The 68,948-nt window shown below is 41.8% G+C and overlaps 1 protein-coding gene across 1 annotated transcript; it reads left to right on the top strand.

Moving 5' to 3' along the window:
* The first annotated feature begins 7,378 nt into the window (after window positions 1–7,378).
* Window positions 7,379–59,605, top strand: CWH43 (cell wall biogenesis 43 C-terminal homolog). Its single transcript, XM_052642243.1, has 16 exons — window positions 7,379–7,421; window positions 10,128–10,319; window positions 13,837–13,957; window positions 14,313–14,467; window positions 17,280–17,481; window positions 19,284–19,372; window positions 26,693–26,950; window positions 29,871–29,996; window positions 31,499–31,578; window positions 36,553–36,658; window positions 37,677–37,812; window positions 39,645–39,794; window positions 45,873–46,017; window positions 51,935–51,996; window positions 55,963–56,118; window positions 59,527–59,605. Exons 1-16 carry the CDS (start codon window positions 7,379–7,381, stop codon window positions 59,603–59,605), a joined length of 2,100 nt encoding a protein of 699 aa, XP_052498203.1.
* The last annotated feature ends 9,343 nt before the right edge of the window (window positions 59,606–68,948 follow it).

A 68,948-nucleotide genomic window follows, 5' to 3' on the forward strand; every position in this document is an offset into this window, starting at 1 on the left:
ACCCCTTCTAACTTCGTTATACCCAGGTACTCGGATTCTAAAGAGAATTGGGCATGAGACAGAGGGAAAACTAAGGAAAGAGATGGCTGGTGGCGCATAGATCAGAAATTGCTCATCTTTCTTTGACCAGTAGAAAATTATTAAAGGGCCACATGACTCCTTCTGGGGAGAGATACAATGTCTATGATTATTTTCCAACTTTTTACAGGGAAAGGGCTCCTGGAGACAAAAGAGTTACTCAAGCCTGTGCCCTTTGAGCCACCCATAATCCAGGAGGCAATAAGCCTCTTCCTCTTGCTAGTCTTGTCTCGTGATATGGGAAGTACCCAGGAGAAGACTGGCAAATGGATTTCACTCAGATGCTCTCTTTCCAAGGCTTCAACTACTTATTAGTCTTTATAGATATGTTGGGGGGTTTCCTTCGTAGCTCAGTCTGTAAAAAGTCTGCCTCCAATGCAGAAGACCTGGGTTCGATTCCTGGGTTGGGAAGATCCCCTGGAGAAGGAAGTGGCAACCCACTCCAGTATTCTTGTCTGGAGAATCCCATGGACAGAAGAGCCTGGCAGGCGACAGTCGATGGGGCTGCAAGAGTTGGACACGACTGAGTGACTAAGCACAGCATAGATACGTTTACTAGATAGATAGAGGCCTTACCCACTAGAACAGAGAAGGCAGCTGAAGTGACTAACTCACCGCTAACGGAAATTATTCCTGGATTCAGACTGCCCTGTCACCTTCGGAGAGGCCAATGGAGCTTCGTTGGTAGCAAAGGTCATGCGACAGCTTTTGCAGGTTTTAGGAATTAAACACCACCTCGATTCATTCTGGAGCCCTCAGTCCTCAGGAAAAGTGGAACAGGATAATCATACTCTAACGAAAATTTGGGTAAAAACTCTGTCAGGAAATGTCAGTCAGGGTATCGCCTGCTTCCAATAGCCATCTTAAGGGTCAGGACAGCTCCTAAAACAATTACTAAGCTAAGCCCTTTTGAAATGACATACGGAAGGCCATTCCTTACTCCAGACATGCTAAGTGACCCGGAAACCCAGGCTCATCTTAAGTATATTATAAATCTGGGCCAGGTCCAGAAGACTATACAAGAATATGGCAACAGAGTGCAGCCCGCTCCAGTTAACAGTCTCAGCTACCCTGTTGTAAAATGTGGAGACTGGGTACTTTCAGAGACCTGGAAGAATGAGTACCCTGGCAACCAGCTACTCCCTAAATGGAAGGGTCCTTACCAAGTCTTGCTGAGCACTCTTACAGCAGTCAAACTCCAGAGGGTCATCAGCTGGGTTCATCTGTCCAGGATTGAACCTGTCCCTAGTGATAGGTTTCAGGAACCTGGAGAACCACATTCCAGCCACCCCTGTGCATCCACCACTTCCTCTAAGTCTCCCCAGGATCCGGAAGACCAGAACAGCCTAAATTCCAGGTGGATGGGTGGAAGAAGACCTGAGGCTACTATTCAAAAATAAAATAAACACGCCTTGGACTCTGGGCTTCTCCTGTGGCTCAGCTGGTAAAGAATCTGCCTGCAATGAAGGATACCTGGGTTCGATCCCTGAGTTGGGAAGATCCCCTGGAGAAGGAAAAGGCTACCCACTCCAGTATTATGGCCTGGAGAATTCCATGGACTGTATAGTCCATGGGGTCATAAAGAATCAGACAGGACTGAGCTACTTTCACTTTGTACTAAAAAAACTAAAACAGACTCTAGGCTAAGTACAGGCTAAGTACCCATAGTTACTATCTTCATTTTGCTTCCTGGTACTCTAAGGCACCTTCCACTTCCACTCCAAACCACATACAGAGTAATTGATATGCTGTGGTAAATTCAGATAAGTATTGTTTTCTCTGCTCTCATTCTTGCTCTCGGAATTCACTGAACTTTTCTGCCCACGCTGGGTGACTTAAATATGACCCTGACTGGTGCTACTACAAAGCTACAAATTGCTTTAGCTTTTCTATGTGTATTTCCCTTATCTACAGGCTGGACAGAAAACCCTCTGGTTCACATTGCACAAACTCTTGCTTCCTCTACTAGGCTGACAGAATGCTGGATTTGTTTACCCAAAGCAAAGTTCATCATGGGCCATGGCGATCCCTTTATCCATCTCATAAGGAATTTTAGCCAAATTCATGATGGAAAATGGCCTTCTACTAGAGACCCAAGTCTCAAAACAATAATGTACAGGGTCAGAATTGTTCATTTTCCTACTGAAGAAAATTCTAACGTCTCTTGCCTAACCCAGCCCTCCCAGAAGGAGACTTGGGACCAACAGGTTCAGAACTTCCATTTTGGAAATAGAGAAAGATATGCTGATCTTGTACAACCGGAATCCTACCCTTGCTTGAGCCTCTGATTATAATAGTCTTACTGATCTTTAGCCCCTGCTTCTCTAATCTAATTATTTAGTTTGTTTTCTCTAGAGCGTCACCGGACATTGGTGCTATGCAGGGACTCCAGCCACTCCCCACAGCAGATCCTGCTGAAACCACAACAGAAGTCACACTGGGGCCCATTTAATAAGACAGAGTGAGAGCTCCATGACCCCAACCAGGTGGGGTCCACAAGCCTCTATCTAGTCTGAAGTTACAGAAGACAGACCTTCACTCTTCATTTTCCCAATAAAGCTTTTTTCGGTTTACATCTCTCAGGGGGAATTTGAGACAGGAGGTAGATGGGCACCCCCAGGGTAAAGTGATTGGAGATTTACTCCCTAAGGACCAAAACTCTAAAATAAGAATAGCAGGACAAATAAGAGAGGAGACTGGGCCCTGCCCAGACCATATATTTCTCATTCTTGAAGTGAAGAGACCTCCCCAACCACACATGTGCAGAAAGGCTGCTTGGAGGTCAAATGGGTGTGATGCTAACTAAGGCCAGGCCACCCAGAGGCCTCTGAGATAGAATCCATCTTGGCTAAGAGATGCATGTACACATGGGAGGATCCTGAAATATACCGAATATGGACCATGAACCAGATAAATAATAATTGGCTCAAGGGAACCTGGAAGAAATGCCCCATATAAGTGATTTAAACTGCCATGAGGGTACAACTCACAGACTCTTCCCCTTCCTCTGAGTCTGCCTGTGTGTCTATCCATATATACTATATTCTTTTTCCTCCTAATAAACAAAACTTGTTTCACTACTTTCTGTCTTTAGGGGAATCATTTCTGCAAAGCTGAAGGGCCAGGGCCCTTGTCACTGACCACTGATTTAGTGGCTAAAATTTGGTGCTCTTTCCACCGTGACCCAGCCTCAATTCCTGACTGGGAACCCAAGTCCTGCTTCAAGGCGTTGCTGGCTGAGGTCACCTGAGATCAAAATTATTGAAGATTGAAAAAAAAAGAAAAAACACCAAAAAACCACTAAGACAAAAATGGAGCTTTGAGTGGAAGAGAAAACACTTTGCATCCTTAGTAGAAGCCAAGTTTTTCCTAGCACTTAGCTTTGAAAAGGGACAAATTTTGAAGAGCAACCACTAAGTATACACAGCACAGAATTAAATGTTTTTCATATAGGTGCCTGGAAAAGAAACATATTTAGGCAAAGAGAAAGGAAAATGCAATGTCTGATGTTTTCAGTCACTGAAGTCTTTCACACTTTAAAGAATGGCTGATACTAAATGACTGGAATCCAGTCAAAACATTTTTATGTGATGTAACTAGAATGAATTGCCTGTTAAAAGCTGACTTATTGAGATATAACTCACACTCCATATAATTCACCCATTCATTCAACATGTGCAGTGCCATGTTTTTAGCATATTCACAAAGCTGTACAACCGTTGCCCATCTAATTTTAGAAGATTTTCATCCCCCTTGAAAGAAACTATATACTAATTAATTCCTTTTCCTTCACTATCCATTCCCACAACCCTAAAAAAATCACTCCTCTACTCTGCTGCTGCTGCTGCTGCTGCTGCTAAGTCGCTTCAGTCGTGTCCGACTCTGTGTGACCCCAGAGACAGCAGCCCACCAGGCTCCCCCGTCCCTGGGATTCTCCAGGCAAGAACACTAGAGTGGGTTGCCATTTCCTTCTCCAATGCATGAAAGTGAAAAGTGAAAGGGAAGTTGCTCACTGAAAGTGAAGTGTCCGACTCTTAGTGATCCCATAGGCTGCAGCCTACCAGGCCCTTCCATCCATGGGATATTCCAGGCAAGAGTACTGGAGTGGGTCACCAGCGCCTTCTCCGTTCCTCTACTCTAGACCACTACAAATTTGCCTATTCGGAACATACAAATGGAGTCATATAATATGTGATTTATTTATTGGCTGGCTCCTTTCACTTTGTTGTTGTTTAGTCGCTTACTGCCGTTTTTGCCGTTCATCTAAGTCATAGTATGTGTTGGTACTCCATTCCTTTTTATTGTTGGATGACATTCTATTGTGTGCTTATACCACATCTTATTTATCCATTTATTCGTTGCTGAATATTTGGGTTGTTTTCACTTTGGGCTATTATGAGTAACACTACTATTTGTCCACAAATTATGTATGCTTCATTTCTCTTGGGTATAAACACCTAGGGGGCTTCCCTGGTGGCTCAGTGTTAAAAGAATCTGCCTGCAATGCAGGAGACCTGGGTTCAATCCCTGGGTCAGGATAATCCCCTGGAGAAGAGCATGGCAACCCACTCTAGTGTTTTTGCTTGGAGAATCCCATGGATAGAGGAGCCTGGCAGGCTATAGTCCATGGCGTTGCAAAGAGTCGGACAAGACTGAAGTGACTTAGGACCAGTATTCTTGCCTGGAGAATTCCGTGGACAGAGTAACCTGGTGGGCTATAGTCCAAGGGGTCGAAAAGAGTCGGACACAATTGAGCGGCTAACACATACATAAACCCCTAGGGGTAGAATTGATATGTCTTAAGGTAATTCTATGTTTAATCATTTGAAGAATTATCAAATTGTTTTCCAAAGTGGCTGCACCATTTTACATTCCCCTAAGCAATGTAGGAGTTTTCACTTTTTCCATAACCTTATCAACACTTGTTATTTTTTTAAATTTTATTTTAATTGGAGGATAATCAAAATATCGTGATGGTTTCTGCCATACGTCAACGTGAATCAGCCATAGGTATACTTTTGTTCTCAGTACTTGTTATTATCTGACTTTTTGGATTATTGTCATTTTAGGGAGTGTGAAGTGGTATCTCATTGTGGTTTTGATTGGTATTTCCCTAATGAAATAATGTCGAATATACTTTCCTGAATATATTTTGATTATTGGCTACATGTAGATGTTCTTTGCAAAAAAGCCTATCAAGTCCTTTGTTCATCTTTAAAGTGGCTATTACTGAGTTTTATTTTTTTTTTTAATGTATATTCCAGACACCAGTTCCTTATCAGATGCACAAGGGCTTCCCAGGTGGTGCTAGTGGTAAAGAACCCACCTGCCAATGCAGGAGATCTAAGAAACTCGGGTTCAATCCCTGAGTCAGAATATCCCCTAGAGGAGGGCACAGCAACCCACTACAGTATGCTTGCCTGAAAAATCCCATGGATAGAGGAACCTGGTGGGCTGCAATCCACAGGGTCCCACAGAGTAGGAGACAACTTAAGCGACTTCCATTCAGTTCAGTTCAGTCACTCAGTCACGTCCAACTCTGTAACCCCATGGTCTGCAGCACGCCAGGCTTCCCTGTCCATCACCAACTCCCAGAGCTTACTCAAACTCATGTCCATAGAGTTGGTGATGCCATCCAACTAGCTCATCTTCTGTAGTCCCCTTCTTCTCCTGCCTCCACTCGTTCCCAGCATCAGGGTCTTTTCCAGTGAGTCAGTTTGTATCAGGTGGCCAAAGTATTGGAGTTTCAGCCTCAGCATCAGTCCTTCCAATGAATACTCAGGACTGATTTCCTTTAGGATTGACAGATTTGATCTCCTTGCAGTCCAAGGGACCCTTGGCATGGGCCAGATGTATGATTTTAGAATATTTTCTCCCATTCTGCACATTGTCTTTTCACTTTCTTCAACTGTCTTTTGAAGCACAAAACCTTTTAATTTCCATGAAGTCCAGTTTAACTATTACTTCTTTTTTCACTCGTGCTTTGCTGTTGTTTCTAAGAATTCATTGTCTAACTAAAGATAATGAAAATTTACTCCTTTATCTTGTGATTTTTACAGTTTCATCTCTTACATTTAAGTTATTATCCATTTTGAATTAATCTTTATCTATTGTGTGAAAATGGATGGGGGGTGTCCTATTTGCTGTTTTTCATGTGGATATTCAATTCTCCTAGATTGATTTGTTGAAAAGACCAATCTTTCCCTCATGTAATTGTTTTGGCAAGTTTGTTGAAAATCATTTGAGCTTAAACAAGCAGGTTTATTTCCAGAACTCTCAATTCTATTCAGTTGATCTTTATCTACTTACAATGAGAACCCTTTGCTTAAAACTGCTATGGACTTACAACAAATAACTTCTCTTCACTGATTCTTATGCTTTTAGACAATCCATCCTTGCTTAATTCCATGGCAAACCTTCCAGAAGTGCTAAATGACAAACTGTCCCCCCACCCCGCAAATTAAAGCGAATTAAAATACATTTGCTTTGAGAAGGTTCTAAAAAAAATCCAAAACATTCTGGGGTGTGGTAGTATTTGAGCAAGAAATAACCGGCCTGGTTCACTGGTTCCATTGTTTGTTAGAATGTCTCTCCCTGTCTCCTCAGGGATGGGCACTCTCAAAGATCATTATCCATAGAGAGGAGGAGGGCAGAGTTTCCACTCCCATCAGTTACTTTCTTTCCCATGAGCAAGCGTTGAGACGTCTCTGAAAGCCAAAGAAATTTCTGTGATCTGTAGAATTTTTCAGCCACCTTTCCAGAATGTGATTTCTATACTACCAAAGCTAAGAAGCAGAAGCACACACAGGTCCCCTCGCCTGAGAGCGTCGCCGGGCCTTAGGAACGCCAAGGTCCTGTTGGCAACTGCTCGCCGAAGGCGCCAGAGCCCTTGGCTGCTCAGTTCCCCTTCTCGGTCTTAGCTTTCCCCCCTCGCCACGCGCCCTCGGGCCTCCTTTAAAGAGCACCGCGGGTCCAGAGTTGCCACGATGCCGCCCTCCTGCGCGCTGGCAGCGCCCCACCCCGGGGCTGTTCCGCTGGCTGGCCGAGAGACCTGTTTTTTCCCCGGAGGCAGGTCGGAGGGCCCCCAGCTCCTTCGCTTTGGCGTTGGCGGTGGCGCTGGGCACCTGGCGCTCAGAAAAGCCCCGGGGCCCGTCGGGCGGCGCCGCGTGCAGCGGGGCGGCGGCGGCGGCGGCGGGCCCCACCCTCGCCAGGGCCGGGTGTGCGGGCTGGCTGGTGCCGGGGGCGTGGACGCAGGTTCGGGAGGACGCGGCAGCTGGCCCGGGACCTAGGGGCTGCGGCCATGACCTCGCCATGGAGAGAGGTGCTCCTGGAGAGCCTCCTGGGTAAGCCGAGGCCGCCTGCCGCGCATTCGCCCGTCGGTCCCCCTTGCCCTACCGGGAACCACGATGCTCGGCGGGCTTGGCTGAGCCCCGGGAGGAAGGAAAGCAAGCTCGGTGCCCGGAATAGAGATGCTTATCGTCCCCTGTCACCTTCTGCTGCTGAAGGAATTTTAAAAAGAGAGAAAGGCCCTAGATTGAGGTTCCGAGGATCCGGCACTCCCCCGTCTTCCTGAGCTCCTATGCCACCCTGGTGTTGCTCCCAACGGGCACCACTTCTTCACCTGTCGGCCTCGAACCGCGAGGCTGGTACCAAGCCCGAGTCCCCTCACCTTTAACTGAGTAAATTTCGGTACCGAGCTTTGACTTCCCAAGCGGCTCAGTGATAAAAAATCCGCCTGCCAATGCAGGGGACTCCACTCCTGGGTCAGGAAGATCCCTTGGAGGAGGAAATGGCACCTTTCAGAAGGGGGCGCCGTTCCCCCCTCCCTCGGCGCCCTGGCTGTAACACTCAGGGCCGTGTCTGCTGCTGGGGTTGGCCCGGTACGAGTGGGCTTGGGTGGTGGTTGCGCATTGTGAGCATTTGGCCAAATACATCCGACGTGGGACACGAGTCCCGTCGTGTGTTCCCTTAGCAGCTTTGCAAAAAGTACCAGGAACAACTATTGTTGTTGATATTGTCTGAGTTGTGTGGTTGAAATCAGAACTCCCAGACAAACGTTTGGGAGATTGGTAGTTCACAATGAAAGGAAGGGGTGCCTTCCTAAGAACTGGGTTTTCTGGGCGGGGAGGTTCATTATTTGGCCCAGTCTGTATCTCACAAGTACAAGATGTAAAAAGAATTATGCCCTCAGCAGGTACCTAGGGGGCTAGGTACTCTGTGTACTTGATCTTTTTTAATCCTCATAACTCTATGGGGTGGTTAAAAGTACTGTTTTCAGTGATTAAGAATAGTTTGGAACTGGATTCCTTGGTTTTCAGTTCACTGCTACTTGCTACTTTTGTGACCTTAGGCAGTTACTTAACTTTCAGGATCTCCAGAGTTTTTGTTGTTTGATTTTGCATTTGTAAAGGAGGAGTAGAAATAGTGTTAGTTTCATAGGACACAGGTTGTCTGAGGAATCAGAAGGAAGATCCCTGTGAATACTTAGAGCCTCACATGTGTTAAATGTCCATTGGTTAATTATCATCATTGTAGAAGATTACAAGGTCGGCAGATGTGAAAGTAACTTCAAATCTGAACTTTCCACTACCCCACACTGCCTCCTAAGGCTTAGGTTTAAAATAGGCTACTCACAAGAAAAGGATTATTTCCTAACTAACCTGACTTTAGCTGTAGTCTGGAGTGGGAGGAAGGAGTTCTATTGTTTTTTGCTGTTTTTGATTTTCACCGTATTTCTCATTAAAGAAAGATCAACTTAGTTGAGGAAATTTTTTCAGGGTCCTGACGGGAAACCAGATTGAACCTGGATGGCTGAGATGAAGAGCCTTTAATAAAGGGACTGCCACCTTTCAGGGCTTCCCTGGTGGCTCAGATGGTTAAGAATCTGCCTACAATGAAGGAGACCTGGGTTTGATCCCTGATTTGGGAAGATCTCCTGGAGAAGGGAATGGCTACCCACTGCAGTATTCTTGCCTGGAGAACTCCACAGACAGAGGAACCTGGTGGACTACAGCCCATTGAGTTGCAAAGAGTCAGACACCACTGAGCTACTTTCACTTTACCTACCTGTATGAACCTAGATGGCATATTAAAAAGCAGAGACATTACTTTGTCAACAAAGGTCCGTCTAGTCAAGTCTATGGTTTTTCCAGTAGTCATGTATGGATGTGAGAGTTGGACTATAAGTAAAGCTGAGTGTCAAAAAACTGATGCTTTTGAATTGTGGTGTTAGAGAAGACTCTTGAGAGTCTCTTGGACTGCAAGGAGATCCAACCAGTCCATCCTAGAGGAGATCAGTCCTGGGTGTTCTTTGCAAGGACTGATGTTGAAGCTGAAACTCCAGTACTTTGGCCACCTGATGCAAAGAGTTGACTCATTGGAAAAGACCCTGATGCTGGGAAAGATTGAGGGCAGGAGGAGAAAGGGACAACAGAGGATGAGATGGTTGGATGGCATCACCAACTCAATGGACATGAGTTTGGGTGAACTCCGGGAGCTGGTGATGGACAGGGAAGCCTGGCGTGCTGTGGTTCTTGGGGTCTCAAAGAGTTGGACACGACTGAGTGGCTGAACTGAACTGAAATGATGAATGAGGTTAAAGGGACAAACAGGGGATAATGAGGGGCTGAAAATAGCTGGAAGCCATTCTCATCCTGGGCCTGAGAAGGGGATGGAATTCTCTTATTGGAACCCAGTTAAGGCCAGAGTCATGAAGGAGGGCAGCCAGCCAGAGCAGTTGTAGTAGTAGTAGTTGTTGTTGTTTAGCTGTTAAGTCGTGTTTGGCTCTTTGCAACCCCATGGAACCCACCAGGCTCCTCTGTCCATGGGATTCTCCAGGCAAGAATACTGGAGTGGGTAGCCATTCTGTTCTGCAGGGGATCTTCCCAACCCAGGGATTAAACCCTGCATGTGTCCCCTGCATTGGCAGGTTGAGTCACCAGGAAAGTAGTCCAGCTGTAGCGGAGGGAAGGGCTGTTGTCTGAAACAGTGACTAAGTTACACTTTCTCTCTCTCTTAAAAACTGTTTTTTTCCCTTTTTCCCCTCCTAGGATATGTTTCTTGGTCTCTCTGCCATGACCTGAGCCCAATGATCTATTACTTTCCCCTGCAAACACTAGGACTCACTGGGTTGGAAGGTTTTGCCGTAGCATTTCTTTCTCCATTATTCCTCACAATTACTCCTGTCTGGAAACTGGTTAATAAGAAGTGGATGCTAGCCTTGCTGCGGATAATTACTGTTGGTAAGATTTAAAAGTGATTCCTTAAATTTCTTTTTTTTAGTTAAAAATCCAGGGGAAATATGTAGACTGTTCTTTGAATGCTAAATGATTAAGTAAAAAATAAAAGATGTCTCTTTCTCTTACTACTGCCTTCAAGAGTTTTAGTAGAATTGTAAGTCTAGACCAAGAGTCAGCATAGTTACGTTTTTAACTTTTCTGTCAGATTGGAAAATTTTAAGGGCCCCTGAACTGAAGAGGAGAAAGATACCTTGGAGATGTGAAAGTATTAAATATGTTTTTGTTCTTTTTTCCAACTATGATACAAAACTCAGAAGTCATTAAAAAGTTGTTAAATGATAATGCATAAAAATATGGAAATTATGCATGATGAACATTGTAGTAAGCAAAGGTAATCAATAAATTAGGAAAAATATTGCAACTCTTCTAGTCAAAGGACTAATTTCACTAATATATGGAGTTTTTATAAATCAGTAATAAAAGGACCAATAACTCAATAGAAGAGAAAGCAAAGGATGTGATCAGTTTACTGGAAAGGAAATATAATTTGTTCTTTAAAAGATACTAAAGGGTGTAGAATACAAATCATATATATATATATATTTATAGATAGTTTCTCATATCAGATTGATAAAGAACAAACTTAGATAACACTATTGTAAGCATGGGAAAACAGGCACTCATGCATTGCTGGTGGGAATGTAAATTTGAACAGCTTCCGCAAAGGATAATTTAACAGTGTTTATCAAAATTACAACTCTGTGTTTTTCACTCAGCAATTCCACTTCTGGGCACATATCCTATAGATAAACTTACATATGTGTCAAATGATAAAAATAAAAGGTTATTTAATCACTGTAGCAATATTTATAATAACAGTGTCAGAAATAATCTAAATGTCATCCATACGGGATAGGTTAGGTTAAATAAATTTTGGTTATGAAACTGGGAGTACTATAGAATACTATGCAGCTATACTAAAGAATGAGAACATTTATGTAAGGAAATGGAACGTTCTCCAATAGTAAGTGAGAAAAAAAGAAGCACTAAACAGTATGTTCAGAATGCTAACATTTGTGTAAAATAGGCTAGATGAAATATATTTAGTAATTAATTGAACATGCATTAAATAGGTCCAAAAGTATTTTAAAACACACTGATATTTTTGTTGCTTCTAAGGTGAAAAATTTGATATTGAGACAGATATGAAGATGAAACTTTGCACTGTATACCTTTCACAGTGTTTGAATTCTGGATTTCAATATGTTATATTGCCAAAACCCAGTAATTAAAAAATATACACTTATTATCACAAAGACTTGAGGTTATTATATTAATAAATATTGAGAGACCTTGGAAAAGTACTAGTGGTAAAAAAAAGTAAGAATGTGAGGTCATGGAGAAAAAGTTTATAAAACAAAAATACCAGACTCCAGTCTGGTTGAATCTGTAGCTGAAAAGTACTGCCTGTCTTGCCCTTTCGCTATAACGCAATTGGTTTCTCTGAGTTTTCCAAGTGGCATTTGTTCATGAACCAACCATGCTGTGTGTATTTCTTCTGTCTAGGAACAGTGACTGAAATCACTAGGAAATTCACCTTCCATTTTTCTGTGCATCAGTCCCTTAAGAAGGCAGAACATGGTTAGTGAGTGTAGCAAGCTCTGTGGTTACCCACAAAGATCTGAAGCCCTAAAGAACAGTGGGAAAGACCACTGGAAAATGCATCCTTTTAAAAGATGATGTCTGTAGGAATGAAAAGAAATATCAAATGATCATGAAATTTTCAGCTCCAGAAATAATAAAGATGAAACTTCCTACTTCCAGAGTATATATAGTAACTGAGTTAAACTATCCTTGGCTTACAGAATTCTTTTATGATGATGGCCTCATTACACTCCGTGGTTGGCTTTATGGGGCGGATCTATCTCATCAGTGCACTTTTTTGTTGCCTTTGCTCAGTGCTGCCTGTGGCAGCTTTACCTACAGAGCCACTCACCATACAGTTTCTGGGACAGTTTTTTGTTTTCAGTCTAGTTCTGACCCAGTAACTTCTGGAGGCTGTAATGTAATAGGAAACAACTGGAGAGTATGGTGTTTGAGATACTTCTTGTTGTTCCCCTTTCATCTCCTTTCTCCCTGAAAACCCATTCCTTGAGTAAAGGGTAGAATTGTATTTGAGAAAGGGGAGTGGGTAGGAAGGTGACTCAGATGTGGGTTCGGAAAGTGACTTCAGGATGAAGAAACCAGTTTGTGTCGGATGCTCTTCCAGGTGTCCATTGAGTTTGATGATGCTCAAGAGAGGCTGAAGTAAGTCATGCTTTGCCTTAAAACTCCCTTTTCAGGTACCTTTTTTTGGGGGGACTTCAGATACTTCCCAAGAAGATGAAACAACGTTGTTTTTCGCAGAGTTGAAGGGATTCTTACACAACTACAAAGATGATCTGAGTGTTACATGCTGTCTCACTGCCTTTCCTTCAGATATTTTAGGTTAATCAGTACATAGTTAGCTATTAAACCATTAACTAATTCATACTATTGGGTTGGTCAAAAAGTTCATTTGGTTTTCTTTAATGAAAAATCCAAATGAACTTTTTGACCAGCCCAATACAATTAATTTAGATTAGTTTTGATCTTAATTACTTTGACTCACTAAAATAGCTCTGATTAAAAAGATAGACAATATTAAGTGTTGACAAGAATATGAAGAAACTGAAATCCTTACACATTGCTGATGGGAATGTAAAATGGAGCAGTTGGCTTGGAAAACAGTTTGGCAGTTCCTCAGAATGTTAAACATAGTTGTCATATGATCCAACAACTCCACCCCTTGGAGTTAGACCCAAGAAAAATGGAAACATTCACATAAGACCTGGTACATAAATGTTATAGCAATATTATTCATAATACCCCAAAAGTGGAAACAATCCAAATGCCCATCAATGGGATGAATGAATAAACAAAAAGCAGTATATCCATGCAATAGAATATTATTTAGCCATAAAAAGGATTGAAGCCCTGACATATGCTACAACATAGATGAACTTTTTTAAAAAAGTTTTTTATTTAAGTTTAGTTGGTTTACAATACAGTGTTCATTTCAGGTATAGTTGTGCAACTTTGTAAACATATTAAGAACCACTGACATGGGGATGACCCAGAGAGATGATATGGGGTGGGAGGTGGGAGGGGGGTCCAGGATTGGGAACTCATGTACACCCGTGGCGGATTCATGTCAATGTATGGCAAAACCAATACAGTATTGTAAAGTAAAATAAAGTAAAAATAAAAATTAAAAAAAAAGAACCACTGAGTCATACATCTTAACACAGTGAATTTTATGGTATGAATAATACTGCAATAAAAATGTTCAAAAAGATTTATACACACACATAATTATACATTAACTCTATCTTCCTGAGGGTAAACATGGTATTAGACACAACAGTTATCAAAGGCAGATCATTAACTAGTAGGGCATGCTTGCCAGAAATGTTTAGCTCTCCTTAAAATTTGTTTGTAGGTAGCATCGCCTCCTTCCAGGCTCCAAATGCCAAACTTCGGCTCATGATCCTTGCACTTGGTCTGTCTTCGTCACTGGTGGTGCATGCTGTGACGTGGTGGACAGGAAGAGGCTTGCAAAGGTATAGTTTGCAACTTGTGCCTATAGGCAAACAAGTGTGGTCAGTTACCAAAGGGAAGTTGGGACCAGGCATTCCAAGTTACAGTTTTTAGCTTTCAGAAAGGCCTTGTCGAAGTCTCATTTTTTTTCCTTTTCACAAAACCAGGATGTGAGTATTTGTCATTACTCTCAATAATGCTGTGAGAATGGAGAAATTATAATGAGTTGCCTAGGTAACAGGCTATATAAAGGTTAAGTTGTGTAGAATACCAACAAGACTACCTCATATACTCCTGTGACACTGTGAAATTCACAATGGAAGGAGTACATTGAAACCACTCACAAAAAAGTTGTTAAAAATATTTCTGTACTTACAGGTACTTCAGAATCTGGGGATTCATTTTAGGACAGATTCTTCTTCTTGTTCTCCGCATTTGGTACACGTCACTAAACCCAGTCTGGACTTATCAGATGTCCAACAGAGTGATACTGACATTAAGTACTATTGCCACACTTGATCGTATTTACACAGGTAAGCATAGGCCCAGTTTTTTAGGGGTTTTTCTCTCTTGCACAGTTTGTTTACCTTTCTTATCTGAATGGCACACATCTTGGAAAGATAAAATGAGTCTTTCTGCACTCTGTCTCCATGTCTGCTTTTTCTCCCTCTGCAAGAGTAGCTGACCTCGGAAGTGGACTATTATCTGAGCAGAAGGCACCTTTTCCTTGGCAGCACAGAGGGTGACAGTAACCGTTCGTCTCTGGCTCGTCTCATTGTGGAGTGGGAAAGTAGACCCAGGCTTCACGTTCCCTGCTGGCTTTCAGCTCTGTCTTCTCCTCTTTCCCTCTGAACAGGGCTTTCCAGGACGAGATCCGTCAGCCCTCTGCCTCCACACTGACCCTAGCCCATCTGTAACACTCTGAAAAGTTATTTGTTAGCAAGGGCCTTGAGAACTGCATCAGTTCAGTTCAGTCGCTCAGTTGTGTCCAACTCTTTGCAACCCCATGGACTGCAGCACTCCAGGCTTCCCTGTCCATCACCACCTCCCGGAGCTTGCTCAAACTCATCTCTAACGAATCAATGATGCCATCCAACCATCTCATCCTCTGTTGTCCCCTTCTCCTCTTGCCTTTAATCTTTCCCAGTATCAGGGTCTTTTCCAATGAGTTGGCTCTTCGCATCAGGTGGCCAAAGTATTGGAGCTTCAGTTTCAGTCCTTCCTATGAATATTCAGGACTGATTTCCTTTAGGATTGACTGGTTTGATCTCCTTGCAGTCTAAGGGAGTCAAGTCTCCTCCAACACTGAGAACTGAATGAATTTGTTCTTTTTTTTCTCTTGGTTTGTGTTTTGCTTTTGCTCCACTCCCCCTACCCATCCCGCCCTACCCTTAAGTCTGAAGGTATTTAAACTCCAAATCTGAAATGTAAAAAGAAAGGAAATCCTGAACATTCATGTGCTTGCGGGCTAAGTTGCTTCTATCAAGTCCTACTCTGTGCAACCTTATGGACTGTAGCCCACCAGGCTCCTCTGTCTGTGGGATTCTACAGAATACTGGAGTGGGTTGCTGTGCCGTCCTCCAGGGGATCTAACTGACCCAGGGATCAAACCCTTGTCTCTTATAATTCCTGCACTGGCAGGCAGGTTCTTTACCACTAGCTCCATGGATATTCATACCACGTTTCGAATCACCTGTCCGGAGCTTACAAGCAAACTTGCACATTTGCATTACTCGCTATCTCCAGACTTCTGAAGAAAAGGAAGAAATGTTGCTAGATTTTACTTAACTTGCTCCTGGCTTTGTGTGTAACTCTCAATGAGTCACTATACTTCTGTAAATACAAGGAGAAATCTCACAGGTTAATGAAAGTTTAGAGAGTTTGGCTCACCATGAACAGAGTTTGTTTAACTCCTCCAATTTTGGTAAGAAATGGAGGTGGTGAGAAGAGGGGAACATCATGCATGTAAATTGATCAAGAGACATTGATGTTGATTAGAACATTTAGAACTCAGTTCTCACGCCCTAATATATGTTTTGTATTTTATAAAATGCTCACATGTGAAGTAGAAACTCAGGCAGCAAACTTCACAGGGACAGCCTGATAAAGATCTGGATTCAGGGTATCCCTTACATTTCTGGACTTTACATTTCTGGAGTTTTCTTCTTTCTCGCTTCTGTTTTAAATTTTTGTGACCCAGTTGTTAGTCCCTTCCTATTTTTGCCTTGTGCCCCATTTACAAAGTTCAACTCCTTTCCAGCTTTCCCAGGATATCTCATCATCCCTGGCAACGTTTTTTGGGGTAGTTTTATTGAAGATTTGCTGTGCCTTGTGGGGAGAGTCACACACCATAGTGTGTAGCAGTGTTGTTACTCGGGAAAGTCAGCTTAAGCTGCTCTCTTTTCCAAAGACTGTCTCCTTGGCCTTCGGGCCCTTGGTCACCATCTGTCTTCAGCACCCTCTCCCTCACCCCCATAGCTTTCAGCTCTGCTCGTCCTCCCCCTCACTCCTTGCTGGGCAGAATGGCTTTCTTCCTGCCTATGAAATCATGCTTTCATTCCCACAGGCAGACTCAGGTTTCTTTCTGTCCTGAAGCAGGCTTCCCAGTGTCATGAAGCATCTGCCCAGCAGGCTCTCTGTTCCTATAAAGGCATTCTCTTGCCAGCATTTTCTGCAGTTGGTACATTTCTGTATGTGAAGTCACTAATGCAACAAACAGACCTCACTGGTAAAACAGTCCTAGGAAGTATAGTAGAGTAAAGCACACAGATACTGGCTAGGCTCTCTCTGCCAGCTGTGTGATCTTGGATCTGTTTCTCTGGGCCTCTCAGTTTTTCAATCCGTGAAATGGGGTTAGTAATAGAGCCTACCTCGTAAAGTTGCTGTGAAGATTAAACGAGTTTATGTGAGGGGCTGGCCACAGTAACTCTCAGTCGATGCACTGTTAACACTCTGGGGGCTCAGAGGGTTAGATGAGGACCTTGTTCTTTTTGGGGAGAAGCAGCCTGGTATACCGGGAATGTTCCATTCCAGGTGGACTGCATTTGCTCCCTGAACTTACCTTTCACTTTTCATACATATAGTTTAGCTCATAGCTGTTTGTTTCACATGAAGTACATACCTTTCTGCATTTTCAGTTGTCAGATTCCAAAATGATTTATTCTCCTGAAATCCTGATCTAGCCTCCCACTGCCTGCCTCCTGGCATGTTCTACTTGTTATGGGGTCTCACCTTCCCCTCTAAGTAAGCTCCTTGAAGCCACATACAATTTCCTACTTGTTTGAAGTCGGCTAATATAGAGGGTAAATTTCTGTGTAACTGACCCTTTTCTGTTTTTCATTCTAGATGGTGCCTGCTGTAAACCTCAACAGAAGAAGAGTGGTGAGGCAGCCAAGGCAGTGGTTTCTGGTCTGAACTGGGTGTTGGCAGGCGCTGCCTTTGGCAGCCTCATGTTCCTCACCCACTGGATTTTTGGAGAGGTGTCTCTTGTCTCCAGATGGGCAGTGAGTGGACACCCCCATCCAGGGCCAGATCCGAACCCATTTGGGTGAGTTTGGGTTTGGAAGCAATCCAGAAATTGACTGGTATGGTTGAACACCTTGCTCCTCTGTGTGAGCAGCTAGACAAGCATGACATTACTGTGTACTCTGGAGATGAAGGCACTTGAGGGCTGTTTGCCCCTGTGCTGAGGGAATGCTGGGAGGTGACAGGGACGATTGAGGACTGTGTGTGGCCAGGTGAGTGGCCCCTCTGGACTGGGAGCATGGGAAGGGAAGGGCTTTTTGTTTGCAAACGCATCCCAAGCCCCTGGGACAGAGCCTGGCACACAGTAGGTCCTCATCAACGTTTGTCATTGACTTGGAGATAGACAGTGATCAACCGTGTCCTCTCAGGCCTTTGCTGTCTTCTGAACACCCAGGGCCATCCTTCACCTTAGAGGGTGGGAGCAGGCAGGAGAGCGGCCCGAGAGCCTCACTCCAGAGCCAGAGGGCCTGTTTCAGATTCTTTGTCCTGCGTGGGCGGCTGTGTCTAATATTCAGCAGGTTACTCAAGTGCTCTTTTCCCCAGTGTCCTCCTCTGTGAAATGGGGATAATTATAGCATTTACTTTGGGCTTCCCTGGTGGCTCAGACAGTAACGAATCTACTTGCAATGACGCAAGACCTGGGTTAGGGTGATCCCCTGGAGAAGGCAATGGCACCCCACTCCAGTGCTCTTGCCTGGAAAATCCCATGGACGGAGGAGCCTGGTGGGCTGCAATCCATGGGGTCACTAAGAGTTGGACACAGCTGAGTGACTTCACTTTCACTTTTCACTTCCATGCATTGGAGAAGGAAATGGCAACCCACTCCAGTGTTCTTGCCTGGAGAATCCCAGGGACGGGGGTAACCCCAGTGGGCTGCCGTCTCTGGGGTTGCACAGAGTTGGACATGACTGAAGCGACTTAGCAGCAGCAGCAGTATATGTAAAAATCTTCAAACAGTTCCTGCTATCTAGTAAGCACTCTATGTTTTTTAGTTTATTTATACTATAGCTACTTCATTGAGTGCCATGTTGTAATTTCCCACTAAAGTTTAGTTAAATTCTTTTTTTAATATTATTTTTATATGATTATTATTAAAATTTATTTGGTTGCACTGGGTCTTTGTTGCAGCATCTGGGATCTTTAGTTGCAGCATGCAGACTCTTAGTTGTGACGTACAAACTCTTAGTTCCAGCATGTAGAATTTAGTTCTCTGACCAGGGATTGAAACTGGGCTCCCTACACTGGGAACGTGGAGTCTTAGCCACTGGACCACCAGGGAAGTTCTGCTTTGTTCTTTTTTCCCTCCCCATCCCCTACATGTTTTTGCCAAAGTAGTTAAAGAATGAAATAGTTTGTGGTTATTTTCAAAGACACACAGTTTATAATTATTTATAAAACTCACCTCAGTCCTAGGAAGGCAGAAACTATTGCTAACTATTGAGGTTGAGAAAAAAATGAAAAGAGGTACACTAAATAGAAACTATTCCTAGTGACTTTTTCTTTTTGACTTTGGCAGAGTCATTTAAAATGTCCCATAGCCAATATGAACTATAATGGTCTGAGAAAGCTCAGTTACTTTGTTTACATTAACCATGAAAGACTGCAGATGTCATTTATGACAAGTCAGAGGTGCTCTTATGTCAGTGTTCTGAATGTTACATTGTTTCCCAGTGGACTTTCGTGGTCTCATTGGTTGTTTCATACTCACCTTGTCTCTTGGATGTGCCTAGAGGTAGAAGATACATTTCCATTTTATACTTGGGGTAATGGAATAGTAACAGCATCAGATATCCTATAACATGTCATTTTTTTTTTTTTAAACAGAGGTGCAGTTCTGCTGGGCTTGGCAAGTGGATTGATGCTCTCGCCTTGTTCATGGTTTCCAGGTTCCGGTTTAATCTGGTGGATTACAGGTGTGTGGTTTCTCTGTAGAAATGCTTGGTTGTCCAATTTACTCACAGGTACATGCCCCTGGGGTGGAAGGAGATGACCATACAAGCCTGTGCCAGTGCGGGTGGGACAGTCTCACGAGCTGCAGCCCCTAGAACTCGGGTGTCACCATGGTTACCAGGGGTTACTGGCTCCAGGTTCTTGCTTCCTCCTCCTCATTTTCCCACTCCTCCTTAGGGGTCTTACCTGCCTGATGATGCTGACATCCTCTCCCCCGTCTCCTAGATAACTTATCTGGGTACAGTTTTATTGACGATCTGAGGAGATGGAGGGTTGGACATGCCACGTGGCCAAACCTCTTCTTCTGTCTTGCTTCTCTGGTTTTCAGGAATGCTCTCGTTTGGCATGTCACAGTGAAGTTCAATTTCCCTTTCTCTTGTGTGGGTAACCAGTTTCACCCCTCACTCCTCTGTTCAGCCTTGGGAGAGTCCATGTTTGTTTATTCAAAAGCCTGTACCCTTTCTGCCCAGTCATGTCCTTTAGGATTATAGACTGTTGGTGAAGACTATCATATTTCCAGAACCATCTACTTATCTTTTTTTAAAGGTTTTTTGGTGTGGACCATTTTAAAAATCTTTATTGAATTTGTCACAATGTTGCTTCTGTTTTATGTTTTGCTTTTTTGGCCCCAAGGCATGTGGGATCTTAGCTCCCCACCCAGGGATTGAACCCTCACCCTGTGCATGGGAAGGTGAAGTCGTAACCACTGGATGGCCAGGGAAGTCCCCGATCTACTTATTTTAATGACTGTGACTGTTTTGTTACTGTGACTCAATTGTGCCACTCTTTTCCCTTCCTCTTAAAAGGTGGGAATGGTTAGAGTCAATTTTAGTGTTAAGTTAAAAAATATATATATCCACTCTGTGACAGTGCAGATGCTGTTTGGTTTATGTGAACAGAGATGTCCGTATGCATTTTAATTAAGCAGGTGATTCAGAGTTTTGTACCAGATGCTGGGTATGGGTTTGTGAGAGAACATGTAACGATAATGGAAGACAAGGTTTAATAACCTCATAGGTGGTGGTGGCGGTGGTGGTTCAGCCATTAAGTCACGTCCAGCTCTTTGCGACCCCATGGACTGCAGCAGTCCAGGCTTCCCTGTCCTTCACCAGCTCCCGATACGTTTCTGTACACCCTCAGTGCCATTACCCTTGCGTGGAGGCCTGTGTCAGCCAGGAGGCTGCTCAATTCCTGAGGTTAACCAGGCCCGCATCCTCCTGGAGCTGTGTGAGCAAACAGTTGCAGTCATGTTGAGCTGGTTTTACTTGTTTGTGTATTTTCAGGTAGACATTCCTTAAGGGAACGCTTGGTATGAATATAATGCTAGGAGTAACCTTTCTTCTCATCAAAGAAATGCCTCCTGTGATTGTGCACAAAAATGGCCAGAGAACCTGGTCAGTGCTGACTGTGCAGTGAGCATATATAGCTTCTTAATCTGTATGCAGTTAGGAAAAAGAACATGAAATGAATTGAAAGTTGTTCATGCCTTTTCTCATGGCATAGGAGCAAAATGTTAATTGAGCATGTAATTAGCAGCTTCATTTTAAACCTGGGAAAGCTGGGGTCCATGGAAACATAAAGAACAAAGCCTTGAACTTATAGTTTTATGCTTATATTTATTTCCCTAGATAAGTAAACATAGCCTGGTGCATTAAACCTAATCTAGTTTGACTAACTTTCTGAAGTATTAAATAAAAGGCCCTAGGGGCAATCCAATTTAAGGCTTCTAATGGCTATTTGAGTAGAGAGGAAAGCAGGGCTGTAATTCATGAACTCTATCGCCCTCTCTGCCTGCTCACCTGAATTAAGTTGGAGCTCACACTTAATTATCTGGAGACAGTGTGCACTTTTCACCATGATTCATCTCTGGAAAACATCTCAAAGTAGAGTGAAGAAAAAAAAATCATATATTTTCATTGTACAGTTTAAGTTCCAGCTGGATCTGAGTATAAAATTCATTATGGCAGTGACCAATAGAATTTCCCAAATGTGAAGAGACAGGAACTTTATCTTGAAGCCAATTAAATTAGTAAAATCAAAGTTCTATTTTAAAATATGTCTATGTCCTAAATGCATTGATAGGACCCCAGGGTACTATACAGAATGCTTATAGTTTTATTGTATGAGGAACTTGGTCAATTGAAAATGAACATGTTGGTTATTATAAATATCATTGGAATATTCAATTACTATGAATTCTGCTTGTTGTCTTCAGTTCAGTCACTCAGTTGTGTCTGAATCTGTGATCCCATGCATTGCAGCACACCAGGCCTTCCTGTCCATCACCAACTCCCAGAGTCCACCCAGACCCATGTCCATCAAGTTGATGGTGCCATCCAGCCATCTCATCCTCTGTCATCCCCTTCTCCTCCTGCCCTCAATCTTTCCCAGCATCAGGGTCTTTTCCAATGAGTCAACTCTTTGCATCAGGTGACCAAAGTGTTGGAGTTTCAGCTTCAACATCAGTCCTTCCAGTGAACACCCAGAACTGAACTCCTTTAGGATGGACTGGTTGGATCTCCTTGCAGTCCAAGGGACTCTCAAGAGTCTTCTCCAACACCACAGTTCAAAAGCATCAATTCTTTGGTGCACAGCTTTCTTTATAGTCCAACTCTCACATCCATACATGACCACTGGAAAAACCATAGCCTTGACTAGACTGACCTTTGTTGGCAAAGTGATGTCTCTGCTTTTGAATATGCTATCTAGGTAGGTCATAACTTCCCTTCCAAGGAGTAAGCATCTTTTAATTTCATGGCTGCAATCACCATCTGCAGTGATTTTGTAGCCCCCCAAAATAAAGTCTGACACTGTTTCCACTGTTTCCCCATCTACTTCCCATGAAGTGATGGTACTAGATGCCATGATCTTAGTTTTCTGAATGTTGAGCTTTAAGCCAACTTTTTCACTCTCCTCTTTCACTTTCATCAAGAGGCTCTTTAGTTCTTCTTCACTTTCTGCCATAAGGGTGGTGTCATCTGCATATCTGAGGTTATTGATATTTCTCCTGACAATCTTGATTCCAGCTTGTGCTTCCTCCAGCCCAGCGTTTCTCATGATGTACTCTGCATAGAAGTTAAATAAGCAGGGTGACAATATACAGCCTTGATGTACTTATTTCCTATTTGGAACCAGTCTGTTGTTCCAGGTTTCTCAAGAGGCAGATCAGGTGGTCTGGTATTCCCATCTCTTGAATAATTTTCCACAGTTTATTGTGATCCACACAGTCAAAGGCTTTGGCATAGTCAATGAAGCAGAAATAGATGTTTTTCTGGAACTCTCTTGCTTTTTCCATGATCCATTGGATGTTGGCAATTTGATCTCTGGTTGCTCTGCCTTTCCTAAAACCAGCTTGAACATCTGGAAGTTCACGGTTCACGTATTGCTGAAGCCTGGCTTGGAGAATTTTGAGCATTACTTTACTCGCGTGTGAGATGAGTGCAATTGTGTGGTAGTTTGAGCATTCTTTGGCATTGCCTTTCTTTGGAATTGGAATGAAAACTGACCTTTTCCAGTCCTGTGGCCACTGCTGAGTTTTCCAAATTGGCTGGCATCTTGAGTGCAGCACTTTCACAGCGTCATCTTTCAGCATTTGAAATAGCTCAACTGGAATTCCATCACCTCCTCTAGCTTTGTTCATAGTGATGCTTCCTAAGGCCCACTTGACTTCACATTCCAGGATGTCTGGCTCTAGGTGAATGATCACACCATCGTGATTATCTGGGTCGTGAAGATCTTTTTTGTACAGTTCTTCTGTGTATTCTTGCCACCTCTTCTTAATATCTTCTGCTTCTGTTAGGTCCAGACCATTTCTGTCCTTCATTGAGCCCATCTTTGCATGAAATGTTCCCTTAGTATCTTTAATTTTCTTGAAGAGATCTCTAGTCTTTCCCATTCTATTGTTTTCCTCTATTTCTTTGCATTGATCGCTGAGGAAGGCTTTCTTATCTCTCCTTGCTATTCTTTGGAACTCTGCATTCACATGGGTATATCTTTTCTTTTCTCCTTTGCTTTTCACTTCCCGTCTTTTCACAGCTATTTGTAAGGCCTCCTCAGACAGCCATTTTGCTTTTTTGCATTTCTTTTTCTTGGGGATGGTCTTGATTCCTGTCTCCTGTACAATGTCACGAACCTTCATCCATAGTTCATCAGGCACTCTGTTTATCAGATCTAGTCCCTTAAATCTATTTCTCACTTCCACTATATAATCATAAGGGATTTTATTTAGGTCATACCTCAATGGTCTAGTGGTTTTCTCCACTTTCTTCTTATTTGGGAGGACTCAGACTCAAACAAAGAGAGAGGCAATGGCACCCCACTCCAGTACTCTTACCTGGAAAATCCCATGGATGGAGGAGCCTGGCAGGCTGCAGTCCATGGGGTCGCGAAGAGTTGGACACGACTGAACGACTTCACTTTCACTTTTCACTTTCATGCATTGGAGAAGGAAATGGCAACCCACTCCAGTGTTCTTGCCTGGAGAATCCCAGGGACGGGGGAGCCTGGTGGGCTGCTGTCTATGGGGTCGCACAGAGTCGGACACGACTGAAGCGACTTAGCAGCAGCAGCAGCAGCCTCAAACAAAACACTAGTTAAGCTACATGGTTAAGAGAAACAGGCAAAGTAACAGTGTATCATATGCTCCCACTGGTGTACAAAAAGGGAGGAAAATGCACACATGTGCCTTTTTCTTCCCGTGCACAGACTGTCTCCAGGAGGATGGCAAAGAAAATGCTAACATTGGTTGCCTTCACTAACGGGAACTCATAGGGGACCAGGGGAACTCTTTTTCACCTTTCAGATTTTTTGGTTTTGAATTTATAACTGTAAAAATACAATTTTAGTGGATTGAAAAATATGTAGCCTGTTTAAAAATAGAAATGAAATTAAAAATGAAAGTGATCACTGTCAAGGGTAATTTGAAGGGAGATTTTCTTTCTCTTCTTTATAGTAAGACAGATGCAACAATGTCATAGATTAAAATATCTAATTAGGACTCATTTTTTAGAAAAACCATCATTGTAAGGTGGTAAACTTGGAGCTTCCCTGGTTGCTCAGCTGGTAAAGAATCTGCCAGCAATGTGGGAGATCTGGGTTCAATCCCTGGGTTGGGAAGATCCCCTGGAGAAGGGAAAGGTTACCCACTCCAGTTTCTGGCCTGGAGAATTCCATGGACTGCATAGTCCATGGAGTTGCAAAGAGCTGGACACTACTGAGTGACTTTCATTTTCGCTTAAATTGGTAAACAGAAAAACTCCCCCTCCCTAATAATCAAATAGGGCTTTCCTGGTGGCTCAGGGATTAAAAGTGTCTGCCTGCAATATGGGAGACCTGGGTTCGATCCCTGGGTCGGAAAGATCCCCTGGAGAAGGAAATGGCAACCCGCTCCAGTATTCTTGCCTGGAGAATCCTGTGGACAGAGGAGCCTGGTGCGCTACAGTCCACAGGGTCGCAAAGAGTCAGACATGACTGAGCAACTTCACTTCACTAATAATCAAATAAATGAAAATCAAAATATGCTATAAATTTCATTATTAATTTGGTAAAACTTTTTAGAAAGAAATGCTTTCGGCTGCATTTCTGGAGGAAGTGAGAACTTCAGAAAACTCTCAGGAAAGCACCACAAGTATTGACTCTTTAAAATGCTTTTGTCTGCTGACGCGGTAGTTGTACTTCTAAGAATCTTTTTAAGAATTATTTTAAGGAAATAATCAGAGATGTAGTGAGAGATTAATTGACAAAGAAAGATGTTCCTCACAGTGTTGAAAGCTTTCTAAATGGCCATCAGCAGGAAAATGATTGTTTATTTTTTGTTGTATATTTATCCAGTGGAAGAGTATATATACATAAACATGTTTTAGAAGAAAAATATTAATGACATGAAAAAAATGTTCCTGATATAATGTCCCACAAACAGCAGCATATAATCCTTACTATGTGGCTTGATTCATTTTTTTACGTAAAAATACTTCTGTATATATACAGAAAATGACATAGGGGAAATATATAGGCGTATTAGCTGGGATCATCTTATCTCAGTCCTGGGTGATCCTTAATTGCTTCTTTACAGTTCTGCATTCTTCAATTTCTTTCAGTGAATAGGCTTTACATATGTTTATTTCAAATTAAAAAAGTTGTTATTAAGATAACCATGTTAAAAATTTGAAGGCCTGACAATGGAAATAAAATCTGTGGGTTGTAGCGGGCCCTGTAGTCGGGTTCTCACATTCATCCGAGTGCTGTTCTTTTTGAAGTGGGGAAGGACAGTCACATGGCACTGTGATGGTGCAGGTGGAGCTTGCTGCTAGATGAGAGCCACGGGGTGCTAAGAAGCGGGCTGGATCCTCTTTCTGGAATTCTTGCCCCAAGCAGTCAGAGGCTGCTGCAGATGTCCTTAAAGGGTGGGTCTCTATCATGTATAATGTTGACGGAAATGTCCAATGTCTAGAAAATATATTCTGTGCAAAGGCGTTATATTGATGGCTCCAGTAATGGAGTGCTGTGCTGCCATCTCAAAGCCGATTTCATAGAAATATGGAGAAAGGTCATATTCCTTCAGATCTGGCTCAGTGAATTAGCAAACATTTACTAAGTGCCTCCAATGGATCAGGCAGATTCCACAGCCCCCCAGCACCTCAGAGGCTGATGTGTGCATGAATGTACTGCCTGCAGAACTATAAAGCAGTGAGTCCAGGAATGCAATCTCAGTCACGGCTTCTTTTAGGACTGTGAGATTGAGAAGGTCAGTTTATGTATTGTGGGTTGACAGGCAGCATTTAAATGGATGGATCCTGCTTTTAAAAAGTTCTTAACAAAAATTTCAGAAACTACCCTGACTTTACCTGTTTTCTAATGTCCTAGATTTGGCTGGTTAAATTAAATTAACATATTCTTGGTATTTCAGATAATTTCTTTTTTTTTTCAGTTTTTGCTATACGAATTTTAACACAACCTAACAATGCCTTCTTCTCTTCCACTGCTCCTCTCAAAGACCTAGCACTGGACTGAGATTTTCTGGATCCACAGTCCACCTCCAGCTGTGCGAGTAACTAGCTGCATGACCTTAAGCAAAGCATATTAACCTTGCCAAGACCTTAGTTTCTCATCAGTCTAGAAATTGAACCAGCATGCCCCCTGAGGTCCCTTCTGGCTCTAAATAGTCGTAAAGTGGTCATCTTATAAGCTTATTATTCTTTTCTTTTCTTTTTTTTTTTTAAAGAAAATGGAAGAGGCTATTACTGCTTTCCTGTCTGATTAGTTTTCTTTCTCTCTCTCACAAACAGGAGCGACCTCTGCAGCAGGACTCCTTTACCTGCCCACGTGGGCAGCCGCTGTGTCTGGCTGTGTGCTTGCTCTCTTCACGGCATCCATGTGGCCTCAAGTGCTTGGACACCTTATTAGCTCAGGCTCAAGCCCTGGAAAAGCCATGACCACTGCCATGATATTTTATATTCTAGAAGTATTTTTCTGTGCCTGGTGCACAGCTTTTAAATTTGTCCCAGGAGGTGTGTATGCTCGAGAAAGATCTGATGTGCTTTTGGGTAAGTACATTTGAAAGGTCTGGATTCAAGTCACTACTCAAACATTCCTTTCAGGACTGACTGGGATATGCACTTTACACGACTGAGTAGAATAAATAGGATGATTTTGCCTTTCTTATTGAAATAGACTCTTTTGGTTAAAAAAAAAAAACAAACTAGAGGAATGTCTAAATTACTATTTAAAAAAGAAATTTCTTGGGACCATCCAAGCGGTTCAATGGTTAAGACTCCCTGCTTCCTCTTCAGGGGGTGCAGATTCAATCCCTGGTTGGGGAACTAAGATCCCACATGCTGTGTGGCTTTTGAAACATGTAAGTTAAAAACAAAAAAATTTCTTAGTTCATCGATGACTTTCAGTAATATTTATTACTGCAAAGGCCCTGGAAGTAAATTTGTTGTTGTGTAGTCGCTGAGTCATGTCTCACTCTTTTGCAAACCCATGGACTATAGTCCTCTACCCATGGGATTCTCTAGGCAAGAATACTGATATAAATTGCCATTTCCTTCTCCAGGGGATCTTCCAGGCCCAGCGATTGAGCCCAAGTCTCTTGCTTGGCAGATGACTTCTTTACCACTGAGCCACCTGGGAAGCCGTTGGAAATAAATAGCTGTGAAAAAACCAAGTTTAAACCATAATAAGGTGTAAAAGAGGTCCATGAAACACTGTATGATATGATATGTAAGGAAAAAATATAAGCATGGTGCTCACATTGCTATTTTGATGGTAGGCTTGTAAATATGTACATAGGAAGTATGCTTTTTTGGTTCTCCTGAATTTTATATGGTTTTTATTTACCCTCTTTTTATCAATAAAATAGATTTTGCATATGTGAATCTTAGTGTAAATGATAAATGATAAGTGAAATGTAAATGATAAAATCATAGAGTACATATCTTCCATTTCAATGATTATGACCTTACATACCAAAATTAAAATTTCATAGGCTTAGCTCAGTTTAATATTTTAGAAATTGTCTTCTGGCAGTAATGAAATTGCTGATGTGTACCAAGCAGACACAGATCAAATATTGCCTGTCATTTTAGTTTTAAGTAAAACATGTCTAATGCCTCCAAGATGAAATCATTGAAACATTGAGGAGATAAAACACATTTTAATAAGGAATTCACTGGTAAAGAATCTTCCCTCAATGCCAGAGACCTGGGTTCGATCCCTGGGTCAGGAAGATAAACCCTGGAAAAGGAAATGGCAACCAACTCCAGTATTCTTGCCTGGAGAATTCCATGGACAGAGGAGCCTGGTAGGCTACAGTCCATGGGCTGTCCAACAAAGAGTTGGACATGACCAAGCAACTAATACTCAGCTCTTGTTTGTTCACACATTTTTCTACTTGTTCATTTATTCATTAAAAAGTTATTGTGCACCTACTGTGGTCCAGGCCTAGTGCCAAGTACCGGAGACTTGAGAAACAGAATCCTGCCCACCTGGAGCTTCTGTGTTGTGGGGGAACAGCACACCTCACATTAGACAAATACTTCGGGAGTTATGCTGGCGTGGATGCCACCCAGAGGTCTGGGCTTCTACTTGTGTTCGTCTGTCAGTCCCCCTTGTGCCCGTGGAATATATCCAACCACTCTCTGCATTTGCACATAAACTTTTCTTCTCTGTCAACTAGACATCTGCCAGGACAGGCCGGTTTGGAAGAGGTATTTTTCAATTATGTGAAATATTTTAAAGCACTGTTTGAGGATTTGCTATTTCTGGTAGATATCAAAGCTGCGACCCAGTCAGAGACATACATGGCTGCATTTCCTCCGCGATAGTCTTGGCTTTGCGAACTTTGTGTTTCTTCTGATTTCTTTCAGGTGTGTGTATTCTGTCCTGCTCTATCTTCCTGTCCAATGCCCTGCTTTTTTTCTTACTCCAGCTTGCTTGGGGGTCTGCCCTGTGGAGCAATGGAACAAAAGTAAGAGCCATCCTAAGCGTACATTTCTTTCTTTAGAATGTTATGAGCGACAGGCATTTTGAGTTCCTTCTCACTACTTATGGAATTGCAGAAATCGTGCTTTATTACAGCTTCAAATAACTAAGAATTCTTTTTAGTAATAGTGACATTATTTTGATAAGGCCACAGAAACTGAGGAACATTGGTAAAGTTCAGAGTAGCTTTGAATAACCATTGTAAAGAATCTGTATTAGATCAGAAACTAGTTATAAATGTATTGTCTAGGTTTCTCCTGCTGTTTCCTACTAATTGCACATAACTTTCTTTTTAGCCTTCCACCTAAGCATCTTTTACCTGACATTCCATAATTTATATATTGCTCAATTACACCTGTTTCTAATTCTCATTATATACAATGTTAGAAGTATGCAGACTTCACGTGTAAGCTACATAGTAATGCATCCCAGTTGAGCTCGTCTTTCTTGGCCCAGTGTGAGCTCCAGTGTACATCCTCTGCTTGGACACACAATCCAGGCCATGAATGCTGCCATATTAAGAACCTCTTCTTGTTATTAATACTCTTCATATTAAGTATCCTTTTCTTGTGCTCCTCAACTTGGTGCATATGGTCCCTTTGGTGGAGAAGACCAAGTCCCTGAGGCAGTCCAGAAGATTACTTTCTTTTTGTCCCACCCTTCCCTGGATGATCAATAGTCAGTGACCAACACTACAACCAACCTAACAACTAGGAAATACTCAGGAAATTGTAAGAAGCCCCTTATCAAGCAAAGATTGGGGTCTTTTAGTGTACAGCTTAATTTCTAGAACCCTTCCTGATTTCTTATGATTATCCTAATAGTTAAAAGTAATATTGGAGTAATTGCTTAGGTACTGAGATAACTCAGTAACTGAATTTTCAGGATATATCCATTTAAATGGGATTTAGGCTTCTGGAATTTGCTACTGGAAGTAGTTTTGGATCAAAATGTAACATATTCATCTTTCTTTTTTGACAGGGACTGTGATGCTAATTATTGGGCTGAATATGCTATTGGGTCCGAAGAAAAGTGTTGATTTTCATTTTCAAACAAAAAACAGTCCTAAAGCGCTTTTCAGAGAGAGTGAAAAATACGTGAAACTTTGTGAGTATAGTTTTACTTTATTTTTAAAAGCATTTTATTATAAATATAAATTTTCAAACATGTGAGATTAAAAAGTATAATGAACCCAAATGTACCCTTTAACCCAGTTCCAACAATTATTAACATTTTACCCATGTTGTTCATACCTTTTTTTTATGAAATACTTTAAAAGAGATCTCTGATTATTGAATCATTTCAACCACAAATACTCTGTGTTAGTTTTGTTTTGCTTCTAACATAGACTTAACTAGGATTTCCAGAATATTTGTTGAAATCGTTGAGTCTATTATTTTGTTTCTTGTTCTCCTTTTTTTGGAAATTAAATATGTTAGTGTTTGGAATACTGATGAGCAGAAACAAATATCAAATTAGTTTACTATTCAGTCAGACTCATCTCAGAATATACTAGATTAAATAAAAATGTTTATTGAATGTGTAACATTTGCAGATACAAATGTTACACACCCATCCATACTCAGTCATGTCTCTTTGCGACCCCATGGCTGTAACCTGCTAGGTTCCTCTGTCTACAGGAGTTCCCAGGCAAGAATACTGGAGTGGGTGGCCATACCCTCCTTCAGGCATCTTCCCGACGCGGGGACTGAACCGGAGTCCCCTGCGTTTCCTGTGTCTTCTGCAATGCAGGTGGATTCTTTATTGCTGAGCCACCAGAGAAGCCCCAGTATACTGCATTGTTGTTGCTTAGTCGCTAAGTCATGGTTGACTTTGTGATCCCATGGACTGCAGTGCTCCAGGCTTCCCTGTCCTCCACTATCTCCCAGAGTTGGCTCAAACTCGTGTCCATTGAGTCGGTGATACTATCCAACCATCTTATCCCGTGTCACCCCCTTCTCCTCCTGCTCTCAACTTTTCCCATCATCAGGGTTTTTTTCCTCCAATGAATCAACTGTTTGTATCAGCTTCTTTGGAGCTTCAGTTTCAGCATCTGTCCTTCCAATGAATATTCAGAGTTGATTTCTTTTAGAATTGACTGGTTTGATCTTGCAGTCCAAGGGACTTTTAAAAGTCTTCTCTAGCACCATTAATTTGAAAGCATCAATTCTTTGGCATTCAGCCTTGGATTCTAAAAGTTTTAATATAAGAAATATTTGGGCTTGATTCTGCAGGGTGTTTTTGCAGTGGTTCCTGCTCATGGAGAATTATTTTCTTGTATATATTTATGATTTTATTGTATTTATTTATTTTATTTTCATGGTTCTTGGAACGTTTTTAGCAAAGCTTCTTTGATGTCTGAGTTTAAAGTATGGGTTATATATGCACATCAAACATGAAAATTAACCCAAGAAATAGACATTTCCCCTTAACATAAAATCCATGGCTAATAAATTCAATAATTTCATTAAAACTATTGAAATTAAGCTTCAGTTCAGTTCAGTCGCTCAGTCGTGTCCAACTCTTCGCAACCCCATGAATCGCAGCACGCCAGGCCTCCCTGTCCATCACCGTTTCTGCTAAACAATTATTTTCTGTTTTCTGTTCAGTTTTGTGGCTGCTTGTTGGTGTGGGATTGTTGGGATTAGGACTACGGCATAAAACCTATGAGAAGAAATTGGGCAAAGGGGTAAGTAATTAAAAGTTTTGAGATAGAATTTTAAATGATGTCTATGTATATGCAGGCATTTGTACACTTCACTATTATGATTGAACCCTAGACCTGGGTCTGAGGACTTCAGGGCTCTGGATGCCACATTCTTAACCTTTAGGCTGGGCTTCCCCATTGTCTCAGTGGTAACAAATCCTCCTGCAATGCAGGAGACAAGTATTCGATCCCTGGGTCGGGAAGATCCTCTGGAGAAGGAAATGACAATGCACTCCAGTATTCTTGCCTGGATAATCCCATGGACAGAGGAGCCTGGTGGTTATAATCTGTGGAGTCACAAAGAGTTGGATACAACTGAGCGACTAATCAGCAACAAAAACAGCAACAGCGAACCATTAGATCACAGGCTGATAACACAGTGGAACTAATTTATGAAGTTAGGTTCCTGGGACAGGATAGACCCATATATCAGAGTTAAACTCATCATGATTTGTTATATAAAGTTATTTTTGTCATTCAATGACTTAACATATCCAAACTATGAGATAAAAAACTATTTTATAGTGGGCTTCTTTGTACTGTTTGGTACATATTTCTGAAGGCAACATATATGATTCTTTAAGAAAAATCTTAAAGATAATTCTAGATTTTGTGGATTATGCTTGGCATTGATGGGTCATAGTTTTCTCATTTCTTCCTTTCCTCTCTTGTCTATAGTTTAATGTTTTGTTTTCCTTTTCTCTCGTAGGCAGGTGGGCAGAAGCAAGAGTAAGTCATTGCAATGTGATGCTTTCCAACTGCTCTGATTAAAAGTTTATATGTTTCATAATGGAGTTAGAATTATAGTTTGGCAAAAACAGCATTTGAGGGTTAACTTTGAATTTTAGCAATCTGAATTATCAGGCAAATTTTCCCATCAATTAAAAAGCTATAGTGAGGATGAAGCCCATGCTCCTTTTATTCAGCTTTGTATGTCCAACACCTCACAGAGTACTTGGTACATACTCAGAACTCAGTAACTATTCCTTTAAAAGTAAATAGTTCATTACATGGTCTCTTTCTTTTGCCTTTCAATTGTTAATTTTATTATTGTAACAAGATGTCAATTAGAAGAAGATCCTCAATGTCAGCAAGGGGTTCTTTCAAAAAGGAATCATTTCATTTAGATTTAATACCTGTTTTTTTTTATTAGTTCATTCATTGATTAATTCATGTGATACATGAATCTTATTTGATAAATGCTTATTGGATGTCTCTTGTGTGCCTGGTATCAGGGATATAGAGGTAAACTAGTTGGACAAGATTCCTGCCCTCATGGTAATATAAACTCATGGAGCTTACATTCTAATTGGGGAGAAAGACGGTATTCAGAGGAAGGAGTAAATAAAGACGATCACTTTAGATCAGGTGGCTCTGAAGCATGTAAGATGATGGAGTAGAGAGTAACTGGTCTGGGGGGTTAGAGAAGGCTGCTCTGAGGACGTGACGTTTGAGTTGAGATACGAGAGCTAGGACTAATGGATTCAGGTAGAAGGAACACAAGAAAAGAATGGAAAGGAAACAGACTTGGAGTGTTTGAAGGGCATCAGAGTGGGCAGTGTGGCTGAATCTTGGCAAAGGGAAGCCGAAGATGAGGATGGGGGCACAAGTGAGATCACATCATGGGGCCTATAGAGCACAGGAAGGAATTCCGATCTTAGTTTTCTTGCGGTGGAAGCCGCCAGAATATTTCAAGCATTCATGCAAAGAGATATGATATGATATGATATGATATACATGCATATGCGTGTGTGTGTGTGCACGTGTGCTAAGTCGATTCAGTTGTGTCAGGCTCTTTGTGACCCTGTAGACTATAGTCCACCAGGCTCCCATGTCCATGGGATTCTCCTGGCAAGAATGCTGGAGTGTTGCTATGCCCGCCTCCAGGGACTGACTCTTCCTGACCCAGCATCTCTGACATCTCCTGCATTGGTAGGCAGGTTTCTTTACCACTGGCGCCACCTTGCCGCTGCTGCTGCTGCTGAGTCGCGTCAGTCGTGTCCGACTCTGTGCGACCCCACAGACGGCAGCCTACTAGGCTCCCCCGTCCCTGGGATTCTCCAGGCAAGAACACCTTGGAAGCCTATAAATTTGGCTGCTTTGTAAAGAATGGATTGACGGATTGTAGAGTGGAAACAGGGAGATAGGTTATGAGGCTTTTTCAGGTGTCCAGGAGCGAGACCCTGGAATTTTTGATGGGCTCCATGGTACTGGAATTGGACAGGAGTGGATAGACTTAAAACATATTTTGAAAGTAGAGCTGATAGGATTTGCTGATGGATTAGAATGTAGATGGATAAAGGGAAGGGAAGACTAGAGGATGACTTCTATGCTTTTGGCTTGAGCAACTGGGTGGAGTGTGGCGACATTTACTGGCATGGGAATAATGGAAGCATAACAGGTTTTGGAGTGATGAAAGCCAGAGTGAATCATAGGTATACAGTGATGTGAAAAAGTGTAACTTTTTATGAATGTAATCATGCCTCTGGAAGTCTCTGCTGATGGTTCCATTCTCTTTATAAGACGTTGCTAAATGGAGTCATCTTTCTTGTATAGACATGAGAGGCCTGCTACAGCACACTGAGCTGTTTAGAAGTGGTAGTCCCCCCCTGCCAAGAGGTGGTCTTCACTCTTCTCTCAACCTGAATTTTTATGTTCCACTTTGTTTTTCTCAGTTGTGGTAGTATAGTTGGTCTAATCTGGCCATACTCTTTCATGGGGTCCATGCTGTTAGTCAACTGGAGTTAGTTTGAAATAGTTAGGGTTGTGTACTGCATTCTCTGACTGGGCCCATGGACTCAAAAGAGGAATTTTCAGAGGGTGCTGTGCTCCTGAACCTCAGCCTTGCCAGTGCGGAATTGGCAGGCCACTCTGCAAAGATGGTAAAGGACTCTGTGTATCCTTCTGTGACCCCTTTCTTCTCTAATGCAAGGGTAACCCCAACCCTAAATCATTCATTAGGGCTGAGTAGTATCCCAGTATATGTATAATCTTTTTTTCATTCATTTTCTTATTTTTCCTACTGAAACAACAGCCAGGTTGCTTCTAATTTTTTGCTGTTATAAATATCTCTTTCCCAACATTCCTCCTAACTTCCAAGCCTAACCTAGACTCACAAATTTATTATGATAATCAGTTCAGTCACTCAGTCGTGTCCAGCTCTTTGTGACCCCATGAATCGCAGCACACCAGGCCTCCCTGTCCATCACCAACTCCTGGAGTTCACTCAGACTCATGTCCATTGAGTCTGTGATGCCATCCAGCCATCTCATCCTCTGTAGTCTCCTTCTCCTCCTGCCCCCAATCCCTCCCAGCATCAGAGTCTTTTCCAGTGAGTCAACTCTTCGCATGAGGTGGCCAAAGTACTGGAGTTTCAGCTTTAGCATCATTCCTTCCAAAGAAATCCCAGGCCTGATCTCCTTCAGAATGGACTGGTTGGATCTCCTTGCAGTGCAAGGGACTCTCAAGAGTCTTCTCCAACACCACAGTTCAAAAGCATCAATTCTTCAGCGCTCAGCTTTCTTCACAGTCCAACTCTCACATCCATACATGACCACAGGAAAAACCATAGCCTTGACTAGATAGACCTTTGTTGGCAAAGTAATGTCTCTGCTTTTGAATATGCTATCTAGGTTGGTCATAACTTTTCTTCCAAGGAGTAAGCGTCTTTTAATTTCATGGCTGCAGTCACCATCTGCAGTGATTTTGGAGCCCCCCAAAATAAAGTCTGACACTGTTTCCACTGTTTCCCCATCTATCTGCCATGAAGTGATGGGACTGGATGCCATGATCTTAGTTTTCTGAATGTTGAGCTTTAAGCCAACCTTTTCACCCTCCTCTTTCACTTTTATCAAGTGGCTTTTTAGCTCCTCTTCACTTTCTGCCAGGAGGGTGGTGTCATCTCCATATCTGTATATCTGCAGTGTCATCTGCATATTTCTCCCGGCAATCTTGATTCCAGCTTGTGCTTCTTCCATTCCAGCGTTTCTCATGATGTACTCTGCATAGAAGTTAAATAAGCAGGATGACAACATACAGCCTTGACATACTCCTTTTCCTATTTGGAACCAGTCTGTTGTTGTTCCATGTCCAGTTCTAACTGTTGCTTCCTGACCTGCATACAGGTTTCTCAAGAGGCAGGTCAGGTGGTCTGGTATTCCCATCTCTTTCAGAATTTTCCACAGTTTATTGTGATCCACACAGTCAAAGGCTTTGGCATAGTCAATAAAGCAGAAATAGATGTGTTTCTGGAACTCTCTTGCTTTTTCCATGATCCAGCGGATGTTGACAATTTGATCTCTGGTTCCTCTGCCTTTTCTAAAACCAGCTTGAACATCTGGGAGTTCATGGTTCACGTATTGCTGAAGCCTGGCTTGGAGAATTTTAAGCGTTACTTTACTAGCATGTGAGATGAGTGCAATTGTGCGGTAGTTTGAGCATTCTTTGGCATAGCCTTTCTTTGGGATTGGAATGAAAACTGACCTTTTCCAGTCCTGTGGCCACTGTTGAGTTTTCCAAATTTGCTGGCATATTGATTGCAGCACTTCCACAGCATCATCATTCAGGATTTGAAATACCAACTAGCAAATATCTCCTTATGATTATGTATTGCATGTTAGTCACTCAGTCATGTCTGACTCTTTACGACCTCATGGACTATAGCCCACCAGGCTCCTCTGTTCATGGAATTCTCCAGGCAAGAACACTGGTGTGGGTAGCCATTCCCTTCTCCAGAGGATCTTCCCAACTTAGGAATTGAACCCAGGTCTCCTGCATTGCAGGTGGATTCTTTACTATCTGAGCCACCAGGGAAGCCCTGATTATGCATTAGCTGTGGGCAAATGCCTGAAAATTCCTTTGCTGGAAAGTGAATTTTGGTAGAGAGAGGTGGAAAAGTGGTTCACAGAAACTGCCATTGTTCCGTTGTCCTAAATTATCATTAAAACAATTCCTCAGGCACCAGCCACAGAGGTCTCTGCTGCCATCTGGCCTTTCAGGTTTGGCTTTGACAATGATGGATGGTCTAGTCTAGAAAGATCAGCTCAACTGCTCAATCAAACAGGTAAGTTGTACTGAAATTAATTTCAGGCTTTGAGAAACTATTATTGTTATTTTCATTTTGTGCAAGATCATAAGTAATCAGAGGAGGATTTGCTGGGTCTTAGACTAATCTCTTAAAAAGGCTTTACTTTGGTGGGTGGCTACAGGAGGATGAAGCTTCTGTAACCACATCTGTGGTTGCTTGAAAGCAATTAAATAGTGATTCTGGGAAAAGGTCTCATTCTGGGTGTCTGCAGAGAGTCTTGTCATGCCTTTGCTCTTGGAAATGCCCCTGCTGGGGGCTCCTGTCACTTGGGAACCTGCTGTTAAGGACCAGAAAGCCGTCAGATTAAAAGACAGAATGGGGAGCAGTGATGCTTATTTGCAAAGCAAATTGCTTTCAAGAGCCTGAGGGCCAGTTTTACTTGTTTTCATTCCCTGAGGCACTCATCTTTGGATGAAGCCTCCTTTAAAATATATGGGTGTTTGGCGCTTAGATTGACTAGAGGTCTCTTGCATGGAGTTATTCCTAAAGATAAGCTTGTCTTCTGAGAAATAGCTGAGGGTTTGTATGATTCTAATACCGTTAAGAAATTTATTGGGCCCTTAATCATTTAGTACTGATTACAGGCACATCCAACCAGGGTTATCCGAATAAATTCACCTCTGTGTCAGTACCATGGAAGTGTTTGCCCAGGAATAAAACAGTATTGTACACTATATTGTTTTTGAACATAAATTAGATATTTGAGAAAGGCATTAAGCATATTTGAAATTTTGGGAAAGATGTGAATATTTGAAAATTTAGGAAAGTTATGTTTTGATCTTTTCCCCCATTTCCACAAGGTGTCCCATACATTCTAAATATGGTAAATATGTTTTTAGCTCAGATTTGAGCCAGTTCACTTTAGTAACTCATTAGGAATTACTTGGTTTTTTGATCTATGACTAAAGGTAGGGGATTACAAGAATCGAGTTTTGATAATTGTTTTTACTTTGCTGTGGTTAATTACCACATCCATTTTTTCCCGGCTGAACAGGTGCAGATTTCATAACAATTTTGGAGAGTGATGCTTCTAAGCCCTATATTGGAAACAATGACTTGACCATGTGGTTAGGGGAGAAGTTGGGTTTCTACACCGACTTTGGGCCGAGTGCACGGGATCACACTTGGGGGTGAGTGTACCTTGAGAATTAATCCTGCACGTATAAAAGACTAGGCAGCATAAGCTTGGGGTGGACAGTTGATATTGTGATGGCTTATCCCTAGGAGTGTGTCCCAGTGATGCTTCTTGGGGGATGAGGAGGTGCTAAAGATATGCATATTCCATCATTGTTTCAATGGCCTCTCTGTTGCTGGATATTCTCAGTTCTTCACTATTATAAACCATTGCATGTAGGAGCTGAGGTTACAGCACTAAACGTGTCTGTCCCACATGCCGTCCTCATGGAGCTTACATTCCCGTGTGACAAGACAGAAAATAATCATGTACACACAGAAATAAATAAGATAATTTGAGATAGTGCTGAGTGCTGTGTAGAAAAGGAGAGTGGCAGGGTAGGCAGGGCAGAGGGCGATGATGCTGTAGGCAGTGCGGTCAGGAGGGGTCTCTCTGCCCACCCCACGACGGGGAGGACTAGCACCAGCTGTGGGAGGAGCTAGTGTGGACTCGAGGCAGATCACGTGCGGTGTGCCTGAGCATGGGGATTAGGGGGAGCTAGTAAGGAAGGAGGTCAGGAGCGGGCCCTTGGTCTTATAGGGTCCATAAGCCATGCTTGGCACTGACTTAACTCAGTTTTGATGGAAAACCACTGGAGGATTTTAAACGTGGGAGCAGTCTGACCTGGTATACGTGTGTGGAAGATCATTCCAGCTGTTCCTAGAAGAAAACGTTGTTGGGGGCAAGAGTGGGAGCAGGGAGACAGGTGATGAGGCAGAGGGGCTAACACAGGTTAGAAAGGACAGTGGGGGCTGCGGAGATGGAGAAGAGGGCACCCTCGGGAGCTATTTTGGAGCGGAGCTGACAGGAATTCCTGATTTGGGGGCTTGGGGGGTTTTGTGTTTGATATTTTGTGTTTTTTTGGTCAAGCTTGTGAGATCTTAGTTCCCTGACTAGAGATCAAACCCAGGCCTACAGCAGTGATAGAACCATGTCCTAATGCTGGACCATCGGGGAATTCCCAGGGCTTCCTAGTGGTTTAGATGTCAGGAAGTGACAAGGGCAGCACCTGGGTTTTTTACCTGAGTCCCTGATAGGAAATGATGCCATTTAATGGGACAGGAGTGGCCAGGTGAAGAGCAGGATTGTGCTAAGTTCGAGATGCCCTGGGACAGTCAAGTGATGTCCAGTAGGCAGTTGTGGGCAGCTCGGAGGGCCGAGTCGGACCGCAGAAGCTGGGCATGTGCATTCAGGATCATCACTGTAGAGACGGTTCTGTGCGAGAAACTTCACGAGGGGCCACACAGACTGTGTGTGAAGCCAGGGAAGAGAAGCCGGCTGAGGTCTGAGCTCTGGTCACCCTTTCCATGTGTAGTTCTTTGACTTAGAGTGAGGCGGGACATGTTTTCCTATCTTTATCGGACCATTTGTAATTTCTGATTTTGTAAACTGTTGCTCCGAGTCCTGGCTGGTGGGATTGTACATTCCTACATGTGTTGATTAACGTTAGAATTGTTTATGCAGATCAGTTGCCAGCAGAAAAATGCAAGTAAAATGGAGTGTGTCCATTTGGGTGGCCCTAATCCCACCCTTTTTGTGTCTCCATGGCACGTACGAGACAGAGTTGACAGTGTTGTGCCTGGTGACACAGTGAGACATGCTGAACAGTCCTTTTGCAGTGAATCGTTCTACAGAAGGTCCCATCCGTCTTCGCCATACTGTTGTTCTCAGTGCCCCTCGTGAGATGCTTGAAGTGTGAGCATCCCTAAGAACACATATTCTTAGTTCTGTTGGCATGAGATGGTGGGACCAATAGTGATGCACATGTTTCTTTCCGTTCAAATACAGGATTATGGCTTTGTCAAGATACCCAATTGTGAAATCGGAGCATCACCTTCTTCCGTCGCCAGAGGGCGAGATTGCACCAGCCATCACGCTGACTGTCAACGTTTCCAACAAACTGGTGGATTTTGTTGTGACCCACTTTGGCAATTACGAGTGGGTTTCTTTGGTTTTTCTCATAGTGCACAAATGCCAAAAAATATTATTAACACATTACATTGATTTCCATGCATTGACCTTTCTTACTTTTTTTTTTTAAATTATTATTCTCAAAGTGGTTTTCTGGTTTTGGTTTCTTTTTTTTTCTTTTTTGGTTTTAAAAATCAGGCATAGAAGAAGTTCCCTGATTGGCCTAATGGTTAGGATTCCGGGCTTTCACTTCTGGGGCCTGAGTTCCGTCTCTGGTCTGGGAACTGAGATCTCACAAGTTTGCATGGTGTGGCCAAAAAAAGGAAAAAAAAAAAAATCAGGTACAGAAATGTTAACGGTGTACAAGACAGCAGTGATGGCCGTGTCAGCCAGCGATTACTGAGCAGGCACTGTGCTAAGTGCATTTAGCACTCATGTTGTATTTAATCTACATATTGTGTAACAGTACATAGTCCCATTGAACAGAGAAGCTAAACTGAGAGGTTAGATGACTTATCCAACCAGGGTCACACACGTAGGAATCAGGTAGACCTAACTCAGAGCCTTGCAAGTGCTTGAAACCCATGGTAAACCAGACTACGGAAAGATGGAATTCCCTTTTTCTAAGGATTACTCCAGTTGGAAGTACCAGAGGGATCTGAGGTACTAAATGACATTCCTTAACCTGTCATGTTTCCAGTCAGATGAGAGGTAGGCAGAGGAATCTGGCAGGGAGATCAACATCTCTTTTGATTCTGATAAACCTATTTGGACAACATGGCTTACGTGTGCCCACATGGACCTGCTAATACATCCATCCCTCCAGTAATACATGATGCCAGGTCCCCCAAAGCAGCAGAACCATGAGGCAGGGACTGAGTCCGCCCTGTCACACTCTCCCCTTAGTGAAGAGAATAACACAAGAAAACTCCCTGTTGGCAAACCAGCAGGCTCCAAGAAGAGATAGGAAGGGTTTGAGACAAGCATTCTTAGTTCATTCTTCCAAGCTTGATTTATTAGAAAAATCCTCCCAAGAAGTAAAGGATGAGAGAGAGAGAGAGAGAGAGAGAGAGGCCAAGATGATTTTCTAAGTTGGTTCCCCTCCAAGGCGAGATGAGGAATGGGGAATGAGTTTTATCTACAAAGAATAACATCCACAACCAGTGGCTTAGCACTGAATAAATCACAAATAATGCCAACATTATGTTATTAAAGCCAAGATAAAAGTGCATAATTTATATTCTACCATACTGAACATCTGGAGAAGGAAATGGCAACCCAGTCCAGTATTATTGCCTAGAGAATCCCATGGGGACAGAGGAGCCTAGCAGGCTACAGTCCATGGGGTTGCAAAGAGTCAGACACGACAGAGTGACCAACAACAATACTGAACATTCTTTGAATGTTCATTTCAGTCATTGAAAACATACATGCGAAGTGCTTAGTGCTATAAAATATGGCAAATGGGCGCTGTCTATCTGCATGACACAAAAGGCCACAGAGCTTTACAGTGACATAGAGAACATTGAAAAACAACAAACAAAGGTAGCGGCCACATTTGTTTTGTTTGGATGAAACTTACAGTACAACAGAGGGCTACCCTGGTGGCTCAGTGCCCATGCAGGCAATGTGGGTTTGGTCCCTGGGTCAGGAAGATCTCCTGGAGAAGGAAATGGCAAACCATTCCAGTATTCTTGCCTGGGAAATCGCATGAACAGAGGAGCCTGGCAGGCTACAGTCCATGGGTCCCAAAAGAATCAGACACGCCTTAGAGAACAGTACAAAACCCCCCAACATTGTTGTATTGTAAATTTCACCTAAACAAGATGAGTATGTCTGCTATCCTTACTTCCTATCACCTCTCTTTTTCTCACAGTGTTTTGTGCATCTGTGAAAGTGCACTTGACTATTTTCTGAAATAAAGTCAGAGCATAAGTAATATAAGCCAGCCATTCAAATGTGATTAATGGGGACTGTTTGCTAATTGGACTCTTGCTGGTCTTCTTAGAAAGGAGAAGGTGTTTGGAGCACGGATGGTATAGACAGTCCATATTGCTGAAAAACTGTTTAAAGAAATGCCTTCTGTTTCTCCTAGCAGTTTTCATGTCATAAGTATAGGCATTCAGCAATCACTCCACTGAGCTTAAATTGCAGGTGAATTGGGTTTATCTTTTGAAAAATAGGCATTTTTGTGTTTAAAGCTGGCAAGGTCTCAACCTAAGAAATAGTTGAACACACTCCTTCCCCTTTTCCCTCTGCTTTCCCCCCGCTGTCTCCTTTAACTCCTTCAGACCTCCTCTGAAATGTGAAGAATAGACTTGAGAGGGAAGAGAAAATGAAAAGACAGCCTCAAATTGTTTGGAAAAGAGCAAGGAAGAACTACCTTTTCTAACTCTATTAACCATATATTTAAATCTCTGTAACTAACAATATACCTTTGCTTGCTCGCTTGCTCTCGTGATTTAATAATGATGACAACAACAGCAGTAATGATAAGAACAAACATCTATTGAGGAGCTGTCACTTCAGGGAGGGAAGTGGTCTGGCTAAATGGCAAAGAACAGAAAACTCCAGAACCTGAAATCAGACAATCTGGTCTGAATCCTAATTCAAGGTGTATCCGTCACCAAATTTGTTTACCTTATGTCTCAGTTTTCTCTCTAAATTAGGAGCAATAATCCTACCTATTTCATAGGATTCTTGTGGGAATGAAATAAGACATATTTATGAATAGTTTTGTCATGAAAAGTATATGACTAGAGTCACTGGTCAGTTAATACTGGCCATTATTATGAAACTAAATTGGACATCTCTAAATGTGTGGTACATTGGGCAGCTTAAAAGATTATTTATCAAACACAAGTCAAGCATCTGTCACGTCCCAGGCACAGTGCTAGCTGCAGCCTTTTCCCTTAGAGCCTTGGCTCTTGTCCATGCCCAAGTGACATGAGAAAGTTCACACTTCAAATAGTTTGTAAAGCCATCATTACATATTTCTGTTTGCCGTTGTTTTCTATTACACTACTAAAATTTTTTATTCTGAATAAATATTTAAAGATTTCACTTTCTAGTGATTATGGCTTATAAACATGAAATCAGATTAATATTAAGAATGAATTACAAAATGCGTATGCATGTTATCAGCTGATTCAATGGGATTTCTCAAATTACCGACTATACACGTGTCTTTACAACCAATTAACAGATAACAGTGGCATTCCTTAATTATTTAGGTATACACCATAACTAAAATTGGTGTTATATTAGGCAGTTAACTGAGTCACCACTTAATTACTGTGTTTTTCCCCCTATAACAGGCAGAAATGTACAAAGAACGAATGTACAAACCCATACAGAACCTGTAGTCTGTAGTTACAGTTTTGGTTCTGTTGTAAGGTAAACTCAGTGAGCTATATTTCCCTTGTCTCTGAAAATCAGATAAAATTAGTTTTTTTCAGCCCACATTATAGGGTTATTGGGCTGATTATACATCAACAGATAAGGAAACATAAAACATGCATTCAGTCACCCTCTGTTCCTCCCTCTCTCCTAGTCCCTCCTCCTTCTTCCTTTGTACCTATATATACATACACATTTTAATTATTATCACTGGATGAAATTTATCTCCTGAGAAAATGTAAAACCAAATTCATAGATTATTTTCCAATAATATATTGCTAAAACATATTTGAATGAAAACTCTATCTGTGGAACAGTAACTTTGGCAGGCTCTAGACTTGATTTGAATCCCGGCTGTGGGTGTGAGAGGAAGAGAATTCACTGCAGACCTAATGAAGGGACTACTTACAAAGATGTTGGAAGGGTCAGGGGAACAGGTAAGAGATGCTAAGGTACTCAAACACTAGTTAACAGTGGAGAATCATTATGATACTTAGGCCTGAAGGGACAGAGAGAGAAACAGTGTTCCCAGAGCCCTGTTTGATCTTGAATCAGAAAAGGGCCACCAGGCATGAAGAATGCAGCTCCTGGAGAAGAAATGTCCCAACTTCTCTCTCTTCCTACCTGTTCATCTCCTGCTGGTGCCTTCACTTGGCCAGACCTCACTGGAAATTAGCAGACAAGGGAGCCCATGAGATGAAATCTGCTGGGATCAGCCTCCAGGGCATAGAGAAGAGTTGGCAATGCATCTGGGCAAAGATGTTCAACAAATGGTCATTCTTTTCACTGTTCTACTTCTTGAGACGTCTTTTGATAGGGCTCAGCTGTCTGTGCATAAGAATGGATAAGTTCAGTCCTGTCTTCTTCTTCAGTGAGTTTTCTCGAGTCTTCTCAGTCCTTGGTGACCTCTATCTTCCTTTCCCACTGCTGTTTCTTAACAGTCATGTGTTAGCTGGCTCCTGCTTTCCAGGTGGCTCAGTGGTAAAGAATCTTCCTGCCAATGTAGGAGCCACAGGAGACGTGGGGTCAATCCCTGGGTTGGGAAGATCGCCTGGATTCTTGCCGGACTAATCCCATGGACAGAGCAGCCTGGCAGGCTATATAGTCCACGGAGTTGCAAAGAGTGGACATGACTGAGCAAGTGAGCGTGCACATTAGCTGTCTTACTCTCTAAATGCCTGTGTTGCTCTTGGATCCATTCCTGGTTCATCTCCCTTCCAGCTACAGATTGCTGGAAACCACATTTCCCATAGTCTGTTGCCTTCTGGCTTCTGAATAGGTTGAGCCAATGTAATGCACTAATGCAAGGCTGGAGGGTTGGAGGAGAGGGGAGATAGAGTATTTCTCATTCCCTCTCTCTGCTTTCTTTGTTGTCTCTGGCAGCAGCTGACTCCACTGTGGCTCCAACTCCTCCTTCAGTGGTAGCAGATCCTTCTAAGTAGCCTTCTCCATAGTACCATTTCCCATCAGCTAGTACCAGCTTGTGGATTCTGGGACTATCACCTCTTCCTGTTGTCCCTCGAGGTGGTAGACGTTGCTCACTCAACTCCAGTTGCCTCACTGAGTCCTATTTGGCTTCCTGTCACCTCGTAGCCAATCCCCTGTATTAAATTCACTTTGTTTGAAATGCCTAGAGTGGTTTCACTTTTCCTCTCTCGATCATACCAACTATGATGTCCCTATTTTTCCCCAGACTGACGATAACCCCCCAAAAGCTTGATGTACTTGCCTGATTGTCAGTTACACACTTAGAGTGCTCAGCATAATAAAAGCAGCATGCTTAGCTAGTATTTGACCAGGAGAGCTATGGAGGCTTTTAGAAAGCGTTCAGTTGAAAGAGTTGAGTAGGTTAACAAACCTGGTGTGTTCTGTGAATATTAGGATTCTCCCTCTTACTCCTTGATTTTTTTTAAACTACTAATCTTTAGCTCTAATACCAATGACCAAGTCTTAAGATTATTAATATAATTTCCTCTGATGAAAAGTTGAACAAATGCTGCTTTTAGTTATTTAGGTCCACTCGATTCCAAATGATCTGTGGGGAAAGGTTATCTCATTCTTAGTCAAAATTTTATCAGCTGCTCATTTGACGCACAATAGCTGTCTTGATCATTTGCATAACAGTCAAAGCTGTGGTTTTTCCAGTAGTTGTGTATGAATGTGAGAGTTGAACCATAAAGAAAGCTGAGCACTGAAGAATTGATGCTTTTGAACTGTGGTGTTGGAGAAGACTCTTGAGAGTCCCTTGGACTGCAAGGAGATCCAACCAGTCCATTCTGAAGGAGATCAGTCCTGGGTATTCATTGGAAGGACTGATGCTGAAGCTGAAACTGCAATACTTTGGCCACCTCATGCAGAGTTGACTCATTGGAAAAGACTCTGATGCTGGGAGGGATTGGGGGCAGGAGGAGAAGGGGACGACAGAGGAGAGATGGTTGGATGGCATCACCAACTGGATGAACATGAGTTTGAGCAAGCTCCAGGAGTTGGTGATGGACAGGGAAGCCTGGTATGCTACAGTTCCATGGGGTTGCAAAGAGTCAGACATGACTGAGCGACAGCTGAACTGAAGTTAATGTGTCCTAATAGGAATTATTCTGGGTTTTCACACTGTTTGAAGTTATTATTTGGGAACTTAGGTACCTAGTATTTTTTAAAATTGTTTTGCACATGCAATAAAGAGGTATATTTTGGCATTCTTTTCAGAGATGACCTCGACAGGAAACTTCAAGCTATTGCTGTTTCAAAACTACTGAAAAATAGCTCTGAGCAAGTGATATTTCTGGGATATATCACATCAGCACCTGGTTCCAGAGATTATCTACAGCTCATTAAACATGGCAATGTGAAGGTAACACAACCTTATTAGGTGTTTCGATTTCTTAAATAAAGTGTTGCTTCTTCAGGTTTCAAAAAACCCAACCCAACATTTTAATATGTATCTTGATTATCTAACTGCTGCATGGAAAACTACCAAAACATACTGGCTTTAAATAGCATTCATCTCTCTGCTCATGAATCTGCAAATTGGACAAGACCCAGTGGGGATAGCTCATGTCTGTGGCACACAGAGAGGTGGCTCAACTGGGGACTGGAGGAGCCACTTTGCAGATGACTCATAAGGGGCAAGTTGGTGGGGCTGTTGACGAGGAGCTCAGCTCGGGCTTTGGACTCAGAGTCCTGGTTTGTTTCTGTAGGCTTCTTGGGCTTCTTTCTTGCATGATGGCTGGGTTCTAAAAGTGAGTGTCCCAAGAGACCCAGGAAGAAGCTGTATTGTCTTGTATGACCTTGTAAGTCATATAGTATCATGCCTGTCATCATCACAAGCCTGCTCATATTCAAGTGAACAAAACATAAACCCCATCTCTTGGTGAGGCCAGTGTCAAATTTAAATAAGAATACTATGTGGAAGGTGGATTACTGTAGCCATGTTTAGAAAATAGAATCTGCCACATTGTGCAAGTTAATCATGATGAGGGTAGAAGATAATGTGTCATATAGACAGGCTGGCTGATCAAGGCCTCACTAAATGACACTGAGATTGTCCTTATCTGTTCAGGTCCCAAATGGTTGAATTTGTTGGTGTATCCAGATATAATCATGCTCTGGGAAACTGACAGTTAAATCCTTGAGATATACATACACACTGGAATGTTAAATGGATTATTTTATTTTATTAAAAAAAATAGCAATGGATCTTTTTTTAAAAAAATTATTTTTGTGGCTGCACTGGGTCTTAGCTGCAGCACTTGGGATCTTTGATCTTTGCTGTGACGTGTGGAATCTAGTTGGGACCAAGGCATCTTAGCCACTGTATCACCAGGAAAGTCCCAAGTGCATTAATTTATAATGAGAAATGTAATTGCTATATTTAGTTAAGCCCTATGTACATTTCTTGGTCCTTTACATGTCTCTTTTTAGTTCATTATCTTGAGAGAATATCTGCAAACAAAAAGACTTATCCATCTTATCAAGTGCTTAGAGAGGCAGGTGAGAGAATGTGGCATGATGAGAGTTTTCTATATGTGAGAAAACAAAATGACAGTGGCTTAAATAAGAGAGGTATGTTTCTTTATGTGAATGTCTGGGCAGGTGATTTACTGCAAGTATGGTACTTGGGGGTATTGAGAACGTGCCCCTTCTATTTCATGGCTCCACGTTACAAGGCCTCCACTCCCAAGTTTGCTTCATGTTCCAAGATGGCCACATCCTTGTTCTCGTTAGCAAGATAGAGGATGGGATAAAGACGGGGCCAGGAGCATATACAAGTTATCTCTAAGGCAAACTCCAACACTCATACTTACATTTCGTTGATTAGCATTTAGTCATTGGCCATATCTCACTGTTCAGGAAATTGAGAGATTCAGTGTGCGTGCGTGTGTGCTAAGTTGCTTCAGTTGTGTCCGAGTCTGTGTGACCCTATGGACTGTGGCCCTCTAGGCTCCTCTGTCCATGGGGATTCTTCTGGCAAGAATATCACAGTGGGTTTCCATGTCATCCTAAAGGGGATCTTTCTGACTCAGATCAAACTCTCGTCTCTTATGTCTCCTGCACTGGCAGGTGGGTTCTTCACCACTGGTGCCACCTGGGATGCTGAGAGATGCAATATTTAATTTTTTCCTTTTTTGTAATTGAAATATAGTTTATTTACAGTTGTGCTAGATTGATTCTCTTGTTTAAATTTTCTTTGTTGGAATATACTTGCTTTACAATGTTGTGTTGGTTTCTGCTGTACCGTGAAGGGAATCAGTCATATGCATACATATATCCCCTCTCTCTTGGACCTCCCTCCTAACCTACCCCCATCCCACCCATTTGGTCATCATAAAGCACCGAGATGTGCTGCAATATTGAATCCTGATGCTCTTCAGTTCAGCTCAGGCGCTCAGTCGTGTCCGACTCTGCGACTCCATGAATCGCAGCACGCCAGGCCTCCCTGTCCATCACCAACTCCCGGAGTTCACTCAGACTCATGTCCATCGAGTCCATGATGCCATCCAGCCATCTCATCCTCTGTCGTCCCCTTCTCCTCCTGCCCCCAATCCCTCCCAGCATCAGAGTCTTTTCCAATGAGTCAACTCTTCTCATGAGGTGGCCAAAGTACTGGAGTTTCAGCTTTAGCATCATTCCTTCCAAAGAAATCCCAGGGCTGATCTCCTTCAGAATGGACTGGTTGGATCTCCTTGCAGTTCAAGGGACTCTCAAGAGTCTTCTCCAACACCACAGTTCAGAAGCATCAGTTCTTCAGCGCTCAGCCTTCTTCACAGTCCAACTCTCACATCCATACGTGACTACTGGAAAAACCATAGCCTGGACTAGATGGACCTTAGTCGGCAAAGTAATGTCTCTGCTTTTGAATATGCTATCTAGGTTGGTCATAACTTTCCTTCCAAGGAGTAAGAGTCTTTTAATTTCATGGCTGCAGTCACCATCTGCAGTGATTTTGGAGCCCCCAAAAATAAAGTCTGACACTGTTTCCCCATCTATTTCCCATGAAGTGATGGGACCGGATGCCATGATCTTTGTTTTCTGAATGTTGACTTTTAAGCCAACCTTTTCACTCTCCTCTTTCACTTTCATCAAGAACCTTTTTAGTTCCTCTTCACTTTCTGCCATAAGGGTGGTGTCATCTACATATCTGAGGTTATTGATTTTTCTCCCAGCAATCTTGATTCCAGCTTGTGCTTCTTCCAGCCCAGTGTATCTCATGATGTACTCTGCATAGAAGTTAAATAAGCAGGGTGACAATATACAGCCTTGACGTACTCCTTTTCCTATTTGGAACCAGTCTGTTGTTCCATGTCCAGTTCTAACTGTTGCTTCCTGACCTGCATACAGATTTCTCAAGAGGCAGGTCAGGTGGTCTGGTATTCCCATTTCTCTCAGAATCTTCCACAGTTTATTGTGATCCACACAGTCAAAGGCTTTGGCATAGTCAATAAAGCACAAAGATGTTTTTCTGGAACTCTCTTGCTTTTTCCATGATCCAGTGGATGTGGCAATTTGATACTCTTAGACCTAGCTAAAAATCCTACAACTTTGGAACGGGGCAAGGCAGATTTTAGGGAGATTAGTTAATCTCTGCCCTAGTGGATAAGGCAGAAGTGGAGTCAAGTGGACTCTTAATTTTGGCTTTGGTCAAGAGGGAGGGTTTATGATGGTGACACATTATTATAGAGAACACGTAAGGAAGGAGAGGTTTGCAAAGAAAATGAGTTCAGCTATGGGCTGAGTTGAACAATCTGTGGGATATTAGGGGAGATGTCTACTAGTCAGCTGAATATATGGATCTGGAACTAAGAAGGGAAGTCAGGATCAGAAATATAGATTAAGGAGTTGTCATTATCTAGGTGATTATTCCAATGTGGGAGGGGACATTGTTGCTTACAGAGTTAAGAGACTTGCAGAAGGAAGACCAAAGAGAATCCCTGATAGAGTCGCCTTTAGTGTGGCTCTCGTGAGGGGGATGGGTGAGGGAAGAGAAGGGAGAGAGTATCTCAGAAAAGAGATTAAGTAGAGATCAGAAGAGTAAGAGTGAAATCTGGAAGAGTGTGGAGTCACAGGGGCTGCATTAGCTATTTATCACTGTGTATCACTGTGGAAGCTACAAACCTTAGTGGCTTAAAAAGAACAGTGGCCTAATAACCTTGTGACTCTGTGGGTCTGCGGAATGGTGTTCTGTTCTTGCCTGGGTTCACTCGTGTAGTCAGCTGGTGTCTGTGGCTGGGGGTCCTGACATGTCCCCCACTCACTTGTCTGGGCCTTGGTGCTGGTTGCTGTCTGCTGGCTGGGCCTCTCTCTCCATGTAACCTCTTCATACACTAGCCTACCTGGTGTCACATTTACCAGCTTTGTGACCTTGGGGCAAGTACTTAACCTTTCTGGTTAACCATCTGTAAAGTAGCAATAATAAAATAATACATATCATGGGGTTGTCATGAGGATGTAAGATAAGATAATGTCTGAAAGGTCCTCAGCTTTGTATATAGGATGCACTCATTAAGGGGTAGCTATATATTTGTATTATGTACATCTGGCTGTATGTATAAAATCATATTAGATAAACATGTAAGTATATGGTCTATAAAGTACAGGAGAATATTAGACAAGATGATATTTGGCAGGTTTAAGAAAAAATTGATTGTATCCTAGTCATAGAGGGAATGTGTGTGTGTGCGCGCAGGGAAGAGGAATTTTATTTTATTTTAATTTAATACTCTATTGGGTTCCACTGTCATGGTCAGAAGCTGTGTCAAGATTGGCAGCAGATTCTTATATAACTTTTCCTATTAGGAACTTTATTAATGCAGAGAGGAATTTTAATCATAAATGCTTGAGTGAATAGATATTCCTCTTTAAGAAATGAGTATTTAAATTCTGCAGTCTTAAAATTTGAGAGCATCTTTTAAAAAAAATCTGGTAAAATAAAAAGATAGCAAAACATATTCCTAATTGATTATTCCCACTACGTACAGGTAAATGACTAAATTTTTATCTCTTCCCAAGGCAAGCCAGAGCAGTAGTTTTAAAATATATTTGCATTTTTCATCATTAAAATGTTAAAAGAATTTTTTTTTTTTTGCCCTGCTGTGTGCCATGTGGAACTTCCCCAACCAGAGATTGAACCTGTGCCCCTTGCAGTGGAAATGCAGAGTCTTAACCATTGGCCCACCAGGGAAATCCAATTTAAATTTAATTTTTAAAATTTATTACAATTTTTCTATGTATACAAAAGTCATATTGTATGTGTGTGATATGTGAATAATAGTAAAGATTAATTAACAAGAATCCATAGTTCCCTGGTGGTCTAGTGGTTAGGATTCCAGGCTTTCACTGCTATGGCTCAGGGATTCAACCCCTGGTCAGGAACTGAGATCTCACAAGCCACACAGAAGGGCCAAAGGAAAAAAAAAACAACTAGCATTTATGTGTCGACTACCAAGCTTAAGAAAAAAATTTAGAAGTACATAATAAATTGTGTGTATTCTTTCAGTTATTTAAAAATATTTTAAAATTATATTTTGATAGTAAAATTTAGTCAAAATAGTAAAAAGTCAGGTATATTTTTTAAAAGAAGAAAATGAAGGTTTCCTTAGTATAAAAGCTCCATGTTTAGAATTTTCCTAAAATATAATAGCAAAAAATGCTTATGTTCTGATTTTCTATTGAAAAATAATGCTGGTCTCAAGCTTTCTACATCAAAGAGACTCATGATTACTCCTAAAATGTGTGTTTTTCCAGTGAGTCCATTTAACAAATACAGACTGAACTCTTGCCAGATGCCAGGCTTCATGCTAAGCACCAGGGAGCCAAGGTGATTAAGAGGCTCTCTGCTCAGGCAGGGGAGAGTGGAGACCATAAACAGTTAAGCAGAATGGTGTAGCCGGTGGACCTACAGGACTACACAGGATGGCCGAGGAGCATGTAATCAGTTTTGCTTGGGATGCGAGACTCGCGAAGCTGTGGGAAGCCAGGCGCTATGTAGTAATTACCGAGTTACTTGCTTACCTCCCTCTCTAGATCACCTTCCTGTTTTACAGGGGCTAGAAGGGCAAAAGGTAGGTATTTTGGAAGTATCTGTAGAATGAGTAAATAATTTGGACCTTAAAACATCAGTAGGAATCAAGTGGAGTACATGTACAAAGAAATGTACAAAGCATGTACAAAGAAAGGCTTATTTATTACTACAGCTCACACATTTCCCTAACAATTCAAAATAGAGCACTGTTTTTAATGCTTTAAACATTCTCTTCTGTCTCCATCATTAGGATATCGACAGCACAGATCAAGACAGATGGTGTGAATACATTATGTATCGAGGGCTGATCAGGTAAGCATAGGTGTTTGAGAGTTGTTTTTCTGAATCTGTTATTACTGTGATCTTTTGGGTCTATCCTGGAAAGTAAAACTTTATGGAAGCAATTAATTAATTTTGTTACTTTTCATAAACATTGATTTGGTTAGTTACCCAATTTAACATTTTTTTCAGGGTGTGGCCTAATGATTTAGGAAAGAGTAAATGGCTAAGCAAATCAACTTTAATTATACAAAGAGGATACTGTGTAAGCTGTTAAGCATGATAATTGTTAACTGTCAAAACAAGTTGGGAATGGCACCATTTTTGACTGTATGACATGGTAGAAACAGCATGAACCCTGGGCTTGAATTCCAGCTTCGCTGACTTCTAATCATGTAATCTTGGGTAAGGTGGAGTCACTGCTATATTGTGGTGAGCTCTCCAGGTAGATTGTATTTTTCAAGAAAGATTACCCCATATAAAAAGGTGAACATTATCCATATATATAAAATTCCAAAATAGTACAGCTGAAAAATCTCAAAATTCAAGCATGTAACTGTAAATCTGTTTTGAAGGCAGTGTTTCTTAAAACAAAGAACAGTTTAATACCAAAAGAAAAAGACTGATATCTCAGATTGAAAATACTACTTCTGTTTAAATTCATATTAAAGTGGTTGCTTTAATGGGGATATTAGAGTCTCTAGAAAACATTTTATGAGATAGATTGAAATAGGTATAAGTTCAAAATGTAAAAATTGTTAGTTGCCTAGTAACAGGGGTATTTGTAGTACCAGTGCCCATTATAACTAATCACTGGGCTCTGTTTGTACATTTGTGACCCAAAACCTTCTTTATTTTCTCCTTAGGAGAGGGAGATGGCAATATTTTTGGACATATATATACATACATATGGCTTTCCAGGTGGCACCAGTGGTAAACAATCTGCCTGCCAATGCAGGAGACTCAAGAGACATGGGTTCAATCCCTGGTTCAGGAAGATCCCCTGGAGTAGAAAATGGCAACCTACTTGAGTATTCTTGCCTGGAAAATTCCATGGACAGTGGAGCCTAGCGAACTACAGTCCATGGGGTGGCAAAGAGTCGGACATGACTGAGCAACTGAGTGCGATGCGTGTGTACACACACCCATACATATAGTGACTATGGCTGTGAGAGATGGTATCTTAATCAGCTCAGGTTGCCATAACAAAAATACAATAGACTGGGTGGCTTTAACAACAGAAATTAATTTTATTATGGTTTTGGGGACAGAGGGAAAGAGCATGCATGTTCTGTGATATCTCTTCCTTTTGCTGTTGTTTAGTCACCAAGTTGTGTGCAACTCTTTGGGACCCCATAGACTATAGCCCGCCAGGCTCCTCTGTCCATAGGATTTCTCAGGCAAGAATACTGGAGTGGGTTGCCATTTTCTTCTCCAGGGGATCTTCTTGACCCAGGGATTGAACCCACATCTCTTGCATTGGCAGGTGCATTCTTTACCACCAAGCTACCAGGGAAGCCGATACTCTTCCTATAAGGACACTAATCCTACTGGATCAGGGACCTACCCCACCTAATTTAACTTAATTACTTCCTTAGAGGTCCAAATGTGGCTGCACAGGGCAGGGGGTGGGTTTAGGGCTTCAATATATGAATTTGAGGAGAGGAGACACAAACATTTAGTCTGTAACAGATGGGAAGGTAATTTTGCAAATATCAAAATTAATGCAGTTAGGGATGACTGTTATTCAGTTTCTGTCCAGGAAACCAATTCTACAAACTTTACCTGGATCATCTAATTCAATGCCCTGCTCTCAGTAGGCACTTAATAAATACTTACTGGACAACAATGAAAGACTGTCTGCTTTGGTAGAAGATTTAGATTGTCAGGTTCCTTATCTTCAATGGCTTTTTGAAGGCAGAATCTATGAAATGGGTTATACTTTGATCTTAGAGATTTGGGAAATAAATGACCTAGATTTACTAGAGAGAGTGACGTTGAATTACAGGGAACTACACAGAATTGGGACCTGAGCTTTTAGACACATGCATTAACCTGTCAGACAGCTCAGACCCACATCTGATGCCGAGATTGTGCTTCTCTCATCTGCTGTGGTGGGCAGGCTTGCTTCTCCATTTGTTCCAGCTCTGGGTTTCTGTCTCTATTCTGGATGGAGCGACAGGTTTTAGGTGTTCCTCCCTCTGCTACTGTGGCCCAAGCCCCTGTTGGTCTTTCATCTAAATTACCTCTGTGCCCTTCTAACTGGTCTCTCTTCTTTGTTACCCTGGTGTCTGCTCTCTACACCATAGCCACTACATCTCTGCATTATGTCCCATCTCCCTCTCAGAGAAACTCTGAAGTCTGTCAGGAAGGCTTCGCATCATCTGCTACCCCATGCAAACTCAGGTTCCCCTTATGCACTCCATTCCAGTCATTGTGGAGCTGGTTCTCAGAAAAGCCAAGTACATTTGACCTCAGGACCTTTGCATTTGCCGTTCCCGTTCCCAAGAACACCCTTCCTCCAATACCTGTGTGGCTTTCTCCCTCACTTCATTCAGCTTTTTGCTCAAATGTCACTTTGTCAAAGAGGTATGCTCTGACCACTCATTACAGAATAAAAACCTTTGCCACCAGCGTTTTCTGTCCTCTGCTTGTTCTCCCACAGTACTTGGGCACTTATCACCGTACATATATACATGTATTTGTCCTCCTCGATTAGAATGGAAACTCTATGAGGGCAAGAAATTTGTTTTAGTCACTGTTTGTTTCCAATACCTAGAACAATGCCTCCATGTAGTAGGGGCTTGATATATATTTGTTCTTTGAATAATGAACATGAGTATACTTGTTCTTTGAATAAGAGTCAGACTGAAGCTGACTTTGAAAGAGGCAAACTATAAATAAAATTAATTCTTGGCTGTTCATGGTTCCCCCATTTTTCCATCTGAGCTTCTGATAACTATTTGGATAACATCTACAAAGTGCTTTGAAATTCCTGGAGAACTGAAAGCTCAAAGCAAAAGCAGGATGTAAATTTTTTTTTCCAGACATTAAAAATGTGCAGTTTTTCAGATGTTGTTGTTCAATGGCTAAGTCATGTCTGACTTTTTGCGACCCCATGGACTGCAAGCACGCCAGGCTTCCCTGTCCTTCACCATCTCCCAGAGCTTGCTCACACTCATATGCACTGAGTCAGTGATGCCATCCAACCATCTCATCTTCTGTAGCCCCCTTCTGCTCATACCCTCAATCTTTCCCAGCATCAGGGTCTTTTCCAATGAGTTGGCTCTTTGCATCAGGTGGCCAAAGTATTGAAGCTTCAGCTTTAGCATCAGTCCTTCCAATGAATATTCAGAGTTGATTTCCTTTAGGATTGACTGGTTTGATCTCCTTACTGTTTAAGGGACTCTCAAGAGTCTTCTCCAGCACCACAGTTCGAAAGCATCAATTCTTTGGCAGTCCAGTTCTTTGGACCATAAAGAAGGCTGAACACTGAAGAACTGATGCATTCAGCCATTAAAAATCTTTTCTTTAGATGTTTAATTGTGAATGAAAATGTGCATGTGATCTTTGGATTTTTTTTTTTTAAGGTAAAAAAGAATTTAGGACTATGCTCCTAAATTCTGGAGGATTTTGCTCCTAAATTCTGGAGGATTTTGCTCCTAAATTCTCCAGGAATTCTGGAGAATTCCTGCCACTGACACAAAACAATTATGTGAGAGGCAATTTGTATATATAGAATATTCATTAGTTACTATAAAAAAGTAAGAGTAAGGTTGCCAATTATGTTAATTAAATCTATGTGCATGTTCCTTATTCATTTACATCATAAAAGAAATATTTTGGTAAATATTTAGAGTAATAAATCAAGTTCATTCTAGTAATATACAGAGTTAGAAACAGGAAACTGACTTATTAGTGAAGGTATTACCTGCCAGATCTCATCAGATTTCAGTATGATGATAAAATCTTTACAAACCATTTCTGTTTCTGCCACAGATTGGGTTACGCAAGAATCTCCCACGCTGAACTGAGTGACTCTGAAATTCAGGTAGCCAAATTTAGGATTCCTGATGACCCAATTAATTATAGAGACAACCAGAAAGTGGTCACAGACCATAGGGAAGTTCCAGAGAAAATTCACTTCAATCCCAGGTGAGTGAGTTCCTTTATGTGAACTAGAGCTATGAGCTCATGCATCCCCACTAGGGACTTAAATAGTACGTCACAGTGAGCTACGGGTTAGATTCTAGAGGTTTATTCATATAAGGAGCTCCTGGTAAACTTTATAACATCTCACTTGGGCTGAAGTTAGGGTCCCTGCTCTCTGAGACAGAGAAACGTGCTGAAATCCCAGCCTCAGGCACAGACAACGACGTGGTACCATACCATCACCACTGTGACAGCTAATGTTAAAGTGTGCTGTGTCCCAGACCCTCTTCTAGGTGTGCCATGTGTTATCTCCATAAGCCTCATTGGATCGGTCTTCTTGTTATGCCCATTTTGGAGGGAAGGAAGCTCAGGCTGAGCAACATAATAGAACTGCACCAGGGTTACATGGCTAGTCAGTGACAGAGCCAACAAATGGGAAGGAAGCCTGTTGGCATCACTGGGTTGCTGTGATTCTCAGTGTTGGCTGCACTAACACTCACTTAGAGAGCTTTTAATAACTCCCTCTGCCTGGTCCCACCTCAGACCAATTAGAACTTCTTGATGATACCTGGGCTTTGGGTTAAAAAAAAACCTTTGCAGGTTATTCTAATGTGCAATTAACATTGCAACTATGGAGAATGGATCATTCATTTCTTTTACAGATATTCCACCCTGTGAAACATATTGGGTGCTGTTTAGTTTTAAATAGAGGTTATCTGAGAAACCTGTTTGCAGAAAAACATGTGATTTGCAGTAAGTACTTTGTGCTTCTCCCATGACTGGGTAATGAGAGGCAATATCTGTCTCAAAGCAGGCTCAGAATGAATCATATATTCAATACATTGTTAGTATTATTTGACATTTCTACTACTTTTACCAGTTAATAGCTATAGAAACATCTCAGATCTCATTTTGTATGGGGGAAAAATGACATTTAGGTATTCTCTTTTTTTCCCTTGTTTCTCCTTACAGCAAGACACAACTGTACGATAGTGTAGGCAGTGAATTTAAGGAGAGCTCTAGCCCAGTCTTGATTTGCTTCATTTGCTGTATTTGACCTTGCCCTTTGTAACTGCAATGTGCTTGTGAAGAGCATGGGCCCTGGGGTGAAGCTGCCCAGTTGCGAGCCTCAGTCATATCAGTGAACAGCTGGGCAACTGTGGACAAGTTGTTTAACCTCTCAGAACTTCAAATCTCATTTGCAAAATGGGAAAAACAGTAGTGCCTGACTCTTGAGGTTTTTTGAGCTTTGAATGACACACAAAGTTCCTAAAATAGTGCCTGGTAAATGCTTCAGAGCCAGTAGCTGCAATGCCGGCAACAATATTTGTAGCAGTAACAGTAGGAGTAAAATAGAAATCTTCCCTCCTTTTGTTGACTGGGTGAAAGCTGCTCAGTCCTGTCCGTATCTTTGTGACCCCATGGACTATACAGTCCATGGAATTCTCTAGGCCAGAATACTGAAGTGGGTAGCCTTTCTCTTTTCCAGCGGATCTTCCCAACCCAGGGATTGAACCCAGGTTTCCTGCATTGCAGGTGGATTCTTTACCAGCTGAGCCACCAGGGAAGCCCAATAATACTGCAGTGGGTAGCCTATCCCTTCTCCAGCAGATCTTCCTGACCTAGGGATCGAACCGGGGTGTACTGCATTGCAGACAGATTCTTTACCAACTGAGCTATCAGGGAAGCCCTTTGTTGACTAAGGTGACTTCTTAAATGAAAGCTCAAAGATCTGGGAAGAAAAAAAAAAATTTCCTGTTTCCTTATTCTCACATCAGGAGTGTTGAGAAGTCCAAATAAAGTGTTTTTGGCTAATCACAACTGCAGATTGGTCCAAGCCAACTGTGAAAGGGTTTGATTTGCTTTCTCACTCGGTTTAATTATGAAAATAACAGAAGCATAAGTAGAAGGCCTACTTTAAAATTTCTTAGTATAAAAATGTGTACATATGAAAATTTATAAAATAGAAATAGCCAAAGAATACCAAGTTAAAAAAATCTCATTCCTTAATTCAGCAAATAGCCATTGAGTATCATGATGCCAGTACCATGTTAGTTAGCATCAAGATGTGCTGGAAACTGGGGACAGAGTGGTGAATAAGACCACATATTTGTCCTGTGGAGCTTATGTTCTAGAGGGAAATCAGCACTTCAAAGATTATCACTGGTAATATTTTTGGATACATCTTTTCTTTTTTATATGCATATCTATCTATATATATCACCAAACATATATGTATATGTATCTATATGGGCTTCCCTGCTGTCTCAGACTGTAAAAAATCTGCCTGCAATGAAGGAGAAGTGGGTTTGATCTCCAGAATAAGGAAGATCCCCTGGAGAAGGGAATGGCTATCCACTCCAGTATTCTTGCCTGGAGAGTTCCATGGACAGAGGAGCCTGGAGGGCTATAGTCCATGGGGTCACAGAGTCGGAAATGACTAATACTTTGACTTTTTGTGTATCTATATATCACCCAACTTTGTAAATTTATAAAACATACATGTGTGTATATGTTCATTCTATTTGTTAATCTAATTTTTTTCATTCAAATAGTATATGATGAACTTCCTTCTATAAAAAAGTACTCTTCTGAAAATATTTTTAATGATTGCATAATATTCCATTATATGGCTATACCAAACTTAGTTAACCAATTGGGTTTTTGTACCTTTAGTCTTTCATTATTACAGAAAGTCTCCAAGGGACTCTTTACATCTTTGGGTATATCCTTGATTACTTCCTTACTACTTGGTCTAGTTGTGAAATAGTAAAAAGGTTATGCAAAATTTTAATATCTCTTATTTTTGTTTTGTGATGACAAAGTATACAGATCTCCTATCTCCTACACTATTGAGGTTATTTGGATATTGCAATCTCTGATGAAGAAAAGGGAGTCATGGCTTCCTTTCCAGTGCCTTTTTATTTCATTATACCAACCACAGCTATATAATTACCTAAGTATTCATTGGTAAAGTAAATCATTAATTTGTAGAACCTGAGCACTGTAGAAGACTTCAAAGCTGCAAATGTACCAAAATAGATTTTACAGATCCATACATGTAACATGAATAACTTCCTTTCAACTGTAAAATTGATATTATTCCAACTTAGCATGGGAGAAAATCCAGACTTATTTTTCACAAATATTATCAGCCAATAATTCTTAAACAGTTGTGTTTGTGGACTGATCTGTAATCATGGAATGAGGACTTTGAAGGTTAAACTTAATATGCCTTTTCCAGAGGCATGAATCCTTTTTTTCCCCTCTTCATTTGCTGTTTTATAAATTAATCACATCTCTGCAGGTTTTATGATAGATAAGTAAGCCACAATAGATTATGGTTGAAATTTTACATAAGAGCCTAACTTTTGTATAATTTTTACTTATCAATTACTTTTTTTTTTTTAGATTTGGATCCTACAAAGAGGGGCACAACTTTGAGAACAATCATCATTTTCATATGAGTACTCCCAAATACTTTCTATAAACTTTAAAACAAGTCCTAAGGAAAAGAAAAATATTATAAGATAAGAAGAAGAGATGAATTAAAGTGGAAAGATACACACAAAAAACCCCCTCAATTTTGGAAAAATACAGTATCTACCCAGAGGGAAATTCTATCAGTATAATGTGTGTGCTAAGTCGCTTCAGTTGTGACCGACTCTTTGCAACCCCATGGACCGTAGCCCGCCAGGCTCCTCTGTCCAGGCAAGAATACTGGAGTGGGTTGCCATGCCCTCCTCCAGGGGATCTTCCCAACCCAGGGACTGAACCTGAATCTCTTGTGTCTCCTGCAATGGCAGGCGGGTTCTTTACCACTAGCACCACCTGGAAGCCTATCAATATAACATATGTTGCTAAATACAAGCATTTTTCCAAATTGTCTTAATTTTTTAAATAAAAAAATAGAATGTGGGGTAATCTAAGAAAGTTTTACTGTGAGAGATAGAATAACAAAAATGTCTTAAGTTTTTAGTGCTTAAAAATAGGAAATGGATTTTTTTTTTTTAATGAGCTGGAAGGATTACTTACAAAAATCAAGCAGCCTTAAATCCCTCTTGGGACAAAGCAGGGGGAAAATCTTTAAAGATTAAATCTAATTGTTAGAAGAACACTGTATACATACAGCTGCTGAGTCAGCAGCTGCAGCATGCCTATCGCCATCCTGCCCTGAGCTATGATAGAATCGTGTCTCTACTCTGTGTTTACATCACTTCCTGGCTGTACAGGACACATTCCGTTGATGTCTCTAGTCAGGCCACATTCCATTAATGTCTCCAGTCAGGCCACCAGCTGTCAGGGAACACATCTCTGCACACAACGGGCTCCCACAGAGAATTTTCTTTCCACCGCCAAGCAGGAGGGTGATGGGGAGAATTCAGCCCAACAGCATCATCTCCACAGGGTATAGTGATTTGAGTGTTGCCTAGGAAGGCACACATACCTCTTAGAACTGGAGAAGGCCCTGTATGTTGTTTGATCTTTGGGAGAAGAGATAAAGACTATACGAGAATTTCCAAAAGTTCTATGTCACAACCTAAGGAGGTTCCTTGGATCTATTTAATAGAAAAGCATTGAGCACATGGCCATATGCGAAATACGATGTCGCTATGATGGTTTTAAAAATATGTCCACAAGTGATTTGGTACTTTCTTCAAAAGGTGGGACCTAATTGGCCTCTTTTTGAGGGTGGAGTAAACTCACTTCTTTTCTTAAAAAATATTTTTTTTTAATTGGAGGATAACTACTTTACAATGTTGTATGGGTTTCTGCCATACATCAACAGAATCAGCCAGAGTATACACATGTCCACTCCCTCTTTAACCTCCCTCCCACCTCCCATCCCCTCCCACCCCTCTGGGTTGTCACAGAGCACCAGGCTGAGCTCCCTGCACTGTACAGCAACTTCCCACTAGCTATCTTTTTATGCATGGGAATGTGTTTCTCTGCTGCTCTCTCAGTTCATCCCACCCTCTCCTACCACTGCTGTGTCCATAAGTCTGTTCTCTATGTCTAAGACTCTATTCCTGCCCTGCAAATAGGTTTATCAGTACCATTTTTCTAGATTACATATATAAGTGTTAATATACGATACTTGTTTTATCTCTGACTTACTTTACTCTGTATAACAGGCTGTGACTCACTTCTGATGAAGCCAGGTGCCACATTATGAGCAGCCCTGTAGAAAGGTGGGGAGGGATCAAGGTCTCTTGCCAACAGCCACGGGAATGAGTCACCTTCCACCTCCAGCCCCAGCTAAACCTTCAAATTGTATTTCAACCCCTGCTCACAACTTGACTGTAACTCACGAGAAACCCAAGTCCAACCACCTGGCTTAGCTGCTCCTAAATCCCTGACAGATAATAACTGTTGTTTTAAAGCCATCTGTGCTTAGGTCTTCTTCAACTTATGATAGGGTTATGTCCCCAAAAACCCATGTAAATCAAAACTGCATCTAATAATCTAACCTACCAAACATCATAGCTCAGTCTATCTTAAAGGTACTCAGAGTTTTAGCCTACAGTTAGCCTAGAGTTGTGCAAAATCATCTAACAATGGTTAGATTCCAGACTGAGTCTGAATGCCTGAAAACCAGGAGTGCTGAGGGCTTGAAAAGGTCAGTGTCCCAGCTCAAGTAATGAGTAAGGAAGAAAAAAGGGTGAATTCCTCCTGCCTCCACCTTTTGTTCTATTTAGGCCTTCAATTGATAGGATGATGCCCACCTACACTGGAGAGAGCAATTTACTGTGCCCATGGATTCAAATGCTAATCTCATTCAGAAAATGCTCAAAGACACACCTAGAAATTATATTTAATTTGGGTACCCTGTGGCCAGTTGACATGTAAAATTAACTATCCCACTGACATGACTTGGGTTGTTTTTTTTTCAATTGTGGCTTCCTGAGGCTTGTCCCAATTCTACTAAGTAGGACTTTTCACTTTAACAAGATCCATAGGTGATGTGTTCACATTAAAGATGGAAAGTCCCTGATTTTGGTGGCCCCACAAAATCTCAAACTCTGAACTGAGATGAAAATGATTCATGATGGCCCATGCCCCTTGACACCTGGCAAAACAAGTAAATAAAGTAAAGTAAAATACGATGAATAATCTTCTTATGAGGAAGATAACAGATCTCAAATGATTTCTATCAATAATTTTTTCATATACAATGTCTAGTACACAATCAAAGATGACAGAGCACATAGAAGATAAGACACTACAATCCATGATCGGCAGAAATAACAGACGAAAGGAAACAGACTTACTGATGTGGATTCCAGCTTGTGGATGAAGCACAAGCTGCAATCAAGATTGCCAGGAGAAATATCAATAACCTCAGATATGCAGATGACCCTCTTATGGCGGGAAGTGAAGAGGAACTAAAGAGCCTCTTGATGAAAGTGAAAGAGAAGAGTAAAAAAGCTGGCTTAAAGCTCAACATTCAGAAAACTAAGATCATGGCATCCGGTCCCATCACTTCATGGCAAATCGATGGGGAAACAATGGAAACAGTGAGAAACTTTATTTTCTTGGGCTCCAAAATCACTGCAGATGGTGACTGCAGCCATGAAATTAAAAGACACTTGCTCCTTGAAAGAAAAGCTATGACCAACCTAGACAGCATATTAAAAAGCAAAGACATTACTTTGCCGACAAAGGCTCATAATAGTCAAAGCTATGGTTTTTCCAATAGTCATGTATGGATGTGAGAGTTGTACCATAAAGAAAGCTGAGCATCGAAGAACTGATGCTTTTGAACTGTGGTGTTGGAGAAGACTCTTGAGAATCCCTTGGACTGCAAGGAGATCAAACAAGTCAATCCCAAAGGAAATCAGTCCCGAATATTCACTGGAAGGACTGATGCTGAAGCTGAAGCTTGAATACTTTGGCCACCTGAGGTGAAGAGCTGACTCATTGGAAAAGACCCTGATGCTGGGAAAGATTGAAGGCAGCAGGAAAATTATACTTTTGTAAAACTATACAGAGTGACACAGCCCATTTGAAAAAGTTCTAGGACTCAAAAATACTATAAAAATACTCTACAAAAATACACTGAAATGAAGACTTCCGTGAACTACTTTAACATCAGAACAGACAAATATCTGAAGAGCTGGGAGATAGGTCTGAAGGCACTCAGGTTCACCAGTGGAAGGCTGCCAGGGAATAAGGATAAGGGGAAAATTCCAGCGCAACTGCTTAATATTTGCAAAGACACTATCTTTGTTCTCCATTTAAATAGACACATATTTTATGATCTCTTTATACCTTCACACCATAGCGTGCTTTGTGCAAGTATACATCTTTCACTAGTTGTAACAAAAAGTTCATGGAACCCTGATAGTATGTAATCCCCCTTAACCTGATGATGATTATTCCAATGCGAGTCCAGGAATTCAGAGAACCTCTAACTAGCTCAGCCTTACAGATGCTTGTTGTTGCTGAATCCTGGGGTAAAGTAAAGGCCCTAATGTTTTGAGTGGGGTGAGGATGTGGCTAACCACAGTTTCTCTGATGACTGAGCCCTTCTGAGAAGGTTCACCTTGGAGTGGGAGGCTGATGCTGGTTGTAAACTGGGGCGGGGACAGAGGGGGAAGGTTGCCATCCTGAGACTTAGGAGACTGCTTTGATGACTTTGATAATGTGAATGCACTTGAAATGATTGGTAAATGGGTATAATCTGTCAATCCAGCAAAATACAATATGTTTTTAGTTCTCCTTACTTTTAGGGTTTCTGGGGAAATCTATAGCCCTAGCTCCTCTTCACATCCAGCTTACTGGGTAGAGAAGGTATACAGATTCTTTATGTTTGCACTGTTTCCTAGCAGAGTAAAACACTATATAAAGTTTTCTGGGTTTTTTTCCTAATTTTTTTTTTTTTTTTTTTTGCATTAACAGAAAATCTCTAAAGGTATCTCTGTAAACATTTTCTAACATTTCTGGCAATTTTCCACCTACGTTTTTTTTTCCTTTTAAAAACTGAGCTTGCAAGCAAGATGGTTTGTTTTTTTTTTTTTTTTCCAGATTCCTTTTAAATTTAAGATGAGACTATATTTGTTTCTTGAATAAGCCCTTAAGGGAACAGGTACAATGGATTGAGTGTTTTTGTCTTCCCCAAATTGATATGTTGAAATTATAACCCCCAATGTCATGGTATTAGAAAGTGAAGTCTTTAAGAGGTCGTAAGGTCATGAAGGTGGAGCCTGCATGAAAAGAATTAGTGCCCTCATAAGAAGAGACAAAGGAGTGTTCTCTCTCTCTTGCCTCCACCATGTGAGGATACAAGGAGAAGAAAGCCAGCTGCAAAACCAGGAAGAGGCTGTCACCATGCACTGGATCTGCTGGCACCTTGAGTTTGTACTTCCCAGTATGTGAGAAACGTTTGTTTTTTAAGTCACTCAGTCCATTGTAATTTGTTATAGCATCATTAACTGACCAAGAGAACAGGTCTGATAATACAGTGACTATACAGTCTATAGATTGAAGAGGATAGAGTCCCATGTGGGGAACGGAAACACCCAAATCTCTCCCCCTACTTTACAGTGGACATATTCTTAACAGCCAACATCTCTTCCACTCTGGAGACCAGGCTCTCCTTTTTTCCCCGCTTTCTCTCCAACCGATTTTCTCATTTCTCATTTTGTTTTTGAATTCTACTACACTTTTTAAATGATCAAATGGATTCTGAGGATAATGGAAGAGACAAGAAATAAGAAAAGTGCTGACCTGCTCTATTGTAGAGTGGTGAATTTATCTTAATTTATACAGCTGGGTCAGTAGTTATTTCAATTTTAGTGTATTTGGGAAGCATCCTATTATTTTAGCCATAGCTTCTTATGAGCTAATAATGCAGTCTCTCTCTCCCTTTCTCTCTCTCTTAGTTAGAACACTTAAATCAGTACCAAGGAACTCTGAGTTAATGCTTTGAGCTACCTCATTATGTGAGTAGTTAATAGGAGTCAAGTTATTTCAGAGTAAAGACATTAAAGAAGACTCTAGAAGGGGAACCACCTAGTCAAACATTGATTGATAACACAAATAATCAGACAACCTTAATAGACTATAACTTTTCTCTGCACTCAATGTGTAGGCATAAGAGGCAATTCCTAAGAGCATATGCCCCTTTCAGAATCCTGAAATTGATAATCACAGGGCTGGAAGGGAACCTAGAGATCATGTAAATTAGTTCTCTTTCTTTTCAGATGACAAAATGAATTCAGAAGCTAGGTGCCTACACAAGGACATAGCTAAGTAACAGAAAAGCTGAAACAAGAACACAGCTTTCTTAACTCCCTGGTTCAGCACTGTGTGTTCCATATAATATCGCCTCCTATAAAATTTGGGAATGAGAGGGGAAATATTGCCAGGGTATATCATGAGTATCTGATGGACAGTCCATGCTTCTACACCATAAAAACTGATGCACCAAATTGAGTTATGTCTGTCTGTCTGCCACAATCTCTAATCACAGATGGTGACCCAATCCTGGACTCACCACCCTACAGGGACATTGCTGACCTTCCACCTGCATCTCTGCTTCTCCTTCCTTTCCCTCTCCCCGCAGGCACCAGAATAGGGCCTGTATCACTGGGGGAGGAGATTCCTTTCCCAGCCACTTTTTGGACCTCATTTCTTCCTTTCACTCTGTTCATCCTGCTCTCAGCAACACCATGGAAACTCTGCTTGACACACTGCCCCCCACACACCCTACCACACCGTCTTGTTGAGACACTCTGAGCAAAGGTAGTCCGAACCCATTTGCTGGCTAACTTCATCCCTGATGCTTTGCCTGGCTGGCTGGTTGTCTGTTAGAATTCTTCCCTTCCTCTCTTATTATCCTTTACTTATCTACTCCTCCAAGGTCATTCCCTTAAGAAGGCAGGACCTTGTCTTTGTTGGAGGCTGGAGGATAGAGACTCAAGATCTCTCTTGTGGCCAAGAACATTTAGCTCCCTCTGCTCACAGGTGGGCTCCTTCTTTGAGGCAAGTGTCCACCTCTGCCTGGCTTCAGATTCAGTGACTTTTTTGAAGAATTAGGCCAACACTTTACAAATATTTTGATGTATGCAGTCCTATAAGTAAAAAAAAAAAAAAAAGAAGAAAGAGCATACACTCTCAATATATTTACTTATAACTTCCATACATGTACTACTATTAACCCATATGTTAAATATAAATAAAACTTAATTGATCTCCAACATTTGGGGGAAAAAGAAATATAAATTGTCACAAATACTCTTTGCAGATTCTTCTTCTTTCCACCACTCCCTAGAACTGCTGAAATGGGCAGTGGGTGCTCTGGGAGCCACACCTGGGATGAGTCTGTGTTCAGTAATAGTAATAATGATCACTGCCACATTTTGAGCCCTGTCTATATACCAGACATGACAAGTCTTTACATAAAATGTCCCTGAATTTTGTTTTTTTTCCCCACACCATGTGGCACGTGGGACCTTAGTTCCCTGACCAGGGATCGAACCCAAGCTCCCTGCAGTGGAAGGGCAGAGTCTAAGCCATTGGACTGCCATGGAAGTCCCCCATTGAAATTTTGCAGGAGCTCCATGTGGTAGGCACACTCGATTCTCAGGTTAATGTTGAAGAACTGAGGCTTAGAGATGCTGAGCTCTGCCCAGCGTTGACACTAGCAAGAGGCAGGGCAGAATGAAAGCCAGGTCTCTCTGATTTGAGGCACACCTTAGGCACTGTGCTGTGCTGCTTTGGGGATGACAGCAAGCTTTTGAGGTCTGTGCTCTGTGCTGAGCACAGGGAGCCGGGACACAGCCTCTGCCCTCGTGAAACTGCCATTCTACTTGGAGTCTGACATCCTGGGGGCTCCCTAGATCTTACTGAAAAGGGTTTGATCAGGCTGAGTGTATGTTATGAGGCTTAAAAAAAAAGTTCACAGCATAGAATTGCTTGTAGAAATTTTAAAAAAACTTTAAAATGTACAATTATGCAGTATTATAACACATTTGGAACTCTGTTGCCTCTGAGTCTTGGAATCTTATCATTTATAGCTTTATTTCAATGGGAAAATGTACTCTATTGAAACACTCAACTTATAAGCTTTTTAATAAATTAACTTTTCATGATTTTTTCAAGAGTTTAGACTTTCCAAACAACATACTAAGACAAAATTATCATAGCATTTAAGAAAGATCAACAAGAAACATTGATGAAATTTTCAGATAATTAGAATACCATCTTTGAATACTCTGGTTAATTGAGATCATTGCTTCAAAATACTCCAAGGTGAATATAGTCATAGGAAAAGAAATCACTCCCCCAAATTCCTTATGAATTAAGGAAATGAAATAAATAGAAGCCTGATGGCATATTCTTTTACCAGCTGGAAATAACATTAATATCCCTCACTCACAAAGCCCTCAGTTCAGTTCAGTCGCTTAGTCGTGTCCGACTCTTTGCCACCCCATGAATCGCAGCACGCCAGGCCTTCCTGTCCATCACCAACTCTCAGAGTTCACTCAGACTCACGTCCATCGAGTCAGTGATGCCATCCAGCCATCTCATCCTCTGTCATCCCCTTCTCCTTCTGCCCCCAATCCCTCCCAGCATCAGAGTCTTTTCCAATGAGTCAACTCTTCGCATGAGGTGGCCAAAGTACTGGAGTTTCAGCTTTAGCATCATTCCTTCCAAAGAAATCCCAGGGCTGATCTCCTTCAGAACGGACTGGTTGGATCTCCTTGCAGTGCAAGGGACTCTCAAGAGTCTTCTCCAACACCACAGCCCTGGCTCCCATCAAAATGTATTTCTCTTCATTTCTACCACAGATACTTAATGGGAATTGACTTTGTATCCCTCAACAGGAATGGCAAATGTCACAAAATTAATCATTGTAAACACCTGTGTTCAGAGACTGTGTTCTTTTATATAATAGTGACAAAACATGTTGCTTTGTAGTCTGCACATCCTTTTGCACCTGCAATTTCTTTTTGATTATAGCAGTCACCTTTTTAATAATAATATATTATTAGCAGATGTCCTAATAATATATTATTGTATAATAAACTATGTCTCATGATTTTGTGGTATTGACCTAAAACAAATAGACTGCCAGATATTTCTCTGGCAAAGGTAGGTTTATTCTGGATCAGCAGACAATTGCAATTTGGGGTCTGTGACCACGACAAGCCACAAGGAAGTCCCCACATGGCAAGGGAAGCAGACCACTTGTATAGAGGAGAAAAGGAAGTTGGGAGCGCTACAGTAAACACTCCAAGGCTGAGTCTTGCCAGGAAAGAGGAGTCTTTCTTCTTCCTGTGGGTCTGTGCTATTATCACAGGGCATGAGAGCACCCCCTTCTGGTCTCCTCACTTTAATTGTGTGAGTGCCTTAGTTGCTCAGTTCTGTCTGACTCTTTGCCACCCCATGGACTGTAGCCTGCAAAGCTTCTCTGTCCATGGGATTTCCCAGGCAAGAATACTGGAATGGCTTGCCATTCCCTTGTCTAGGGGATCTTCCCATTCCAGGGATCGAACTCACGTCTCCTGCATTGCAGGCAGATTCTTTATGGTCTGAGCCAGCAGGGCAGCCCCACTTTAATTGAGGTTTATTAATTTTTTATAGTGGGTTAGAAACTTAGCCAGGACTTGGCTGGACAATCCTTCTGTCCCCTGTGGCACTGTCTGAGTCACTTGCTGGCATATGGATGGTGACTGGGCTGGACCAGAAGTTCCTGGCTGGCTTTACCCATGTGACTGTATCTTGATGAGGAAGGCTGGAGAGGAGGACTCATCTGAGTCTCCTAGCTGTCCTCTCTATGTTGAGTAGGTGGACTTTATACATGGTGGCTCAGGGCTCCTAAGCGA

The sequence above is a fragment of the Budorcas taxicolor genome, chromosome 6 (assembly GCF_023091745.1).
Source record: "Budorcas taxicolor isolate Tak-1 chromosome 6, Takin1.1, whole genome shotgun sequence".
Classification (NCBI taxonomy): Eukaryota; Metazoa; Chordata; class Mammalia; order Artiodactyla; family Bovidae; genus Budorcas; species Budorcas taxicolor.

Bases quoted from the DNA above. Each gene is read 5' to 3' on its own strand.
- CWH43 (XM_052642243.1), top strand. From the start codon at position 7,379: ATGACCTCGCCATGGAGAGAGGTGCTCCTGGAGAGCCTCCTGG. The intron at 26,951-29,870 runs GTAAGTACATTT...CTTTTTTGACAG, and splicing joins AAGATCTGATGTGCTTTTGG to GGACTGTGATGCTAATTATT. The intron at 29,997-31,498 runs GTGAGTATAGTT...TTTTCTGTTCAG, and splicing joins TGAAAAATACGTGAAACTTT to TTTTGTGGCTGCTTGTTGGT.